Genomic DNA, 72,089 nt, shown 5'->3' with positions numbered 1-72,089 from the left:
CAAATGGCCATGGATAAAATGTTATTTTCTTGTTCGCAGCACAAGGTGCACCTGTGTAATGATCATGCTGTTTAATCAGCTTCTTGATATGCCACAACTGTCAGGTGGATAAATTATCTTGGCAAAGATTTAATAGAATTTGTGCGTGTGGAACATTTCTGGGATCTTTTATTTCAGCTAATGAAACATGGGACCAACACTTTACAATGTTGCGTTTTGTATTTTTGTTCAGTATATTTGTAATTTAAACCACAACCCACTTACTTCCCCTTGGAGATATTTAATAAGAGACACATTTACAGTAGTAATGTTTTGCAAGTAAACTGCAGTGCGCTAGAGCCATACAAGTGCGGGCAAGTCCATTAGAGAGGATAACATGTTTAGAATACATTTATTCAGAGTTTAACATTCTCCCGTATTAGTTGATTAAATCCCAGGATACAGTATTTCAATTGGCTGTGGAGCTTGTCTCAGGTCTCTTTTCACCACTCATGCCATATACATGTTACAGGGTAAACTGAACATGAAATATACAGTTGAAACACACTGTGTAAAGTATGACACTTTCTGTCATGTTCATTGGAAATTCAGTTGAAAATTCAGACTCTCTTCCCAACATCAGAAATTAAACAGTTTCCAGAGGAAACAGCCATGGCTAGGCTATAGGACTGTAATTGCACTAAAGCAACCAGTCATCCAAATCTTTATGGACCAGTGGGAAGACTGACCTTTGAATCCCCTGAGACTCTGGGCTTTTTCACCGTAATCTTGTAAAGTACAGCCAGCAAACCCTTGATGTAATTTGTTTATCATGTTCGTACAGAAATGCTATTAGATTTGGGGAACATCATTATAAAGCCCGTCATCGTCCTTAAGGTGTTTATGTTATGACCTTGGCCTGCATGTTTACTTAGATCTTGGTGAAGGGTCACTACAGGGAGATTACTTTCCATAATTTCTGTGACAGCTTAGCTTTTTAGCTTCTAGATCATTGTTCTGCAATACATAAAGTAGAGTGAAATACATATGAGAATTACCCTCTTTTCTCTATATTACATTTCCAGTACACAGCAAATTGCCCAGTGTTAAAACTTCTTATGGCTGCAATCCCGTTAACAGGATGATATGACAACAGCCAGTGAAAGTGCAGGGATCCAAATTCAAATTCAAAACAACAGAAATCTCATAATTCCTCAAACATACATGTTTTTTATACCGTTTTAAAGGTAATCTTGTTGTTAATCCCACCACAGTGTCTGATTTCAAATAGGCTTTACAGCGAAAGCACAACAAACAATTATGTTAGGTCACCACCAAGCCAAAGAAAAACTCTGCCATTTTTCCAGCCAAAGAGAGGAGTCACAAAAAGCACAAATAGAGATAAAATTAATCACTAACCTTTGATCTTCATCATATGACACTCATAGGACTTCATGTTACACAATACATGTATGTTTTGTTTGATAAACTTCATATTTATATAAAAAAAATCTGAGTTTACATTGGCGTGTTCCAAAAACATCCAGTGATTTTGCATGGCCACATCGATTCAACAGAAATACTCATCATAAATGTAGTTGATATAACAAGTTATACACATGGAATTATATATATATAGCTCTCCTTAATTTGTTATGGCTGCAATCCCGATATCGGGATAAATGTCATCAACAACCGCTGAATAGCATAGCACTACATACAATAAATATTAATATAAATATTTATATTCATGAAATCACAAGTGCAACATAGGAAATCACAGCTTAGCCGTTTGTTAATCCACCTGTCGTGTCAGATTTTGAAATGATGCTTTACAGCGAAAGCAATACAAGCGTTTGTGTAAGTTTATCGATCGCACGATAAAACATTAAGTACACTTAGCATCAGGTAGCTCGGTCACGAAAATCAGAAAAGCAATCAAATGAATCGTTTACATTTGATGATCTTCGGATGTTTTCACTCACGAGACTCCCAGTTAAACAACAAATGTTCCTTCTGTTCCATAAAGATTATTTTTAGATCCAAAATACCTCAGTTTGTTTGTCCGTTTGTTTGTCGCATTATGTTCAGAAATCCACAGGAAAGAGCGGTCACGACAACGCAGACAAAAATTCCAAATAGTTTCCAGGCTAGTAACTGCTGTTAGCTAGCTAGCTAGCCACGAATAATTGACATCTACCTTGTACATCTACCTTTTTATTTATTATTTCACCTTTATTTATCCAGGTAGGCTAGTTGAGAACAAGTTCTCATTTGCAACTGCGACCTGGCCAAGATAAAGCGTAGCAATTCGACACATACAACAACCCAGAGTTACACATGGAATAAACAAAACATACAGTCAATAATACAGTAGAACAAAATAAAACAAAAAGTCTATATACAGTGAGTGCAAATGAGGTAAGTTAAGGAAATAAATAGGCCATATAGCAATTAAACACTGGAATGGTAGATCGGCAGAAGATGAATGTGCAGGTAGAAATACTGGGGTGCAAAGGAGCAAAATAAAATGATGAGTCTACCATACGTAAAACACTAAAAAAGAATGGTGTTCATGGGAGGACACCATGGAAGAAGCCACTGCTGTCAAAAAAAACAATGCTGCACGTCTGAAGTTTGCAAAAGTGCACCTGGATGTTCCACAGCACTACTGGCAAAATATTATGTGGACAGATGAAACTAAAGTTGGGTTGTTTGAAAGCTCACAGATTACTGCACCTGTACATAGCCCACCTATAATTTAGCCCAAACAACTGTATTTATTTTATTTTATTTCTTTATTTTGCTCCTTTGCACCCCATTATTTTTATTCCTACTTTGCACATTCTTCCACTGCAAATCTACCATTCCAGTGTTTTACTTGCTATATTGGATTTACTTTGCCACCATGTCCTTTTTTTGCCTTTACCTCCCTTATCTCACCTCATTTGCTCACATCGTATGTAGACTTGTTTCTACTGTATTATTGACTGTATGTTTGTTTTACTCCATGTGTAACTCTGTGTCGTTGTATGTGTCGAACTGCTTTGCTTTATCTTGGCCAGTTCGCAATTGTAAATGAGAACTTGTTCTCAACTTGCCTACCTGGTTAAATAAAGGTGAAATAAATAAATAAATAAAAATAAAATCAGGGATGTTAGCATCTTCCAGAGATTTCTGTAAGTCTTTAGCTGACACTCTAGGATTCATCTTAACCTCATTGAGCATTCAGTCATCTTTGCAGGACGGCCACTCATAGGGAGAGTAGCAACAGTGCTGAAATTTCTCTATTTCTAGACAATTTGTCTTATCGTGGACTGACTTTTAGAGATACTTGTGTAACCCTTTCCAGCTTTATGCAAGGAAACAATTCTTCATCTTAGGTCTTCTGAGATCTCTTTTTTTCAAGAAATGGTTTACATGTAACCTTTATTTAACTAGTCAAGTCAGTTAAGAACAAATTCTTATTTACAATGACGGTCTACCGGGGAACAGTGGGTTAACTGCCTTGTTCATGGGCAGAATTACATATTTTTTCCTTGTCAGCTCAGGGATTCGATCCAGCAAACTTTCAGTTACTGGCTCAATACTAACCACTAGGCTACCTGCCGCCCCACATAAGGCAATGCATCTTGTGAATAGCAAACTCAAATTTTGTGAGTGTTTTTGAGGGGCAGGGCAGCTCTAACCAACATCTCCAATCTCGTCTTATTGATTCGACTCCAGGTTAATTGACTCCTGACTCCAATTAGCTTTTGGAAAAGTCATTAGCCTAGGGGTTCACATACTTTTTCCAAACTACACTGTACATTTTTAAATGATGTATTCAATATAGACAAGAAAAATTAAATAATTTGTGTATTATTAGTTTAAGCACACTGTGTTTGTCTATTGTTGTGACTTAGATGAAGATCAGATCAAATTTGATGTAAAATGTGTGAAGAAATCCAGGTAATTCCAAAGGGTTCACATACTTTTTCTTGCCACTGTATATTGTTTTATGTGATGTTTGCCTTTTCCTGCCCACAGACTGGGATAATGATATGTCATCCCTGCTGTTACTGCTTGCCCTCAGACTGGGACAATGATATGTCCTCCCTGCTGTTACTGCTTGCCCTCAGACTGGGACAATGATATGTCCTCCATGATGTTACTGCTTGCCCTCAGACTGGGACAATGATATGCCCTCCATGCTGTTACTGCTTGCCCTCAGACTGGGACAATGATATGTCCTCCATGCTGTTACTGCTTGCCCTCAGACTGGGACACTGATATGTCCTCCATGCTGTTACTGCTTATCCTCAGACTGGGACAATGATATGTCCTCCATGCTGTTACTGCTTGCCCTCAGACTGGGACAATGATATGTCCTCCATGCTGTTACTGTTTTCCCTCAGACTGGGACAATGATATGTCCTCCATGCTGTTACTGCTTGCCCTCAGACTGGGACAATGATATGTCCTCCATGCTGTTGCTTCATCCCCCACTACCAGCAGGAGGGAAGAGAACTGGCACACAAATAGTTTTGTACTTAATCATATAAGGTCCACAACATTTAGATCTAAATCTGATAACTGGGAAATATACACAGTTATGTTGTTCTACTGTCCTTAGTTACATCACAAATGAGTAACGAATTTAACATGATTGTTCTTTAAGTCCCTCCTACCATTTCCAACATTCTTTACAGTAGAAATCTTTTTTCATTCTCCACTTTTGGAACGTATTTTCATTCTGATATGCCTCTGATGCACTGATTTCCTTCTGAGGTGCCTGTGATATACTGATATACTTCCTGGTGTCAATTCACCTACAGGGTGCATTCTCTAGAGTTGATCCTCAATACTGAAAGGTGTCGCTGCTTAATACTGAGGGTGTTGAAAAAACAATCCCATGGGTCATTTGAACAACATCTGAAGTGTTATATCTCAACACACTATTATTAACACTACAAAAAGTGTTACATTAACACTGATGAGAGTGAACCTATATAAATACTGGATGAGTGTTAACATTAACACACCTGGTGTTAAATCATCACTTTCAAATTTGCTGTGTAGTCTTATCCTTTGGAGTCTCTCCTCTCATCCTTATTCAGGTCATTACCCACAACAGAGACATATTTCTGGCACAAAAACAGGCTTAACCCTCTTTTGTTTATCTGAACATAATTTTTTTTACATGTGAACTATAGATTAGCTGCATGGTTGTAAGTTGAAATGGCTATATAGCTAAATCAATGAGCCAAGAAATGAATGAAAGGCCAGTGGTGGTGGTGAGTGCGCCTCATTCACATCATAATCTGGTATCGTCCAGAGGCTGCATAGGAGAGCAGCAGGCATTGGCCACAGTTGGTTCTCCAGGGGGTCGTCAGGGACAAAGCGTGCTGGGTCGATTCCCCGCTCCCCTGGTGAAGAGAACACACTAACAACAGATTAGTCTTCACCATCCATCATGTGGATCAGCATGTGTTAATCTGAGGGAGACATGCAATGTGTTGTGTGTACATGTTTTGCAGTTGCCTGGGGACCACAGTTGTGCCAAGAACTGCCGGGCGCTGTTGCTGTGACAGGCTGGCCTACCGATCTCTCTCACCACTGCCTCTCTCTATGTCTCTCTCTCTCTCATCAGGTCAGGCACGAGCATCCAGGGAGGCAAGCTGCATCACAATTTGTAGATCAGTCAACTGTTAACCGAGTATAGCACTGTGTTAGACAAAGGGTGTGTGTTGGGGGTATGGAGGAGACAGTCCTCTGGGGCCTCATTTATTAACTTTGTGTATGCACTAAATAGACCCCAAAACATGCGCCATTTCACGCACATGTTGGCCTTTATAAAAACTGAACTTGACATGTGTCACGGCCGTCTTCATGGAAGGAATAAGTGGACCAAAGCACAGCGTGGTCAGCGTACATATTCCTTTTATTAGAATGACGCCAACGAAAACAATAAACAATACAAAACAACCGTGAAGCTTGATGCCTCTAACAAAGTCAACTTCCCACAAATACAACAGGGAAAAAAGGCTCCTCCAGTGGGGAGAACAAGTATTTGATACACTGCCGATTTTGCAGGTTTTCCCACTTACAAAGCATGTAGAGGTCTGTAATTTTTTTATCATAGGTACACTTCAACTGTGAGAGACGGAATCTAAAACAAAAATCCAGAAAATCACATTGTTTGATTTTTAAGTAATTAAAAGTATCCACTCTTTGCCGTGATGACAGCTTTGCACATGCTTGGCATTCTCTCAACCAGCTTCACCTGGAATGCTTTTCCAACAGTCTTGAAGTAGTTCCCACATATGCTGAGCACTTGTTGGTTGCTTTCCCTTCACTCTGTGGTCCAACTCATCCCAAACCATCTCAATTCGGTTGAGGTTTGGTGATTGTGGAAGCCAGGTCATCTGATGCAGCACTCCATCTCTCTCCTTCTTGGCCTGATAGCCCGTACACAGCCTGGAGGTGTGTTGGGTAATTGTCCTGTTGAAAAACAAATGATAGCCCCACCAAGCGCAAACCAGATGGGATGGCATATTGCTGCAGAATGCTGTGGTATCTATGCTGGTTAAGTGTGCCTTGAATTCTAAATAAATCACAGACAGTGTCACCAGCAAAGCACCCCCACACCATCACACATCCTCCTCCATGCTTCATGGTAGGAACCACACATGTGGATATCATCTGTTCACCTACTATGTCTCACAAAGACACAGCGGTTGGACTCAGCACCACTAGAGTGCTTCTTTAAAGAGTTACCATCACCCGAATTAAACTCTAAATGGTCTTTACCTATCACATCTATAAACAGTCAACTTATTAATCGTAACCTCATATCATATCATCATTCTGAACAGTTGTAACCTCCTTGCATCTGCAAAAACCGGAGCCTTATTTATGATTCAGTACTACACAAATTGTTTTAATAATTTATTTACCAATTAAATGGGAACACAGGTTAAACATACACACTCTGCACCGGTTATTGACTGGAGACGTGATATGCTGAAAACAGGTCCCTAGTGGAATGACAATGACATTGATGCTTGTTAAATAAGAGATGAAGAGGGAGAGGGACAGAGACAATTAACATTGGTACATTCAGAAACTGCTCTCACCTACAGTAACCATAATCTTTGCTCACGAACCGTCACCCGCTTTGAGTAAGAAATCATGAATGTATTCACGTGAAATGCCTGGGTTCGCTGGGGGTCTCTCGGTGAACAGGGCAGCCTTGGATAGGGGGCTGGGCCTTTTCACCGCACACTTGCAAGGCTCTGATTGTCTGAAATGATTCCAACAAGTCTTCTATTGTTGTCCTTCTTTGTAGTTGTCCGTTATCTGGTGACTTGTCATGTAGTCCTGAACAGAACTACAGAGTTGACTTTCCTTTCATTCCCTCTTAAAGATGCTTTTTTGAAGATAGGCTAGCCAGCCGTATCGATGGTTTAAGCAGAGTAACAGGATGGTTCTACTTAAAGTCACTTTCGAAGATACTTTACTTAGGTCAGCTAATCAGCGGTACCAGTGATTGTCCGGGAGGTGAGTTTATCGTCTCCACCTCGTGTTGAAATTCAAACCACTTTAAACGTGCAGCTTCACGTCTTTCTGGTCTAATGTGTTTTTTTCTTAACCCATAATTTATGCAGTTCGCTCGAAAGGGGCGGTTCTGGCAGGCTGGCACGTTCCCTGACCTCACTCCGGGCGGTAACAAAGTGTGCAAAGTTAGGTAAAACAATTATCTCGTATAGCTCCTCAAATCACATCACTCTCTTAATTAACAAAAACACTTTAATTATTTTTCATATTACATGCACAACAAAGAGTATGGAAACTTCATGCATGTATTGGGTAAACTTTCCAAGTTACAGTATTTCCTTTATAACATTTTTAATGACATCACAAAATAATATCAAAATTACATTAGTGTTCTATAGATCACCTCTGACCATTCCCCATGTTCAATGTTAGAAATATTGTTCCAGTATTTGCTTATGAATGTGTTAGAGTTTCAGCTGGAAAAAGTCTGTTGAAACAAAGACATTCCTTTGGTGAATCTTGAGAGCGCATGTTTTTTCCTTCCCCCTCTACAGTGAGAGGGGGTCTGATAGAATGTATTAATTGCAAACCTGATCTGACCTATTTGGATTCTGGTGGACAGTCATGACACTGGGGAATGTAACTTGGACCTTCGTATGCTTCTCATTTACATAATTTCCCCCAGAATTACTAACTGTTCAGCGTGAAAATGAGTTAGAACGCACAAGTGTTTTCTGGTGTACCTTGCCAAATGACTGAACAGTGAAGAGGTGATCAACATGATGAGTTCATATTCCTTTCAAATGAATGTGCAGTAATGGTCTAGTTAGACTAACTCCACAGTCATTTCCTGCGGTGACGGTAGTGTTACACATCTCTACTTGTCCCAGAGGATCATGAGCAGCAGAGCAGTCCTCTTGTTTTGGAATTCCTATCCTTTAACTCTCCAGCCTGCTCAGGCAGCTCAAAGAAAATCTCGCTTGCACAAAAACAGGCTTAATGAAATGTTACTTACCTGTACTTCATTTTTGTGTGTGAGAGCTATCGATTGGACACATTGTCGGAAGCTGAAATAGCTAAATCAATCAGCCCGAAAAATGATTGAAGGTCAGTGGTGGTGGGTGTGACCCTTTCATATTATAATCCGGTATCATCCTATTCAGAATGTAAAAACTGGTAGGCTGAAAGGACTGTATAGATTGGTTTGGTTTGCTGGTGTTGGTATGGGCTACCATGGTGGTGTGTTGGTAAGAACATGAAGAGAGATGGAGTAGGCTACAGTTCCATGGGCTATTGCAGATTGATTAGGCAGGTATGGTGACGGATGCTAATGGCAGATTGATCTACAAGAACAATCACTTTTTAAAATGTATTTTATTTAACCTTTATTTAACTAGGCAAGTCAGTTAAGAACTATTTCTTATTTAGAATGATGGCTGACTAAAAGGCAAAAGCCCTCCTGTGGGTACGGGGGCTAGTATTAAAAATAAAAATAAATTAAATAAAAATATAGAACAAAACACATATCACAAGAGAGACAACACACCACTACATAAAGAGAGACCTAAGACAACAACATAGCATGGCAGCAACACATGACAACACTGCATGGTAGCAACCCAACATTGTTGTGTTACAGCCTGAATTAAAAAATGAAATAAATTGAAATTATGTCACTGATCTACACACAATACCCCATAATGTCTCACTGGAATTTTGTTTTTAGAAATGTTTACAAATTAATTCAAATTGAAAAGTCACCGGCCAATGTTGATTTAAAACAGTTACATAGTTTTTGGCTGTGATAGGAGAAAACTGAGGATGGTAAAGGTGATGGACTGGCCAAATATGTCTCCAGACCTAAACCCTATTGAGCATCTGTGGGGCATCCTCAAACGGAAGGTGGAGGAGTGCAAGGTCTCTAACATCCACCAGCTCTGTGATGTCGTCATGGAGGAGTGGAAGAGGACTCCAGTGGCAACCTGTGAAGCTCTGGTAAACTCCATGCCCAAGAGGGTTAAGGCAGTGCTGGAAAATATGACAAAATATTGACACTTTGAGCTCAATTTGGACATTTACTCAATTTTGTTGCCAGCGGTTTAGACATTGATGGCTGTGTGTTGAGTTACTTTGAGGAGACAGCAAATGTACACTGTTTTACAAGCTCACTACTTTATATTGTAGCAAAGTGTCATTTCTTCAGTGTTGTCACATGAAAAGATTTACTCAAATATTTACAAAAATGTGAGGGGTGTACTCACTTTTGTGATATACTGTATATATATATATATATATATATATATATATATATATATATATATATATATATATATATATATATCAGGGTTGTGTCTGTAAACCCAGCTAGCACATTTGGTTCCTTGGAAATTATGGGATTGTATGTTTTTAGTTTCCCATTGGTTCTGGGAATGAAGCCATACGTTTTTAAATGTTCTGAGAATGGAAGTGAACATTTCACCTGTTCTGGGAATGTACATTTTTAGATTGTAGGGAGGTTCTGATAACGTTTTAATATGGTTCCCTGAAGGTTTTCCTGGGAGGTTTTATTAACATTCTTCTGAGGATGGAAAATATAGGTTATTTAAAGGTAATTAAATAACGTTCTGAAAACATGTTTCAATAAGAATTACACCTCTAGCTTAGTTTGGGTTAACTGGCTTGAAGTCCAAGCACAGATAGGACACATGGAAATTCATCTGATTAGTCATTAATCATGCAAACACATTTATTTTTTTATTGGTGCTCAGCATCAGTGAGATTCAAACCAATGATCTTCTGTTCTCTATCCATGGAATGAGTCCACTGCACCACCAGGATGGAGCTAGCATGCCATGTTTTTTTACTCATACAAAGCTTTTCATTTTAGTCTATTCAAATGGACCCCATTTCAAAGGAAAAAAGCACTCATAAAGATCAGGTGTGGCCAATTAGTGGGCACGGCCAACACACTTAAAAAGATAGAGGATAGAGAGAGTTTTGTTGACGCTCAGAACAGAATGTATATGTTTTTAAACAACATTCTTAGAATGTTACTAATATTTAATTATGTTTTTTTTATGGAAAGTGTTCTTAATGTTCTGAGGACTTTAAATGGAACCATGAGGAAACCTGTTGAAAACGTTAAACTGAAGTACTGAAACTCCTACCTAAGAAACATGGTTCTCAGAACGTTATGTGTTAGCTGGATATCCTGCACCATAACCATAGGACAAGCACGCTGTCACCAAGCACTAAGAATAGTATGGTTCTCAAAACGTCCAAGTGCTAGCTGGGTAGTTAGACTCTAACCCCATAGTAATTTCCTGTTGTGAAAGTAGTGTTAGACAACTCTTCCAGTCCCAGAGGATCTATACTGCAGCTACCTTTGGTGCCCTGATGAGCAGAGCAGTCCTCGTGTTTAGGCATTCCTCTCCATTGACTCTCATTCTCCAGCTCAAAGGTCAAATCATTAGCATTCATAAAACATGTTTCAAAGGTTATTTAACACAGAAATAAGATCCCCTTTTGCCAGGCAGGCGAGCCATGGCCATATGGTGTCCCTTGGATCTGACCCAGGGGGGGAAGGGAGTGTCTTGCCCAATCGCTCTCTAAATGTCTCACATTCACAATCCATGTCTCAAGGCTTCAAAATCATTCTTTAACTTGTATCCTCCCCTTCATCTACACTGATTGAAGTGAATTTAACAGGTGACATCAATAAGGGACCATAACTTTTATCTGGTTTCACCTTGTCAGTCTATGTCATGGAAAGAGCAGGTGTTCCTAATGTTTTGTACACTCTGTTTATATTCTTATAGCCAATGCTGTAGGTATGCTACTTATCTTTTAATGCAGTCATCTCAGTTTTGTGAAGCATCTTTTGTGATGCTTTACATTATATTTGTAGTCGGCAGTCACAGAGAGATGGATAAACATTGTGACTACATTTTTCCATATATTTCATCAAAAACTGCTTAATATAATTTCCCAACTGCCTACAAATGGAAAGATAAATTGTGCTTGCTCTTTTGCTTTCCTTTTGGCTAATGGTGAAGACTTTAGGGAGTGGGAGTAGTATACGCTGACCATAACTCCAGTGCCGTGTGTCTCTGCCTAATGGCTCTAATCATGAGAGGAATACCACTGGACACAGATGTCAGTTCAATCTCTTCACTATAAACCCCAAGGCAAGTTGTACTCAAAGTCTCAAAGTCATTATTACTTAAAATATTTGTGGTACTGACTCAGAACTAATGAGAAGTCACACCAACTAAATGTATTTTAAAATATGATACCAAAATTTACTTTTTTCCCCAGCATGCTCTACTGCAGTGATATTTTTTTTTAATATTTTTTTTTCATGTCTGTGTTTTTGAATGTATATTGAGTCATTGATTGATTAACTGTTATGGTACACAAAGATTAATGTTTTCTATACTCATCCAATCATTGTGTTTTTGCACCTGTTAGTGATTCTTTTTTTTCTTCATTTAACCTTTATTTAACCAGGCAAGTCAAATAAGAACAAATTATTATTTACAATGACAGCCTACCCCGGCCAAACCCAGATGACGCTGGGCCAATTGTGCGCCACCCTATGGGACTTCCAATCCCGGCCGGATGTGATAGAGCCTAGAAATGGTTGTTCCAGTTTAACTGGCTGAGGTAGTTACTTCTCACTGTTCTTAACCCTGGCAGTCATAATGAATGCAGGTTGTGGATGAATACAAATTTCAACAGTTGGATAGTCTAACGCTGGCTAGATTCCAATAGAAAATACACATCACTTTGCAAGCCAGCATAATGGGATTTACAGTTAGGGTTGCAAATTCTGGTAAATTTCCCTAATTTTTTAGAAAATCCTGGTAGGAAGATTACTGGAATTTTGGGGGGGAAAGTTTGTGGAATTTCACAACCCTACTTGTAGGCCTGATGTGGCCTGTAAACTAGGAGTTTCAGGTCCCTGATATTATGATATTATACATTATACACTTATACACTTGGTGAAGGCTACAGGATTGACAATGAATTAATTCAGCAAGCATGTCTCTGTCACTAACGAATACAGTCATGGGTGGTAACTCTACAATTCAATTGAAAAGGCAAGGCATACTGGGAAACTATTGGAGGAATGGCTTAGTTGGGGCGTTACATTTAAGTATACCTTACTTAATGAAAAAAAAATGAATATGTATTACTCATATGAAGGTACAGTAGTACTGCTCACTTCAGCTATTTACATTTCTTAACATACTATTTTTAAAGTAATCGTTTTCCTCAAAATGTTTGAGTAGCCAGAACTTCTCCGGTTTTACAGTGTAGTTTTGAGTTTCATTTGGTTGAGTTGTCAACTAACGTGAATTCAACGTGAAATCAACCAAAAATGTCTTCCCCGTCACTAGATTAAGTTTAAATGTTGGGTAACAAAAGAAGAAAGAAATTCCCTCACGATGATGACATTGTTTTTTATGTTGATTCAAATTTATCACATTGAAGTTTTTGGTTGAAATGACATGGAAACAATGTTGATTCAACCAGTTGTCCCAGTGGGATGTGACTGCACTACCAGTGGGATGTTTCTCTGAAACCCCCAGAGTCAACCAATAACTGGGGCTCAATGAGCCTCTACTGACTCATCCAGGCCTCTCTTCCTCTCCTCTTTTCTCTCCTCCTCCTTTCTCTTTTCCTCCTTGGTCTCATCCTCCTCCTCCTCTTTCCTCTCCTCTTCCTCCTTCCTCTCATCCTTTTGTCCTCCACCTTTCTCTCCTCCTCCTCCTCCAGAGGGAAGCGTAACATGCAGGTATGTTGACCACGCAGGAATGCCATTACATCACCCAGAAGATAATTGGTTAGAAAGAATGATGCAGAAGACTTTTCATTAAATAGATCTGACAGATTGTGACAGTTTCATCAAGTCTGGTCAACAATCACAATGTGGAAGTAATTGTTTCCTTCAATTATTAGTGTTCAATACTGTTACTGGCTCTTTGTTTAGCATTTTGAGGAGCAGCCGGTACCAAAAGTCTGCCAGTGTACGATATGCTATCATCAGTGCCTGGCAGAGAATGGCCTCTTAACGTCTCTATTTGGCCTTTCACTTGCTGTTGTTGTTTTTTTCCTGCGACAGATATTATGACAGATTGTTTTGTTAACAGCCTGCGATTTCAACTCTGAGCCAACTGCTAAAACAGAAGCAGAGCGAGAGTCTGCAGAGCCAGTTCACTATTTCATTTCCTACCTCCTCCTCCTCCTGTGTCTGGGGCTGTTGCGTCACAGGCCTCAGGCGGCTGTTTACACAGACACATTCTCCCTGATCATAAGAGTCCTTCCTCCTGTCAAGACCAAGGCTGGGATGTTTCAGAGGAGACGATGCATGTCCTTTTAATCTAGCCCACACGGAACACAGACAACCACCGACAATTAATCTCTCCATTAACATAAATAACTGTATGACCCGCCTCCCTGTTATCTTGTTCAGCTTTATTCTTAGAGTTCTGTTGATGTCTGTGTTTATTTCCAGTAACAAGAGGTGGTTTAGTTCTGTTGTTGTAGCAGCTACACAGTCTCAGTGTGTTGCCTAGTGACCTGGAGGTTGAGGTGGATGAAAGCATATATTGTTGAGTTGGCTATACATGAGGTGTTGGTGGAGAGGCAGAAATTCAATATCAAGAGCCTCTAGTCCACAAGTAGTCTAGCCCCAGAGCTGTTTGTGCTCTATAGTTAGCTATACATAGGAGTTTACAATACAGCTCAAACAGCTAACTGTGAGGTGACAGGAGGTGGACAACATATACCTGGGAAAGTCTGTGAAAGGTTCCAGCACCCTTGGGATCCAGAAGATCAAGTCAAGGAGAGGTGGTAATAGATTTCCTGTCCCAAGTCACCATGGGAACAGGGCTACAGGAACTAGAATCACACGGATGATTCCCCCTTTCTGTTTCAGAGAAAGTGATTCACTAACGTCAGGTTGGGTGAGCATCAAACTAATCTATCGTGGACAGATTCTTGTGGACAGATGAAACGGCAAAAATCTGTCAAGGCTCATGTACAATTACAGTATGTGATTGCGAGCAGCAGTAGTTCCTAGTTTTTCATCGCCGATTAATTGGACGAATCAGGATTGGGCGAAGGCGGTGCTTAAACTGTTGATTTTCAACCCCGTGTGCAGATGATGAATGTTTTCCACAGAATTGTCCATCTTGTAAAAATGTATGAAAACAACCATGTATTTTTTGGTCTCGATAAACAGGAGTGAAACTATCAGAAGTAAAGGGTTTGGCTGAGACTTTCCGTTTGAGAGGGAGGAGACTTCGCTTCCTTCATTTGCACAAAGGTAATCACAGTTGTTAACGCCATTTCCCCCAGAAGTCAAACAGGATATTACAAACTTTCGCAAGAGAATTTTACTTCTGCGTAATCGAGATTAGCATCAAACTGACAAGGCCTATGGTGACAAGTGCTTTAGAAGAGGATAAACACAGCAGCCTGGAGCCTGGAGCCTGGAGCAGTCAAGTGCTATGTTGTGTCACTTGGCTTGAAGTTTGCTAACAAAGCTGAAGATACAAGACACTTCATAAGCACTCAGAGGCATCATGTCCATATGGGGCACAGGGGTAGATTCCCCCTCAGATTTGTCATTTTTAAAATATATTTTCTAATACTACTAGTGTGATGACTTTCCAAATTCTTTCTCTTTGCACTTGTTTTTCTTATCAGGATGTTGTTAGGCAGAGCCAGAAGGGTTGTCAGTGAAATTGTTATTTTTTACTAGGCAAGTCAGTTAAGAACAAATTCTTATTTTCAATGAAGACTGAGGAACAGTGGAACAGTGGGTAACTGCCTTGTTCAGGGTAGAACAACAGATTTTTACCTTGTCAGCTCAGGGACTTGATCTTGCAACCTTTCGGTTACTAGTCCAACATTCTAACCACTAGGCCACCTGCCGCCCGAATTGAGACACACCTGGGCCCAGGTGTGTCCCAGGATAACTACACCTCTTCCCCATTCATTGAGGAGACTCTCTCCATGCAGACACACTGTTTGATTTTAGTTGTGGCATGTTTTGTGGCTGCTTTTGTTTGTTTGCTTGCTTTGGCATCTTTCAACACTCCTCGTTATCACATCTATACATGGAACCACTCACTTACACTACTGACTACACACACCACTGCTAACTGTATATAGGTTACCTTAGTTATTAAATATATTTTGTTATTCTTCATCTCCACGTTGTCCCCCTTTTTGGTTATGGGCTTCGATCCGGTTCGTGACACTAGCCACCTAGCAATTTTATGAAATTGGCTTTGGGTAGCCCAGATACTGTAGGTTCCCAATCTCCCAACCTCATGATTACAGTATGTACCAAAAAGCCATTTCAGGCTATCAATCAAGTTGTATTAGCTAGCTTGTCTAACTATTGTATCTTAGTTGGCATACCTGCTGGCAAGGTTGGTACACTTTTGAAAAGCAAGCAATAACTACATTTTTATTTGATTTATTTCACCTTTATTAAACCAGGCAGGGTAGTTGAGAACAAGTTCTCATTTACATCTGCGACCTGGCCAAGAAAAAGCTAAGCAGTTCGACACATACAAATGTACTGAATAAGACACACAAATTACTTTCAATCTTTTCCCAGATTTTAGCAGAGTTGTGGAAAAGCATATTAAGTTTCTTAAAAAAAATAACCACAAGTCAGGAGGATACAGACAGCTCAAGAGGTATGCTTAGATATCCGGGGGCAAACTACCTGCCCTCCAGGACACCAATAACATCTGAAGTCACAGGAAGGCCAAAATGATCATCAAGGACAACAACCACCCGAGCCACTGTCTGTTCACCCCGCTTACCACCCAGAAGGTGAGATCAGTACAGGTGCATCAAAGCAGGGACCGAGTGACTGAAAAACAGCTTCTATCTCAAGGCCATCAGACTGTTAAATAGCCATCACTAGGTGGCTTCCAACCAGTTACATAACCCTGCACCTTAGAGGCTGCTGGCCCAATATACATAGACTTGAAATCACTGGCCACTTGAATAATGGAACAGTAGTCACTCTAATAATGTTTACATATTTTTACTTTACTCATATGTACAGTTGAAATAAGAAGTTTACATACACCTTAGCCAAATACATTTAAACTACATTTAAAACTAGTAAAAGGTTCCTGTCTTAGGTCAGTTAGGATCACCACTTTATTTTAATAACGTAAAATGTAGAGAGAATTATTTATTTCACTATTTATTTCTTTCATCACATTCCCAGTGGGTCAGAAGTTTACATACACTCAATTAGTATTTGGTAGCATTGCCTTTAAAATTGTTGAACTTGGGTCAAACATTTTGGGTAGCCTTCCACAAGCTTCCCACAATAAGTTGGGTGAATTTTGACCCATTCCTCCTGACAGAGCTGGTGTAACTGAGTCAGGTTTGCAGGCCTCCTTGCTCGCACACACTTTTTCAGTTCTGCCCACAAATGTTCTCTCCAATACGTTGACTTTGTTGTCCTTAAGCCATTTTGCCACAACTTTGGAAGTATGCTTGGGGTCATTGTCCATTTGGAAGACCCCATTTGTGACCAAGCTTTAACTGATGTCTTGAGATGTTGCTTCAATATGTCCACATAATTATCCTCCTCATGATGCCATTTATTTTGTGAAGTGGACTAGTCTCTCCTGCAACAAAGCACCCCCACAACATGATGCTGCCACCCCCGTTCTTCACGGTTGGGATGGTGTTCTTCGGCTTGCAAGCCTCCCCCTTTTTCCTCCGAACACAACGATGGTCATTATGACCAAACAGTTCTATTTTTGTTTTATCAGATCCAACGGACATTTCTCCAAAAAGTAGAATCTTTGTCCCCATGTCCAGTTGCATACCGTAGTCTGTTTTTTATATGGCGGTTTTGTAGCAGTTCCTTGCTGAGCGGCCTTTCAGGTTATGTCGATATAGGACTCTTTTTACTGTGGATATAGATACTTGTGTACCTGTTTCCTTCAGCATCTTCACAAGGTCATTTGATGTTGTTCTGGGATTGATTTGCACTTTTCGTACCAAAGTACGTTCATCTCTAGGAGACAGAACAAGTCTACTTCTTGAGTGGTATGATGGCTGTGTGGTCCCATGGTGTTTATACTTGCATACTATTGTTTGTACAGATGAACGTGGTACCTTCAGGCGTTTGGAAATTGCTCCCAAGGATGAACTGGACTTGTGGAGGTCTACAATTATGTTTCTGAGGTCTTGGCTGATTTCTTTTGATTTTCCCATAATGTCAAGCAAAGAGGCACTGAGTTTGAAGGTAGGCATTGAAATACATCCACAGGTACACCTCCAATTGACTCAAATGATGTAAATTAGTCCATCAGAAGCTTCCAAAGCCATGACATCATTTTCTGGAATTTTCCAAACTGTTTAAAGGCACAGTCAACTTAATGTATGTAAACTTCTGGCCCACTGGAATTGTCATACAGTGAATTATAAGTGAAATAATCTGTCTGTTAACAATTGTTGGAAAAATTACTTGTGTCATGCACAAAGTAGATATCCTAACCGACTTGCCAAAACTATATTTTGTGGTCAAAAGTTTTAGAACACCTACTCATTCAAGGGTTCTTCTTTATTTTACTATTTTCTACATTGTAGAATACTAGACATCAAAACTATGAAATAACACATATGGACTCAAGTAGTAACCAAAAAAGTGTTAAACAAGTTACAATATATTTAAAATGTGAGATTCTTCAAATAGCCACCCTCTGCTTTGATGACAGCTTTGCACAGTCTTGGCATTCTCTCAATCAGCTTCATGAGGTAGTCACCTGGAATGCATTTCAATTAACAGGTGTGCCACCTTAAAAGTAAATTTGTGGAATTTCTTTCCTCTTTGGGCTAGAGGGCAGAATTTTGACGCCTGGATGAAAAGCGTTCCCAAAGTAAACTGCCTGTTAGTCAGGCCCAGAAGCTAGGATATGCATATAATTGGATTTGGATAGAAAACACTCTAAATTTTCATAACAGAACTGATATGGCAGGCGAAACCCGAGGACAACCATGTTTCCAATGGCTGTCATGTTTATTATGAGGCGAAAACCTCCCAGATTGCAAATCCTAGGGCTTCCACTAGATGCCAACAGTCTTCCACTAGATGCCAACAGTCAAGAGTTTCAGGCTTGTTTTTAGAAAAATGAGCTAGAATTTGTAGTTTTTCTACGTGGCTCCCATTTTGGCTGTAGTGTTTTCATGCGCGTGGATGAGAGCGCCTTCTTTGTTGTTTATCTATGGTAAAGACAATAATGTTTCTCCATCTTAAATTTGATTGTTTATTTATGTATTAGGGTACCTGCGATTTGATTATAAATATTGTTTGACTTGTTTGGAGAAGTTTATTGGTAATGTTTGGGATTAATTTTGTATGCGTTTTGAAGGAGGGAAACCGGTGGATTATTGAATGAAGCGTGCCAGCTAAACTGAGTTTTTGGGGATATAAAGAAGGACTTTATCGAACAAAATGACCATTTGTGATGTAGCTGGGACCTTTTGGAGTGCCAACAGAAGAAGATCTTCAGGTAAGGCATTTATTTTATCACTATTTCTGACTTTCGTGGCACACCTGCCTGGTTGAAAAATGTTTTTCATGCTTTTGTATGTGGGGCGCTGTCCTCTGCAATTTCACCGGATGTTGTCAAGGTGGGTTGCTAGCAGAACTCCTGCGCCAGAAAGGTTCATGTGTTTGAGCCAATCAGTTGTGTTGTGACAAGGTAGTGGGGTATACAGAAGATAGAATTATTTGGTAAAACTATTTGCCATATTATGGCAAGAACAGCTCAAATAAGCAAAGAGAAACGGCGGTCCATCATTACTTTAAGACATGAAGGTCAGTCAATACGGAACATTTCAAGAATTTTGAACGTTTCTTCAAATGCAGTCGCAAAAACAATGAAGTGCAATGATGAAACTGGCTCTAAATGAGGACCGCCACAGGAATGGAAGATACCTCTGCTGCAGAGGATATGTTCATTAGATTTACCAGCCTCAGAAATTGCAGCCCAAATAAATGCTTCACAGAGTTCAAGTAACAGACACATCTCAACATCAACTGTTCAGAGGAGACTGTGGTAATCAGGCCTTCATGGTCGAATTGCTGCAAAGAAATCACTTCTAAAGTACACCAATAATAAATAATAAGAGACTTGCTTGGGCCAAGAAACACGAGCAATGGACATTAGACTGGTGGAAATTTGTCCTTTGGTCTGGAGTCCAAAATTGAGATTTAGGTCCCTGCCGCCATATCTTTGTGAGATGTAGTGTGGGTGAACGGATTGATCTCTGCATGTGTATTTCCCACCGTAAAGCATGGAGGTGGAGGTGTGATGTGTGGGGGTTCTTTGCTGGTGACACTGTCTGAGATTAATGTAGAATTTAAGGAACGCTTAACCAGCATGGCAACCACAGCATTCTGCAGTGATACGCCATGCCATCTGGTTTGGGCTTAGTGGGACTACCATTTATTTTTCAACAGGACAATTACCCAAAACACCTCCAGGCTGAGTAAGGGCAATTTGACCAAGAAGGAGAGTGATGGAATGCTGCATCAGATGACCTGATCTCCACAATCCCACGAACTCAACCAAATTGAGATGGTTTGGGATGAGTCGGACCGCAGAGTGAAGGCAAAGCAGCCAACAAGTGCTCAGCATATGTGGGAACTCCTTCAAGACTTTTGGAGAAGCATTCCGGGTGAAGCTGGTTGAGGGAATGCCAAAAGTGTGCAGAGCTGTCTTCAAGGCAAAGGGTAGTTATTTGAAGAATCTCAAATATTAAAATATATTTTCATTTGTTTAACACTTTTTTGGTTAATACATGATTCCATTCAGTTTTGATGTCTTCACTATTGTTCTACAATGTAGACAATAGTAAAAATAAAGAATAATCCTTGAATGAGTAGGTGTTTTAAAACTTTTGACCTGTAGTGTATATTCCATAATTAAATTCTTCTAATTTGAGGTTGTTTGTATTGTGTGTGTTGTTGTGAATTGTTAGATATTGCTGCACTGTTGGAGCTAGAAACACAAGCATTTCATTACACCCACAATAACGTCTGCTAAACATTTGTATGTGACCAATACAATTTGATTTGATTTAGATATTCCGTTTTTTTGTTTTAACTGTTTTTTCTTACGTAGGTTTAAGCATAATGATTATGGCTCTAGGTTTCAAGAAACATCTGTTAGAGGTGTTTGAAAAATGCTAAATTCGCCAACTTATGTTGACGGGGCCTAGATCCCTTCTGGATCACCCCCCAGCCGTCCTCACATACTTTGTGCCCACTCAGATTTTGGGGGTGCATGATGCCAGACTACAGTATTTGGATGTGTTCAGCATATACAAGTTCCATTGATGTTATTGATGAATCCATTTTGATAAAAATGTGTAGGAGTATTCACATGAGACACTGCCTTACATGGAGTGAAGAAGAACATAACACATTAGGATAATTCACCAAAGCTGTCAGGTCTTTCTACAGCCTGCAGCTTGAGATAATCTTATAACATTTTTATTGCACAAAATGTGTACCATTTTCCCAATGAAGTATAGGAGGATAAAAACTGATATCCTCATGGCACAATTTATTTGTGGAATTAAATATTTTATTTGAAAATGAAATCATTACATTTTTTGTCTTATTCTGAATGACAAAGCACTGCCACCTTCTGGTGTGATAAGTAGCTACTGTAGCATATCCGAGAAACTGGACCAAAGACAGTAAAGTCCAGAAGTGATGAATAGTTTTGCTGGCATCCAATCCATATTAACTGATTTATCAGAGACAAACCTGTTCAAACCTGAAATTTTGAAACCATTCAGTTTGATGTTGTCTCTCATTCTCATCCACATCAGGCTCACAAGGGTGGAAAATGTGTTTACCCGACTCTGATGTCAAACAGGTTCCACTGGTCTCAATCAATCTGCCAAAGAGCCGTCATGGAGGACACAGCCAAGCCTCATCTACCGTGTCAAGAACAAATAATAAACAGAGAGATCTGGGCCATCAATCTCGTCAGTAGGTTTAACAGGGGATTGATAGGTTAATCAGAGGAAGAGCCAAAGCCAAGCAGCTGCTACAGGGAACCTCTCCTTCACCTGAATGATTATGTTCTGAATGAGAAGGCTTTGTTTATACATTTTTTTATACTATTGTCACAGTGATAGACAAGTGCTAATTTAGCTTCTATTGTCACAAGACAACAAACCCGTCCAATATAATTTTCACTCTTTTTCTTTATGGGGCTAATCGTTCCTCTTCTTTCTGAATTCATCATGGCACTTGAGCTGCTTCAAAGCATGCTGTATTTGTTGGAAACTGTAATATTATCTCTTGAACATTGTTTTGGAATCTATTTATTAAACATTTTAGGCTATGGAAAAATCCATCAAGGTGAATCGAATGATGTTATGTATGGATATGATATTGGTAACACTATGGAAACCATATGGCTCTATCAGATTCCTCTGAGAAAGCGTTGCTATTATGGAATAAACTTGAAATTTCATGAATGAGCAAAGGTGAAAATTCGGGCATGACACTCTCATGTAAATTATCAAAATGCAGTGCTTTGGTGTTGTGTTTCAATTGGTCAACCTTCTGTTGACTTCCAGTTCAATGGCCAATCTGCTTTAAGCCTCGTTTAATCTTAATTAGAAGGGGAAAACAGCATCTATCATGCTTATAAGGGGATCTTCCTGACATCCATCAAGCAGGTTTACCTCCAAGTCAAATTTGCGCTCTATGACAAAAAGGGCAGGGATTATTTGTTAAAAAACAGTCATTTGGGGTTTTACGTTTGGATTTGTTTTCCTTTGGCAGAATGCACGTTCAATATACAGTCATCATTTTATAGTCTAGGGGTGAGTTGAGTTACATGATTGGACATGGAATTTCTACCATAGTAAAGCAATGGCAAATCAAAAATCCCATCCAGTGTAACATTACTGACATAGGAAGTCTGGATTGCTTTCTGCTGTACATACAGGAATATGTATTTTTTGTAAGTGGAGGTGTTGCCCAATAAATGACTTAATGAAATGTGAATGCACTTTCATTGATCCAATAAAGACAGGAAAGCGACGTGTATCTAGTAATGGATTCTGGCATGTTGCGTTGAGTGTGAACATGACCACTGAGGTGTTTCAGAAATGTTATGACTAAGAGGACAATACAAAATAGTGGAAAAGCTCCGGGAAATGACTCACTGACTAAAGCCAGGCATGGATTTGTCGTTCACACAAACAGATAAATACAATCCATTTTAGCAAAACTTAAACATTCTAGCTACCTTGACACCTGCATGGCGGAAGAAATATAGTGTGTCACTATTGCAAGCATCAATGAAGACATTCAAATCGACACTCTGCTGTGCTTTTACTGACTGCCCTTTGTGCACCCTGTTTTCAGCACTGGGATCAGGAGAGGGTTGGCTGGTCACGGCTTGCTTTGCAGCCCCAGTGAAGAGTGGTGTGTGCAGTGGGTCGGTGTTGGACGTGAGGGCTGTGCTAAGTGCGGCACAGCAGGGCACTGTGTGATGTGAATTCTCAGGAGGCAGCAGCTGTCCCAGAGGAGTGGAGCGGAGCAGAGACGGCGTGTCAGCTCAAGCCTGCGGTCCGTATTGTTGAGACGTCCAGATTGACTGAGAGTGTATCTCAGCATAATGAGTGGTTACACACAGCGGCCCCTGTTTCTCCTGCTCTCAAAGACTGGGAAAAGAGCTGTACCTTATCCCACTGAAATGAAAAGTTACTAGGTAGTACTTTTTCATTCTGATCAAATTTTTTGTTTAGCAATGGATCGAACCTGGGCTCATTTAGAGATTTTGTGACATATTGGGTTTCTGGCTCTTTGTGTCATGATTGGCTAATAATGTGAAAGTGTAGTGAGGTGGCAAGTTGTCTGCATCATTATCACTATATGATTATCTGACTTCTTGGGTTGAATGCAGCGTTTTAAATCAATGTCACCATATTACTCTGAGCTTTTCTCCATAACTGAGGAGCAATTTCTGTAGGCCACCGGCATTCTGTAGGCAAACGGCGTTCTGTAGCCAACCGGCATTCTGTAGGCCACAGGCATTCTGTAGGTCACCGGCATTCTGTAGGCAACCGGCATTCTGTAGGCCACCGGCATTCTGTAGGTCACCGGCATTCTGTAGGCCACCGGCATTCTGTAGGCCACCGGAATTCTGTAGGTCACCGGCATTCTGTAGGCCACAGGCATTCTGTAGGTCACCGGCATTCTGTAGGCAACCGGCATTCTGTAGGTCACCGGCATTCTGTAGGCCACCGGCATTCTGTAGGCAACTGGCATTCTGTCGGCAACCGGCATAATGTAGGCCACCAGCAATCTGTAGGCCACTGGCATTCTGTCGGCAACCGGCATAATGTAGGCCACCGGCATTCTGTAGGTCACCGGCATTCTGTAGGCCACCGGCATTCTGTAGGCCACAGGCATTCTGTAGGTCACCGGCATTCTGTAGGCAACTGGCATTATGTAGGCCACCGGCATTCTGTAGGCCACCGGCATTCTGTAGGCAACTGGCATTCTGTAGGAAACCGGCATTCTGTATGCAACTGGCATTATGTAGGCCACCGGCATTCTGTAGGCAACCGGCATTCTGTAGGCAACCGGTATTCTGTAGGGAACCGGCATTCTGTAGGCCACCGGCATTCTGTAGGCCACCGGCATTCTGTAGGCCACCGGCATTCTGTAGGAAACCGGCATTCTGTAGGCAACCGGCATTCTGTAGGCAACTGGCATTCTGTAGGAAACCGGCATTCTGTATGCAACTGGCATTATGTAGGCCACCGGCATTCTGTAGGCAACTGGCATTATGTAGGCAACTGGCATTATGTAGGCCACCGGCATTCTGTAGGCAACTGGCATTATGTAGGCCACCGGCATTCTGTAGGAAACCGGCATTCTGTAGGCAACTGGCATTATGTAGGCCACCGGCATTATGTAGGCAACCGGCATTCTGTAGGCCACCGGCATTATGTAGGCAACCGGCATTCTGTAGGCAACTGGCATTATGTAGGCCACCGGCATTCTGTAGGCCACCGGCATTCTGTATGCAACTGGCATTCTGTAGGAAACCGGCATTCTGTAGGAAACCGGCATTCTGTATGCAACTGGCATTCTGTAGGCCACCGGCATTATGTAGGCAACCGGCATTCTGTAGGCAACTGGCATTATGTAGGCCACCGGCATTATGTAGGCCACCGGCATTCTGTAGGCCACCGGCATTCTGTAGGGAACCGGCATTCTGTAGGCAACTGGCATTCTGTAGGAAACCGGCATTCTGTAGGAAACCGGCATTCTGTATGCAACTGGCATTCTGTAGGCCACCGGCATTATGTAGGCAACCGGCATTCTGTAGGCAACTGGCATTATGTAGGCCACCGGCATTATGTAGGCCACCGGCATTCTGTAGGCCACCGGCATTCTGTAGGGAACCGGCATTCTGTAGGCAACCGGCATTCTGTAGGCCACCGGTATTCTGTAGGCCACCGGCATTCTGTAGGTCACCGGTATTCTGTAGGCCACCGGCATTCTGTAGGCCACGGGCATTCTGTAGGCCACCGGCATTCTGTAGGCCACGGGCATTCTGTAGGCCAATGGCATGATAAAAGTAACCAGTCTATAATCGAAAAGTAATCTGTAACATCAGAGTTTAAAATACTAACCAGTAGAGCTTCTTATGAAACATAATGCAGCATTTCTGTGATCGACTGAAGTTGGGAAACTGCTTGGATATTGAAACACTCATCAATCATCTCCATTGGTAAATGCCATTCAGATTATTATCTCTGAACATAATAATAATTGCATGAGGATAATATTGACAATGACAGAAGAACATGAGAACATGCTAAATTACTCCTGTAACATACAGTATACTTGACTTATTTTAAGACAACTTTAATAACAATAGATAAAATACCATTTTCCTCAAGTATGATTCTGTGTTTCTGTGAATGATCACACCCAGCCACATTACATTTATTGATGACATTTACCAAACTACATTTTAATAGTACATACTTAATAACTGATACAAAATACCATAGTTACAGTGCAAGTGAAGAACAATGTGGATTATCACACCATCTATCTTTACAAATGGTATTTTCAGTAAGACCTTGAATACTTAGTTAATGAATTGGAACAACGTCATAATCAACTGCTCAGAGTATGCAGAGCGTACTCAAACATCCATGTATGTCTTCTGAGTTATTGTCTTGAAATAGTTTGCTGTTTGGACGATTTTATATGGATAATCTAGAATGGGGTTAATATCTGATTTCAGATCAAATCCATTTATGCCCAAATTAAATATATATATATATTTTAATTGAGCTTAATCTCATAAAAAAAAATCGTACTTCTCCAGAAAAATAGAGATTTCTTAATCAGGATATCACTAAGACCGCTTCAACAAGTCATCCATCTCTCCGTTAATGATTGATTAATAATGGACCAACTTATCACACCAAACCATATGCATAGAAGGTCTCATCCATTATAATCAAAAGGACATTGTACCCCCTATCCCAGGACTACATCACGCGGTGACCGTCCCTGCCGTCACAGTCAAACCACTGTCAGCATCCTAAATGGCGCCCTATTCCCTACATAGTGCACTACTTTTGACCAGGGCCCACAGTGTGTTACTTGGGGAATATGGTGCCATTTGAAAAGCAGACATTGACTATTCACAAGCTGTGACTGCATTAATGTTGTTTGTTTGACCTGGGGTCTGCTCTACGGTGAGGCAGAGACACATCAGAGATTTAGCCTCCCAGTCTCAACGCTACACTTAAAGGGGAGCTTAGTTTCTGGCTGCTGCAATTTAGAGAGTGACCTTGGGGTTTGGAGGTGTGGATGCCCTCTGTCTCTGAATCCCACCGCTGACACCAGTGTGCACCAGGGGCGCACAGTAAAAGCAGTAGACAACTATTCTGGCTCTCCGGGGTAAACACAATATGTGCAGAGCAGAGCTCTCCAATCCTGTTCCTGGAGAGCTACCCTCCTGTAGGTGTTCTCTCCAATCCTGTTCCTGGAGAGCTACCCTCCTGTAGGTGTACAGGAGGGTGGCTCTCCAGGAACAGGGTTGGAGAGAACACCTAGATGAGGGTAGCTCTCCAGGAACAGGGTTGGAGAGAACACCTAGAGGAGGGTAGCTCTCCAGGAACAGGGTTGGAGAGAACACCTACAGAAGGGTAGCTCTCCAGGAACAGGGTTGGAGAGAACACCTACAGAAGGGTAGCTCTCACGGAGCAGGGTTGGAGAGAACACCTACAGGAGGGTAGCTCTCCAGTAACAGGGTTGGAGAGAACACCTAAAGGAGGGTAGCTCTCCAGGAACAGGATTGGAGAGAACACCTACAGGAGGGTAGCTCTCCTGGAACAGGGTTGGAGACAATATGAAATGCTTATGGTATCTAAGGGCAACCAGCAGTAGAATACATATATGAGCTTTAGAGCTCAAATAGTTGAGTATCATTCAACCTATGTTATCTAAGTTGACTCTTAGTCTATAACATTATCAGCTAATGTATGATGTGATCGATGTCCACATGTAAAGAGCCTGTGTGTGTGTGTGTGTGTGTGTGTGTGTGTGTGTGTGTGAGAGAGTCTGTTGGGTAGATGTGCTAGGGAGTTTAGAGAGAGATAAACAGGTGTGCTGCACTGGGATCGAGAGACATGGTATCCTTGAGGCACATAGCGACAGAGATGCATCGCTATGGCAACTGGCTATTGTCACATCCAGGGCTCATTAAAACTATTTGGCTTGGAAGGCAGTTTTGGTTACAATGTGTTTTGAGACTATAAAGAGGAAGAAAGATAATACTCGATCAAAATATACATCAAGACCGACATTGAAATGGTTACAGCAGTCACATCAAGATGTATGTACACTAGACTTGAATCCAAGTGACTTCTAAGTGTGAGAAATGTTGTTTCCACAAGTAAACATCTGTGAAAAGTGTTCAAGGTGAACATCCATTCCTATAAATTGTAGTTCCCGCTCATATGGGTTTGAGGTCTGATAGGGGTGTTTAAGAGAAATAGATTTAGGTTACCCATACCATCTTAGATATAAATATGCTGGGAAAAGATTGTCTATTCAGCACTCAAGGCTCACTGAGGCAAAAAATAAGAGAAAAGCGGAGAACTAGATTAACTTAATCCAAAACTGATACTGTCAGGTGAACTATATTGTCATGCAGACAGTAAAGATCCTTAGACATTCTGTGTCTAGTATGTTTGTCATAAACTTCATATTTCGGGCAGATAGATGTAGAATACAGTAACGACTGTGATGTTAAAGACATGCTGAAACTTACCAGTGTTACTTTCCATACAATGATCTCTAAACGCTCCAAACAGCACATTACTAAGGTTTTATTATCTGAATATTTTACGTCCAATGATTTCAGAATTGACCAATGACATCTGAGGGTATTCAGAGTACATCACTGTTCACTATAACAGCACTAATGTATACAATATTCCATATGTTGACCTTTGGCTGCAGTAACATGACCAACTTATTACACATATTAATTTCTGTAATTGTGAACAATGCCTTGTCTTTCAAATGCTTGGACAAGATGCCAATGCAAGAATCATTCACTGTTCTGTAACAGTGTAGCCTTGAGAGTGGCCGTTGGCTGCTGTGGTGTTCCTATCTCATGTCCAAATGTCTTGTCCAGAAGCTTCCTCCTGCTGGCATGTCTCCATCATGGCTTCCACCACTCAGAAAGTGAAAGCGTACACCACTCCCACGACCACAATGTTCCCTATGGTGGCGGTGATTGCAATCCAAAGCCAGATGGCGTCGCGGGACATGGGCTCCCGCTCCGGCTGGTCATGGGCCGCCATAGAGGCGGCGTGGACGCTGGCCGAGGAGTTGAAAAGTGAGTGGTCCGTGCTGTCGTCATCATTGGGTGAGTCCATGAAGGCCCCCGCCATGACCGACTGAAAGAGAAAACAAAGTGTATTCAACTCAGAGGGACAAATATCGGAGTTTTGCACAGTGCTTTAGACTTAGAATTACACTCATTTCATGTATAACTGGAAACACTGTTTCCCTATCAATATAATCCAGAGGCCTAATCTTCTTCTCCCTTTCGATATTCATTAGCTATTCAGTTCATTTGTCTCCTTTCCAACGTTATCTTGGACTTGAGAAAGTAAATAGTCTGAAAACCTTGATGCTATGGCTCTGATTCATTGCGAATTCAGAACCCTTATCTAGAAAGGTGAAGCTATTTCAAATAGGCCAATGGAGCATATACTGTATATTAAGATTATTTGTAATACATTAAAACCTTTTCATTGAAAGCTATCTACAATAAGCTACTGGAATGTCAATGTTATGCTTTCTCCAGTGATAGTATGGAACCTATAGATTCCTACACCTACACATTCAGAACATACTCACAGTATCAATACTATCGACAGTAGGGAGGGGATGGCATGACAGAATCTACTATTCTTAGAAAATAATACACAGCTATACTCAGGTAGCCAAACCACCAAAATACGATAGGGGGATAAGAAAAGTGTTCTCCTTCACACAGTGTGTAGCCTATACAACACCCATACCAGAAAATGACAAATCTGTCACTGAGGTCCCCTCTTATTAGAGGTTGATGGAGATAGATGCGGTCCCATGTGGCTCAGTTGGTAGAGCTTGGCACGTGCAACGCCAGGGCTGTGGGTTTGATTCCCACAGGGGAGACGATTGGAAATAGATGCTGTTTCTCTGGATAAGAGAGTCTGGTAAATAATGTGATTGACAAGGCCTGTTTCTGTGAACCTCTTCTGTGGTGATTAGTCTGTCACATGTTAAGGTAATTTTCAGTAGAGGAAAATATGTATTTTGTGAACATTGTCTGAAAGAAAATGCTAAATGAGAAAGAGGGCATGGAGTACCAGATCCTTCATGAGTGCCTTGTTTTCTGTGATTTCTTTAGGGATTGACTGTTTGCTCATTTATAGCAAATTCATAAGAAAGGGAGTTTGTGTATTGTACAGTAGGGGTACATTAATAGTACAGCCAGAGTGACAGATTGAAGTCCCTAGAGACCTGGGCCCGTTTCCACAAAGAGTTTCAGGGTAGCAGTGCTGATCAAGGATCAGGGTCCAGTTTCATAAAACATCTGAAGTACATTTTCCCCTTCTTTTCCCTTAAAGTTTCTTTACACAAACCACTTTTAAGGTGAATTTCCCCCTTAAATTAAGTTAACAAGTTAAGGGTGCCCATGAGGTTCTTTAAGTGCTTCATTCAGTATACTGTAAACAGAAATTATGGAGGTGAATGTTGCTTTCCTCTGTCCTGGTTTCAAAAGGAAAACATCCACCAGCTAGCTAGGTACTTGGTTAAACCATGGAATCTGTTCACTCATGACTGCATGGCCAAGGCACGACTCCAACACCATCACTAATTTAGCAGACGACACAACAGTGGATGGCCTGATCACGAACAACGATGAGACAGCCTATAGGGAGGACGTCAGAGATCTGGCCATGTGGTGGAAGAACAACAACCTCTCCTTCAACGTGATCAAGACAAAAGAGAAGATTGTGAACTACAGGAAAAGGAGGACCGAGCATGGCACCATTCTCATCGACGGGGCTGTAGTGGAGCAGGTTGAGAGCTTCAAGTTCCTTGGTGTCCACATCACCATCAAACTATCATGGTACAAACACACCAAGATAGTTGTGAAGAGGGCACAACAAAGCCTATTCCCCCTCAGGAGACTGTAAAAATTTGTCAAGGGTCCTCAGATCCTCATAAACGTTCTATAGCTGCACCATCGAGAGCACTGGTTGTTTTACTGCCTGGTACACCAGGCGGTGTCAGAGGAAGGACCTAAGAATTGTCAAAGACTCCAGCCACCCTAGTTCTCTTTGCTACCGCACGGCAAGCAGTACCGGAGTGCCAAATCTAGGTCAAAAAGGCTTCTTAAGGGCTTGTAAGTAAGCATTTCATCGTAAGGTCTACCTGTTGTTTTCGGCGAATGTGACAAGTAAAAATTGATTTGATTTGATTTATCCATGGCTACAAAGCTAGCTACCTAGTTAGCTTGACATGCTAGAAAGTAATAGAAACAAGATGAGTAACTAAAATTATCTTCTGAATCAATTTGTTTCTCCTGTCATGAATGTAAAAGTCATATTTTGCAATATCCCAAAAGAAATGTGATCTCTTTAAGAGGACATTCAGTGAATCAGGTCGTCTCCATGATAACCGGAGACTCCACCTGTTCAAATAATCGTATTAATTATAATCAGAAAGGCCAAACGTATCCTAGATCAGCCCTATTGTGAGTTGCTTTGTGGATAAGGGCCCTGATCAAAGAAAGGGCTGTAATGACTTTTCTGTAGATGTGTCTGTTTTTCATGTGTCTGTTTTCCACCTGACTGCTCCAGCTATTCACACCTCAATGAGAATCAATAGAGAGGAATTAAAGAGACAGCTCACCCACATGTCAAATGTATTTCATCTCATGCCCAGTGGGAAAGCTATGGAGTATTACATCTTAAGGATGTAATGTCATGGTTGAAAACTGGTTTTCTGGTTGAGAAGGTGTAAAATAATCAGGCTACCCGGAAAAAGGCAATGCGTTACCGATATGTTGGTTATTAGGCTTACCCATTCAATTCTACATCTGTGGTGAAAGGTGGCAGAGCTAGAGAGGTGTTTGTCAGACCATGAGACATCACGAAAATCGGTCTTGTCATTAAAACGGAAAGTGCCTTCGGAAAGTATTCAGACCCCTTGACTTTTCCACATTTTGTTCCGTTATAGCCTTATTCTAAAATGGATTAAATACAAAAAAGGTCCTCATCAATCTATACACAATTACCCATAATGATTTAGAAAAACAGGTTTCTAGACATTTTTGCTAATTTATAAAAAAAAATGTAATAACACATTTACATAAATATTCAGACCCTTTACTCAGTACTTTGTTGAAGCACCTTTGGTAGCGATTACAGCATTGAGTATTCTTGGGTATGACGCTACAAGCTTGGCACACCTGTATTTGGGGAATTTCTTCCATTCTTCTCTGCAGATCCTGTCAAGCTCTGTCATGTTGAAAGGGGAGCATTGCTGCACAGCTATTTTCAGGTATCTCCAGAGATGTTAGATTGGGTTCAAGTCCGGGTCTGGCTGGGCCCCTCAAGGACATTCAGAGACTTGTCCCGAAGCCACTATTGCATTGTCTTTGCTGTGTGCTTAGGCTCGTTGTCCTGTTGGAAGGTGAACCTTCACCCCAGTCTGAAGTCACTGAGTGCTCTGGAGCAGAGTTTTCATCAAGGATTTCTCTGTACTTTTCTTCGTTCATCTTTCCCTTAATCCTGACTAGTTTCCCAGTCCCTGCTGCTGAAAAACATCCCCACAGGATGATGCTACCACCACCTTGCTTCACCGTAGGCATGGTGCCAGGTTTCCTCCAGACGTGAAGCTTGGCATTCAGGCCAAAGAGTTCCATCTTGGTTTCATCAGACCAGAGAATCTTGTTTCTCATGGTCTGAGTGTCCTTTAGGTGCTTTTTGGCAAACTCCAAGCGGGCTATCATGTGCCTTTTACTGAGGAGTGGCCATCTGGCCACTCTACCGTAAAGGCCTGATTGGTGGAGTGCTGCAGAGAGGGTTGTCCTTCTGGAAGGTTCTGCTATCTCCACAGAGGAACTCTAGAGAAGTGTCAGTGACCATCAGATTCTTGGTCACCTCCCTGACAATAGCCCTTCTCACCTGATTGGTCAGTTTGGCCGAGTGGCCAGCTCTAGGAAGAGTCTTGGTGGTTCCAAACTTCTTCCATTTTAGAATGATGGAGCCCACTGTGTTCTTGGGGACCTGCAATGCTGTAGAAATGTTTTGGTACCGTTCCCCAGATCTGTGCTTCAATACAATCCTGTCTCGGCGCTCTACGGACAATTCCTTCAACCTCATGGCTTGGTTTTTGTCTGACATGCACTGTCAACTGTGGGACCTTATATAGCCAGGTTTGTGCCTTTCCAAATCATGTCCAATCAATTTAATATAACACAGGTGGACTCCAATCAAGTTGTAGAAACATCTCAAGGATGATCAATTGAAACTGGATGCACCTGAGCTCAATTTCTTGTCTCAAAACAAAAATACATTTTTGAAAAATTCTAAAAATATTTTTTTCAATTTGTCATAATAGGGTGTTGTGTGTAGATTGCTGAGGAAAATGTTTTATTTAATACATTGTAACGTAAAAAAAATATAGAAAAAGTAAATGGGTCTGAATACTTTCCGAAGGCACTGTATTAGCATCCAAACAGTTCGACCTACAAATCATGAAAGGGGAGACTCATGAACCCGATGGTGTTCTCCCTTTCATTATACGACCCCCACAAGTGTCACGGGACTCCTCTATATGTAACCGGTACTAGTAAAAAATTATAATGGTGTCTAATGGTTTTGTGCCTACCCAAAATGTTTTTTAAATATGTGTAAAAAAATATATGTGTAAAAAACAAATGTTCTTGTATCTCGTAGAAAAAGGACAAACACTTAAAATCTTGTTTCTTAATATTTTGTTTTTGACTGTCTTTTTTGCCATTCATGAATGAGTCATTTAACACGTTTCTCTGGGCTATAGCAGTAAAGGGCAGATTCAAACCATTCAATTGAAGAGAAGATTCAAACCACTTGAAACAGAATTGGGGAATGTGAACAAAGGATCAAAGTAAATGGTTTTGAAACATTATTTTTTTTAAAAGCTAAGTACCCTGTTAACTAACGACTGCTTGATTGCTATTTAATGCTGTCAATAATTTAAATTCAATAAATTCCTTACAAGGTTAACTAAGAAAAACTGCAATGGCATAAAAGTGTTGTTTCCATCACTGTTCCTTATTTCATCTTCTTAACATCACTGTCATACACACACACACACACACACACACACACACACACCCACACACACAGACACACACACACACACACACACACACACACACACACACACACACACACACACACACACACACACAGACACGTAGGCACACAACAACCCGACTGCCCCAGAGACCTACCCTCAAAGCCTGTGTGCCTTTGAAGACAAACCATTCTGTCCGAATGAGAGATGGAGCCAACACTTGCTTATTCGTTAACATTGGATTACGCAAGTTCAGCTCCAACTAACCATTAAAGTGCTACGTTCAGGGTAATAGAGGTGTCTGTCACAGCCATAACGCCTTTTTGAAATGGCTTTCTGGCATATATATTGGCTTCCCAGTGTAGACAGTGCTAACTCACAACTGAGACAATAATTAAGAGACATCGACAAGATGCTAGGTCTGGAGCCTTGGTACTCCCCTGGCTAGGCGACCTAGATTTATGAACTCAATTCAGTTGATTTTCGACGCTCGCTCTTCATCACTGTCACAATCACATTCTACGTAAATCTCTAAGTGTACAGTTGGTCTTTTTATTCATTGTGCTTTCTCCGCCTCACAATTTATTGTCTTGCTCTGGTGCTCGTATTTATTTTGTTAGGATACCCGCTGATCCTTTACATAATAAATGTGAAAAGAAGTGTAAGATGCATCATTCACAATATCGCTTGTGTTAAATATGACCACTTACTGTAGTATACAGTAAATTACGCTAGCACATCCATAGAACACCATACTTCTGTCCATTTTTTAACAGGAGAGAAAACAATGCATTTCAACAGAGCTCCCATAGGAGTGAACATCCACCTCTGGTCTCTTGGCCCTCCCACCCTTATGGGAGGTCAGCTCCTGCTCAGCGCAGTCAAAGCTCTTCTCTGTTCTTATACCCGAATGGTGGAAACAGCTTCCCCCTGATGCTAGGACAGCGGAGTCCCTGTCCATCTTCCGAAAACGTCTGAAATCTTACCTCTTCAGTCTTGTTCCCCCTTGCACTTGTCTTTTCCTACTAACACTGACTTTTCTGATGACTTCTGTATTCAGGAAAAAATTACTTGCTACAACTGTGATATGTGGCTGTCTCACCTAACTATCTGAAGATGACTGTAAGTCAACTGTACGTCGCTCTGGATAAGAGCGTCTGCTAAATGACTAAAATGTAAATGTAACATCAACAGAAAACCAACCACATCCTGGTATGAGTGTCAGGATAGTTCCTGTATGTCAGTGGCTGTCAACCCTACAGCCTGGACTGGAGCATATTTGTTAGAGAGCACTTTAGGATTCTTCTTTACAATGCATCTGTCAGAAGCAGTCACTGTTTCTTTACGTTTCTGCGGGCAGTTCCTCAAATAAGCCTTCAGCCTGTTGTTAGTCATGGCACTTTGCTCTCAGTTCACTGGGGCTTCTTTACAATACACTACTCTGATGATACAAACTAGGTCCAAGAGAGATACTTGTGTAAAGAGACGGATCTAGATTCAAATCTCTCTTTAAGAGATGTCTCCCACACTACCTCCAGAGGTAGACATCTACACCGTCTGAGTGGTACAGTGCACAAGGGCTCTTCCACATCACATGCCCTTTCAATAATGACCTTATTTACATTAATACCAAAAAACAACATTTTTGCTCTGTTAACCAAATTGAAAATGGAAGGCTTTTAAAATATCCACACATTTGTGAATCATTGCATTAATCAAGTGTGCAACATTGTGTGCAATATAATATGTCTTAGCTGAGAAGCATCTGCATAGTTTGAATTGCTATCCCTATTTTGTTTGTCTATATACTATGGTATTTACGGTATGCTAATAGCTACACTCACACATGAAGCAGGCCACACCACAGCCAAGGTTATTGTAAAGAGAAAATGAGCAAATCTGATGTTGAAGAGTGATAGATCTCACTAGACTTATGTTAGTAATGTAAATTGCCCTCAAATGATCTTCTGTCCTATTCACCGGTTGCACCTCCATTACTCGGTGCCCAAAAATTGTGATAAATCCAGTCAATCTGGAAGGAGGCTAGCAACTTTTTGTCTCATTTACACTATAGTGTCCTGGAAAGAGGATGACATTTCTAAAGTAGACAAATATTTAGTAGAAAACAACTTTGCCATCATCATCTTGTCAAATTTTCTTTAGACAGATGACAATGTTGTCATTAGCTATCAAAGATTGTAAAAAATGTAAAACAATGCTAAAGTTAGCTAGCTAAAATCCAGTGATCTCCCCTCAATCTTAGATAGCTAGCTAAAGTTATACTGCATATGAAGTCAGCATGGTGACATTAAAACGATGACAAAAGTTTTTCCTACTAATTATTTACCTCCCTTTGAAATATCATTGTATTTCCAAGCCACTGTAATGTACTTCTGATTAAATCTTCATCAGCGCTCATTAACAATGCATTGAGTAGAATTCGGGTATCAGTCCAAAATGAATGTTCAAAACAATATTGTGACGAAATGTGCAACCCATGAATAGCCAGAGGATTCAGCAGGAAGAAAAAGGATGTAACGTGTTCAATCGCAAGTGCAGAATCAATAGCCCAAAGCTCCTGTTTGCTCAGCGGAAACATAGAATGAGCGCTCACATGTCCACTTTGAACTGAAAACATAGTAATGACACTGAGCACTTCCATCAGCTGTACATTACTCACCTGTGAACAGCACTCACTCTTATTAAAAAATCAGTCTCTTGTACAAATGGATTATTGAGACAATGGGTTTCAACTCTGACAATCTCCTCTCTTCTCCTAAACACACTGAAAATATCATCCATTAACTACAGGCTACTGTGTACACTCATTCAAATGTTTGGTATTTGGTATGGTATTAGGATCCCCATTAGCTGTTGCAAAAGCAGCAGCTACTTTTCCACACAATGCATGAAACATAAAACATGACATAATACAGAACATTAATAGACAAGAACAACCCAAAGACAAAACTACATATATATTTTTTTCAAGGCACACTTAGCTTTCATATCAATACATACACACAAACTATCTAGGTCAAATAGGGTAGAGGCGCTGTGCCGTGAGGAGTTGCATTATCTGTATTTTGAAACCTGGTTTGCTGTTTATTTGAGCAATATGAGATGGAACGGAATTCCATGCAATAATGGCTCTATATAATACTGTACGCTTTCTTGAATTTGTTCAGAATTTGGCGACTGTGAAAAGACCCCTGGTGGCATATCTGGTGGGGTGTGTGTGTGTCAGAGCTGTGTGTATCAGAGCTGTGTGTAAGTTGACTATGCGAACAATTTAGGATTTTCAACACATTGTTTCTCTCTTCAACTCTTTGCCAAGAAAGACTGGCATGCATAGCATTTATATCAGCCCTCTGATTACAATGAAGAGCAAGACGTGCCGCTCTGTTCTGGGCCAGCTGCAGCTTAACTAGTTATTTCCTTGCAGCACTGGACCACATGACTGGACAATAATCAAGATAAGACAAAACTATAGCCTGAAGAACTTGCTTGTTGGAGTGTGGTGTCAAAAAAGCAGAGCATCTCTTTATTACGGACAGACCTCTCCTCATCTTTACAACCATTAATTCTATATGTCTTGACCATTACAGTTTACAATCAGAGGTAACGCAAAGTAATTTAGTCTCCTCAACTTGTTCAACAGGCACACAATTCATTACCAGATTCAGCTGAGGTCTAGAACTTAGGGATTGATTTGTACCAAAAACAATGTTCTTAGTTTTAGAGATGATCAGGACCAGTGTATTTCTGTTCACCCTTTCCAAAACAGACTCCAACTCTTTGTTAAGGGTTTCAGTGACTTAATTAGCTGTGGTTGCTGATGAGTATATGGTTGAATCATCAGCATACATGGACACACACACTTTGTTTAAAAGTCATTGGTAAAAATAAATAAATCTTCTTATTATCAATTTATTTCAACCAATCATCAGTCATTTGTGTCAGTTCAGTACATGTTGAGTGCCCTTCTCTATAAGCATGCTGAAAGGAAATAGCATTGTATTTTGTCAAACACCATTTTTCCCAAACGTTTACTAAGAACTTACAGCTTGTTCCAAGCCATTATCATGCTTTCATTCATACAAACCAAGCAGGGAAAGCACACACGTCTACAGAAAATGCCCCAAAGCATGTGTCACCCATTTAACAAGGCTGTAACTGTATAATTATTGAGGGCACTACATGCCTTTGAAACGTCCACATACTGTAGGGCTGGAACAATTACTGTATAGTTGTGTGACCGATGATTATGGATCAAGACCGCCATGAAGATAAAATCACTGTCATAAAAATACACAGTACCAGTCAAAAGTTTGGACACACCTACTCAATGGTTTATCTTTATTTGTACTATTTTCTACATTGTAGAATAATGGTGAAGACATCAAAACAATGAAATAACACATATGGAATCATGTTGTAACCAAAAATAGTTAAACACATTCAAAAATATTCTATATTTGAGATTCTTCAAAGTAGCCACCCTTTCTTTGCCTTTTTATTTTACCTTTATTTAACTAGGCAAGTCAGTTAAGAACAAATTATTATTTTCAATGACGGCCTAGGAACAGTGGGTTAACTGCCTGTTCAGGGGCAGAACAACAGATTTGTACCTTGTCAGCTCGGGGATATGACCTTGTGTCAGGCATATGTGTATAGGTGGCAGGGAAGTCAGGCGCAGGAGAGTCAAACAGAGTGTAAAATGGAGTATTTTAATAATGTCATAAAAACATGCTCCATAACACTAAACAGGAAAAGAACATAAACAAATATGGGTACGAAGACCCGTCGCGCAACAACAAAAACAACAAAAACACTACACTGACAATAAACAATCTCTGACAAAGACATGAGGGGAAACAGAGGGTTAAATACACAACAGGTAATTAATGGGATTGAAAACAGGTGTGTGGGAAGACAAGACAAAACCAATGGAAAATGAAAAATGTATCGATGATGGCTAGAAGACCGGTGACGTCGAACGCCGAGCACCGCCCGAACAAGGAGAGGCAACAACTTCGGCAGAAGTCGTGACAACTTGCAACGTTTCGGTTACTAGTCCAACGCTTTAACCACTTGGCTACCCTGCCGCCCCATGCCTTGATGACAGCTTTGCACACTATTGGCGTTCTCTCAACCAGCTTCATGAGGTAGTACCCTGGAATGCATTTCAATTAACATGTGTGCCTTGTTAAAAGTTATTTTGTGGAATTTCTTTCCTTAATGCGTTTGAACAAATCAGTTGTGTTGTGACAAGGTAGGGTTGGTATACAAAAGATGGTCTTTACCAAATAGAGCTAATTTATAACAACAAAAAATAACGTTTTCGTCTTTTGAGCTTCTAGTCATGAAATCTATGCAGCCTACTCAATCACTTTTTATAGGAACTGTTTACAGGCCTCCTGGGCCATGTACAGCGTTCCTCACTGAGTTCCCTGAATTCCTATCGGACCTTGTAGTCATAGCAAATAATATTCACATTTTTGGTGATTTCAATATTCACATGGAAAAGTCCACAGACCCACTCCAAAAGGCTTTCGGAGCCATCATCGACTCAATGGGTTTTGTCCAACATGTCTCTGGACCTACTCACTGTCACAGTCATACTCTGGACCTAGTTTTGTCAAATGGAATAAATGTTGTGGATCTTAATGTTTTCCCTCATAATCCTAGACCATCGGACCACCATTTTATTACGTTTGCAATCGCAACAAATAATCTGCTCAGACACCAACCAAGGAGCATAAAAAGTTGTGCAATAAATTCTCAGACAACCCAAAGATTCATTGATGCCCTTCCAGACTACCTCTGCCTACCCAAGGACGTCAGAGGACAAAAATCAGTTAACCACCTAACTGAGGAACTCAATTTAACCTTGTGCAATACCCTAGATGCAGTTGCACCCTTAAAAACTAAAAACATTTGCCATAAGAAACTAGCTCCCTGGTATACAGAAAATACCTGAGCTCTGAAGCAAGCTTCCAGAAAATTGGAACGGAAATGGCGCCACACCAAACTGGAAGTCTTCCGACTAGCTTGGAAAGACCGTACCGTGCAGTATCGAAGAGCCCTCACTGCTGCTCGATCATCCTATTTTTCCAACTTAATTGAGGAAAATAAGAACAATCCGAAATGTATTTTTGATACTGTCGCTAGCTAACTAAAAAGCAGCATTCCCCAAGAGATGATGGCTTTCACTTCAGCAGTGATAAATTCATGAACTTCTTTGAGGAAAAGATCATGATCATTAGAAAACAAATTACGGACTCCTATTTAAATCTGCGTATTCCTCCAAAGCTCAGTTGTCCTGAATCTGCACAACTCTGCCAAGACCTAGGATCAAGAGAGACACTCAAGTGTTTTAGTACTATATCTCTTGACACAATGATGAAAATAATCATGGCCTCTAAACCTTCAAGCTGCATACTGGACCCAATTCCAACTAAACTACTGAAAGAGCTGCTTGCTGTGCTTGGCCCTCCTATGTTGAACATAATAAACAGCTCTCTATCCACCGGATATGTACCAAACTCACTATAAGTGGCGGTAATAAAGCCTCTCTTGAAAAAGCCAAACCTTGACCTAGAAAATATAAAAACTATCGGCCTATATCGAATCTTCCATTCCTCTCAAAAAAATGTAGAAAAAGCTGTTGCACAGAAACTCACTCCCTTCCTGAAGACAAAAAATGTATACGAAATGCTTCAGTCTGGTTTTAGACCCCATCATAGCACTGAGACTGCACTTGTGAAGGTGGTAAATTACCTTTTAATGGCGTCAGACCGAGGCTCTGCATCTGTCCTCGTGCTCCTAGACCTTAGTGCTGCTTTTGATACCATCGATCACCACATTCTTTTGGAAAGATTGGATACCCAAATTGGTCTACATGGACAAGTTCTGGCCTGGTTTAGATCTTATCTGTCGGAAAGATAGCAGTTTTTCTCTGTGAATGGTTTGTCCTCTGACAAATCAACTGTAAATTTCGGTGTTCCTCAAGGTTCCGTTTTAGGACCACTATTGTTTTCACTATATATTTTACCTCTTGGGGATGTCATTCGAAAACATAATGTTAACTTTCACTGCTATGCGGATGACACACAGTTGTACATTTCAAAGAAACATGGTGAAGCCCCAAAATTGCCCTCGCTAGAAGCCTGTGTTTCAGACATAAGGAAGTGGATGGCTGCAAACTTTCTACTTTTAAACTCGGACAAAACAGAGATGCTTGTTCTTGGTCCCAAGAAACAAAGAGATATTTTGTTGAATCTGACAATTAATCTTGATGGTTGTACAGTCGTCTCAAATAAAACTGTGAAGGACCTCGGCGTTACTCTGGACCCTGATCTCTCTTTTGACGAAAATATCAAGACTGTTTCAAGGACAGCTTTTTTCCATCTACGTTACATTGCATAAATCTGAAACTTTCAGTCCATAAATGATGCAGAAAAATGTATCCATGCTTTTGTTACTTCTAGGTTAGACTACTGCAATACTCTACTTTCCGGCTACCCGGATAAAGCACTAAATATACTTCAGTTAGTGCTAAATAAGGCTGCTAGAATCCTGACTAGAACCAAAGAAATTGATCATATTAATCCAGTGCTAGCCTCCCTACACTGGCTTCCTGTTAAGGCAAGGGCTGATTTCAAGGTTTTACTGCTAACCTCCAAAGCATTACATGGACTTGCTCCTACCTATCTTTCCAATTTGGTCCTGCCGTACATACCTACACATACGCTACGGTCACAAGACGCAGGCCTCCTAATTGTCCCTAGAATTTCTAAGCAAACAGCTGGAGGCAGGGCTTTCTCCTATAGAGCTCCATTTTTATGGAATGGTCTGCCTACCCATGTGAGAGACACAGACTCGGTCTCAACCTTTAAGTCTTTACTGAAGACTCATCTCTTCAGTGGGTCATATGATTGAGTGTAGTCTGGCCCAGGAGTGTGAAGGTGAACGCAAAGGTTCTAGAGCAACGAACCGCCCTTGCTGTCTCTGCCTGGCCGGTTCCCCTCTCTCCACCGGAATTCTCTGCCTCTAACCCTATTACAGGGGCTGAGTCACTGGCTTACTGGTGCTCTTCCATGCCGTCCCTAGGAGGGGTGCGCCACTTGAGTGGGTTGAGTCACTGACGTGATCTTCCTGTCTGGGTTGGCACCCCCCCTTAGGTTGTGCCGTGGTGGAGATCTTTGTGGGCTATACTCGGCCTTGTCTCAGGATGGTAAGTTGGTGGTTGAAGATATCCCTATAGTGGTGTGGGGGCTGTGCTTTGGCAAAGTGGGTGGGGTTATATCCTGCCTGTTTGGCCCTGTCCGGGGGTATCTTCGGATGGGCCACAGTGTCTCCTGACCCCTCCTGTCTCAGCCTCCAGTATTTATGTTGCAGTAGTTTATGTGTCGGGGGGCTAGGGTCAGTCTGTTATATCTGGAGTACTTCTCCTGTCTTATCCGGCGTCCTGTGTGAATTTAAGTATGCTCTCTCTAATTCTCTCTTTCTTTCTCTCTCTCGGAGGACCTGAGCCCTAGGACCATGCCTCAGGACTACCTGGCATGATGACTCCTTGCTGTCCCCAGTCCACCTGGCTGTGCTGCTGCTCCAGTTTCAACTGTTCTGCCTGCGGCTATGGAACCCTGACCTGTTAACCGGACATGCTACCTGTCCCAGACCTGCTGTTTTAAACTCTCTAGAGATAGCAGGAGCGGTAGAGAAGCGGTAGAGAGATACTCTTAAGGATCGGCTATGAAAAGCCAACTGACATTTACTCCTGAGGTGCTGACTTGCTGCACCCTCGACAACTACTGTGATTATTATTATTTGACCATGCTGGTCATTTATGAACATTTGAACGTCTTGGCCATGTTCTGTTATAATCTCCACCCGGCACAGCCAGAAGAGGACTGGCCACCCCTCATAGCCTGGTTCCTCTCTAGGTTTTTTCCTAGGTTTTGGCCTTTCTATGGAGTTTTTCCTAGCCACCGTGCTTCTACACTTGAATTGCTTGCTGTTTTTTTTTTGTTGTTGCTGGGTTTCTATACAGCACTTTGAAATATCAGCTGATGTAAGAAGGGCTATATAAATACATTTGATTTGATTTAAGTCCAAATTATGGCAAGAACAGCTCAAGTACGCAAAGAGAAACTAGAGTCCATCATTACTTTAAGACATGATGGTCAGTCAATTCGGAAAATTTCAAGAACTTTGAAAGTTTCTTCAAGTTCAGTCCAACCATCAAGCGCTATGATGAAACTGGCTCTCATGAGGAGCTCCACAGGAAAGGAAACCCCAGAGTTACCTCTGCTGCAGAGGATAAGTTCATCCTCAGACATTGCAGCCCAAATAAGTTATCCACAGAGTTCAAGTAACAGATACATCTCAACATCAACTGTACAGAGGAGACTGCATGAATCGGACCATCATGGTCGAATTGCTTTAAGGAAACCACCACTAAAGGACACCAATAATTCTTGGCTTGGGCCAAGAAACATGAGCAATGGACATTAGACTGGTGGAAATCTGTCCTTTGGTCCGGTGAGTCCAAACTTGAGACACAGAGTAGGTGAATGGTGAAGTCAAGGCACACTTAACCAGCATGGCTACCACAGCATTCTGCAGCGAGACTTCATCTCATCTGATTTGCGTTTAGTGGGACGATCATTAGTGGGACAACCAATGACCCAACACACCTCTAGGCTGTGTAAGGGTTATTTGACCAAGAAGGAGAGTTATAGAGTGCAGCATCAGATGACCTGGCCTCCACAATCACCAAACCTCAAACCAATTGAGATGGTTTGGGATGAGTTGGCCCGCAGACTAAAGGAAAAGCAGACAATAAGTGCTCAGCATATGTGGTAACTCTTCAAGACTGTTGGAAAAGTATTCCAGGTGAAGCTGGTTGAGAGAATGCCAAGAGTGTGCAAAGCTGTCATCAAGGCAAAGGGTGGTTACTTTGAGAAATGTATTTTTAATACTTTTTTGGTTACTATGTGATTCCATGTGTTATTTCATAGTTTTGATGTCTTCACTAGTATTCTCTAATGTAGAAAATAAGTAAAATAAAGAGAAACCCTTGAATGAGGAGGTACGTTCCAACTTTTGACCTGTACTGTATATATACAGTGCCTTCGGAAGGTATTCAGACCCCTTAACTTTCTCCACATTTTGTCACGACTTCTTCTGAAGTCGTTGCCTCTCCTTGTTCGGGCGGTGCTCGGCGGTCGACGTCACCGGTCTTCTAGCCATCATTGATCCATTTTTCATTTCCATTGGTTTTGTCTTGTCTTCCCACACACCTATTTTCAATCCCATTCATTACCTGTTGTGTATTTAACCCTCTGTTTCCCCTCATGTCTTTGTCAGAGATTGTTATTTGTCAGTGTTGTGTTTATTGTATAGGTGCGCGACGGGTCCTCGTACCCATGTATGTTTATATTCTATTCTTATTAGTGTTATGGAGCATGTTACGTGGACATTCATTAAAAGACTCCATTTTACACTCCGTTTGATTCTCCTGCGCCTGACTTCCCTGCCACCTATACACACGGCTCTAACACATTTTGATACGTTACAGCCTTATTCTAAAATTGATTAAATAAATTAAAAATCCTCAGCAATCTACACACAATACCCCATGACAAAGCAAAAACAAGTTTTTAGACATTTTTGCAACTTTGTTTAACATAAAAAAACTGAAATACCTTATTTACATAAGTGTTCAGACCCTTTGCTATGAGACTAGAAATTGAGCTCATGTGCATCTTGTTTCCAATTTTCATTCTTGAGATGTTTCTACAACTAGACTGGAGTCCACCTGTGGTAAATTCAATTGATTGGACATGATTTGGAAAGGCACATACCTGGCTATGTAAGGTCCCACAGTTGACAGTGCGTGTCAGAGCAAAAACCAAGCCATGAGGTCGAAGAAATTGTCCGTAGAGATCCGAGACACGATTGTGACGAGGCACAGATCTGGGGAAGGGTACCAAAACATTTCTGCAGCATTGAAGGTCCCCAAGAACACAGTGGGCTCCATCATTCTAAAATGGAAGAAGTTTGGAAACACCAAGACTCTTCCTAGAGCTGGCCGCCCGGCCAAACTGAGCAATCGGGGGAGACTTTGGTCTAATGAGTCCTTGGGCAGGGAGTTGACCAATAACCCATTGGCCACTCTGAGAGAGCTCTAGAGTTTGTCTGTGGAGATGAGAGAAGCTTCCAGAATGACAACAATCCCTGCAGCACTACACAAATCAGGCCTTTTAAGTAGAGTGGCCAGACGGAAACCACTTCTCAGTAAAAGGCAAATGACATCCTGCTTGGCATTTGCCAAGTTGCGCCTAAAGGACTATCAGACCATGAGAAACAAGATTCTCTGATATGAATAAACCAAGATGGAACTCTTTAGCCTGATGCCAAACGTCACGTCTGGAGGAAACCTTATACCATCCCTACGGTGAAGCAAGGTGGTGATGGCAGCATCATGCTGTGGGGATGTTTTTCAGTGGCAGGGGCTGGGAGACTAGTCAGAATCGAGGGAAAGATGAACGAAGCAAAGTGCAGAGAGATCCTTGATGAAAACCTGCTCCAGAGCGCTCAGGACCTCAGACTGGGGCAAAAGTTCACCTTCCAACAGGACAACACCCCTAAGCACACAGCCAAGACAATACTGGAGTGGCTTCTGGACAATTCTCTGAATGTCCTTGAGTGGTCCAGCCAGAGCCCGGACTTGAAACCAAACAAACATCTCTGGAGAGACCTGAAAACAGCTGTGCAGCGACACATTTTGCTATTCAAACAATTATAATGGTGACCGTGGTCATTTGGCTGACTAATACCGTCATTCAAAATGTCATGACCATCCCAGCTCTACTCCACACAGCATCAGCCACGTCTACGTCTCTCATAGCTACTATTTTCTCCCTCACCAAACAGAAAAGGACCCAACAATCAAAAGGTACAAAACTTGAGAAACCGATATGACATCTAACAAAACATAAAGTGAAACACTTTCATGGATGCACACGTATAGCAAGTTTGGCCCACATACTCATTGGCTTTGTTTACGAACTTGAATATGGAGTCCAATACCTATAAACCCCTGGTTCACATCACAATAAAACTCTGAGCTGTACTACCATTTTTCAATATAGACATTGTTATTCTATGTGCTATTACGGACCAGACATTTAAACCTGTTATATATCCTGATCTATGTAGATTGGTGGAATGTCCCTCAGTGATGCCTCCATCCTTCCATCGCTATGGTAATATATTCTATTCAAATCAAGCATTTTTCGTCATCTTAAAGGATATCACTATTTCACATAGTTCATAACCAACCAATTGATTAGGAAAATGTGTCACAATTATTGGATGTCTGCCTCCACAATCCATTGTCATGGAATTTTCATGGCAAGGCACCATTTCCCAAGTCTGATTGAGCCCAGTCATACTACTGAAGATGGAGCATCCTTGACCCAGCACAGTCATCCAGCTATTTTCTATCTGCCCAGCGAGTGTTTTATGGGGATAAAGGAACATTATAAGGGCACAAGGGGAGACCCAGATGCAGACACAGGAGGCAAATGGTTAGAGTCTTTGTTGTTTATTTAATCCAAAAGGAGTTGGCAAGAGAATGGTCATGGACAGGCAAAAGGTCAAAACCAGGTTCTGAGTCCAAGAGGTAAAGCGTGGCAGACAGAAGGGTCAGGCAGACGGGTACGGAGTCCAGAAAAAACAGGCAAGGGTCAAAACCGGGAAGACTAGAGAAAGAGAATAGAGAACAGGAGCACGGGAAAAACACACTGGTTGACTTGAACAAACAAGATGAACTGGCACAGAGAGACAGGAAACACAGGGATAAAAAGACCAGGGAAAATAAGCGACACCTGGAGGGTGTGGAGACAATCACAAAAACAGGTGAAACAGATCAGGGCGTGACAAACAGAACATGTGCACTGCTATTTTAAGTGTCGATAAATGAAGAAGAATGATTTGCCACAATATTATTGCGATATGGCATACTACAGTGATATACCACAATATATCGGCCAGTAACAAAATATATTGAATTATCCATTTTATATCAGTGCCCACCACTACTAATTTCCCCTAAAAGCTTGTGTCTGGGCTCAGAGTGGGGCTAACCACATCTCTATAACATTGGCAGCCATCCAGCGAATTGAGCAAGACGTCCATCACCCAACCTCGACAATAAGGACACGGGATATTCCCCACGCTGTGATCATTCCCCTCCTGCTGGCTCACCGCCTGGGTGAGTCTTTACTGTGGTAGTATGCAGCCGGGTGATGCCCACCTAGCAGACCGTAAAGCACATAGAGGTGCTGTGGTAGAATGCAGCCGGCCAACTAGCAGACCGTAAAGCACACAGAGGTGCAGTGGTAGTATGCAGGTGGGCGTTGCTAACCTAGTAGACCGTAAAGCACACAGAGGTGCTGTGGTAGTATGCAGCTGGGTGTTGCTAACGTAGCAGACCGTAAAGCACACAGAGGTGCTGTGGTAGTATGCAGCTGGGCGTTGCTAACCTAGCAGACCGTAAAGCACACAGAGGTGAATGGGATCCCGGAGTGTTAGCGCTGCTCTGGGGCTGGGCTCCATGTGATGTAACGTTATCCACTGGGCTGCATCACAGGGATGAGGCTGCTTAGTGTGAGGACACTCATCTGTTCCTTCTCAGGCTAACAATGTCAGGAGGGAACAACAAAATGCTCTTATGCACGCACACACATGCACAGACACACACACACACAAACCCACACTCACACACACAATGAAAGGAGGGAGCAACAAACACCCACACAGAAAGGCATGTTTCCTCTGAAAAATAATCACATAAAGAGTGTATATCAACAGCCTTGCCAAGCTAATGAAGAATAGTAGGTTTCATTATGTACCTTACTGAGCAAATGTCTCCCAAGGAGTCTGGTATGATACTACAACTTATGGATTGTACAATGCTTGTGCTTGGGAAGAAATAAACAATCTCATACTGAGTTTTCCTGTATGCACCGTAGACAGCCTGTAGGCCAGATAAAAGCCACAGAGGCGACCTATTTGCTTGGTTGTAATAAAGATATTTCACACGTTTTACACCACAGCCCCCAAGTTCAATTACAGCTACCACAGTCAAGAAATGTCCATAGAGAATACATACAGGAGTGAACTTGGCCACCGCGATAAGGAACCGGGCCTCTGGGTTGAATGGCGCAGGAGAGGATGGCTGCTGTTTTATTGGCTCTTAACCAACCGTGCTATTTTGTTTGTTTTTCACATTGTTTGTAACTTATTTTCTACATAATGTTGCTGCTACCGTCTCTTACGACCAAAAATAGCTTTTGGACATCAGAACAGCAATTACTCACCTCGAATTCAACAAATATTTTTTCTTTAATGAGACGGACTAAAAGGATATACAACAAACACCTGAGCAGGCCTTCATCCCCGTCATTCGCAAGAGAAAGAAACTGAGAATTCACACAAGGAGATCGGGGTGCCTTGTGAGGATCAGGCAACGAGGGGCTAATCTTCCTTTGCCATCCGTACTGTTAGCCAATGTTCAATTGCTGAAAAATAAATGGGACAAACTAAAAGCACGTATATCCTACCAACGGGACATTAAAAACTGTAATATCTCATGGGTCATCGAGATAAAGCCGGAAGCACCAGTGACTCGGTCTATGAAAAAGTGGTCAGATGAAGCAGATGCTAAACTACAGGACTGTTTCGCTATCACAGACTGGAATATGTTCTGGGATTCTTCAGATGGCATTGAGGAGTACACCGCATCAGTCACTGGCTTCATCAATAAGTGTATCGATGACATCGTCCCCACAGTGACTGTACGTACATACCCCAACCAAAAACCATGGAGTACAGGCAACATTTGCACTGAGATAAATGGTAGAGCTGCCGCTTTCAAGGAGTGGGACACTAACCCAGAAGCTTATAAAAAATCCCGCTATGCCCTCCAATGAACCATCAAACAGGCAAAGCATCAATACAGGACTAAGTTCGAATTGTACTACACCGGCTCCAACGCTCGTCGGATGTGGCAGGGCTTGCAAACTATTACAGACTACAAAGGGAAGCACAGCTGAGAGCTGCCCAGTGACACGAGCCTACTGGACGAGCTAAATAACTTCTATGCTCGCTTTGAGACAAGTAACACTGAAACACGCATTAGAACATCAGCTGTTCCGGACGACTGTGTGATCACGCTCTCCGCAGCCGATGTGAGTAAGACCTTTAAACAGGTCAACATTCACAAGGCTGCAGGGCCAGACGGATTACCAGGATGTGTACTGTGAGCATGCGCTGACCAACTGGCAAGTGTCTTCACTGACATTTTAAACTTCTACCTGTCTGAGTCTGTAATACTAACATGTTTCAAGCAGACCACCATAGTCCCTGTGCCCCAAAACACTAAGGTAACCTGCCTAAATGACTACCAGGACCTCTATACCAGGCGGTGTTAGAGGAAGGCCATAAAGATTGTCAAAGACTCAAAGACTAGTCATAGACTGTTCTCTCTGCTACCGCACAACAAGCGGTACTGGAGCACCAAGTCTAGGTCCAAGAGGCTTCTAAAGAGCTTCTACCCCAAAGCCATAAGACTCCTGAACATTTAATCAAATGGCTACCCAGACTATTTGCATTGCCCCCAACTTACCAGGTAAGTTGACTGAGAACACGTTCTCATTTGCAGCAACGACCTGGGGAATAGTTACAGGGGAGAGGAGGGGGATGAATGAGCAAATTGTAAACTGGGGATTATTAGGTGACCATGATGGTTTGAGGGCCAGATTGGGTATTTAGCCAGGACACCAGGGTTAACACCCCTACTCTTACGATAAGTGCCATGGGATCTTTAATGATCCATACAAGCATTATACTCTGATTTTTACCTCAACATAGTGTGAAATACACATGTAAATAATAAACTAAATGTAGATCAATTTTGCTGTCCATTGGCTTTATAAACATTCTCATCTTGTGTATGTCTATAGTGAATTATCTTAACTATGATGAGATAATGTTGTACATTAAACTCTACAATATTCTTCTGGTCCTCGTTGGGTGTACTAAATGTCAATTATTAATGATACTAAACAAACAATGATAATGCCTTGGAAACATTTGCAAATGGAGATCTGAGCAAAGGAAAATATCCCCTGTCTGAAATATCAACCGAAAAACGATTTATCTATCTAAACATAGCCTAATTGCTCATTATGAAAGTTGTAACTTTAGGTCTATTGGATAGGCTACAGTTGACAAGCCACATTGATTAGCCCATGTAAGATAAAACAATGTTTTTCTCCTAAAGCGATAACCTGTTTTGTATTTGTAAAGTAGGCTAGCTTCCCCCACAGCCCTTTGCTCCACCCGTTTCCCTGGCAATGCCATTGTTTTGGTGGAGTTCTGTTGACCTCTAATTACTGCATCTATGGGGAATATAATGTCTAGAATGAGAATTATGATGCGTTTACATGACACTTCCAAATCCTATGGCAGCCATGTTAGCACCCCATTAACATTACATGGGGAATATTTGAATAATGCTACACTCCGAGTCGATATTCACGTAATAATAAGGAATTCCCCTTGAACATGCCCACAAATTGGGGAAAACAAACATTCTTTCCCATAGACCCCAAGCGTAAAAGAGCCAACTTTGTGGTTGATGTTTAGGTGCTGTGTAGCGCAATGTAAATGTAACCAGGTCAAAAAGTCCAACCTACAGTTCACAATGCTCCCACATAGGGAATAGAGCCTGCTAGAAGAGCCCTGTGGCTTCAGGCTATTCAGAATGGGAGAGTGGGAAATGTAGGCAACACGTAGCTATAGGTCTATAAGGGGAAACACTTCATCTAGGTAAGACATTTAACTTGTTTAGTATAGTCCATGTGTAACTCCACTCACTACTTGTATCTGTATAGTCAATGTGTTTGTGTTGTTGGTCTTGTCGGTCAGTAGCTAGCTCACTCACTCACGTGGTTGTTAGCACCGTCATGAAAAGGGGCAATACAATACAAATCTACCTGTGCTCCACAGTGCAGAGGGCCACAGATGTAGGATCTTAATTTGCTCTCTCTTTTGTTGCTGAGAATTTTCCTACACTACAGGAGATGCAAATGTGTAGTGTATTTGAGTATTGAAAAGGTTGTTAATGTTTGTAATTTCCACTTTGAAATTTCAGACTTGATTTGCCCTAACGAAAAATGTATCAACCCCAACAACAATGTCTATTAATTATAATCCACATAATAATTCACATTTCCTTTTGCTGTAGGATTATTTTCCTGCTGTAGCAAACTGGCTCAAATGAAGATCCTACATCTGTATAGGGGTGATCCTTATTGTACACTCCTACCGTTGGCCCCATTTTATTATAATGTTCAGGATGACTCACTGGGCTGATAGATGCCCTCCAGTAAGTCTGACTTGAAATCCATGACCAGTTTACAGGCCAGGAGCAGGACTACTGTATGGGTTTGTCCCTCCCCCACCCTTTACTGGTGATGAGTTACACAGGATGTGGAAGCACTGACCCCAGGTCAGTTGCGTCAAAGCGTGGAGTCTACTGTAATGTGACATAACCAGGGTAGAAAGGGGACCTCGGGCTCCTGCAAGACACCAGCTCAGATATAGCCTTCAACATGCCAAATCTTTGTAGGGGCAGTGAGTAGCTATGGCACTGTACAGTTGTTTGTATGAGATTGTGTATTCAGTCAACTATTTGAGAACATAGACCATATCATTATCATGGAGAGTAAGATCTACGGTAACCTAGGGAGAACACAATATAATGGTTCAGTACTTACAAAAACTGAAGAATATCAGTTGTCTTTAAACAAAGATTAATTTCTCTTCTACTCCATTAGGCTTGCCTGAATGTAAATAACACATTCAAATGTCTCTGTCTCTAAATACAGAATCATGATTTTTCCCATTCAATAAAAACATCAGACATGAACATAATGAAAAATAAAATTCACTTAGAAAAATTGTCTGATAACAGAACTATTGCCTGATGCTCTGCTATGCAAGTCAGGTATAGGTATGGGAGGCAGGTAGCCTAGTGGTTAAGAATGTTGGGCTAGTCACCGAAAGCTTGCTGGTTTGAATCCCCAAGTCAGCAAGGTGAATAAATCTGCCATTCTACCTTTGAGGCAGTTAACCCCCAACAACATCTGCTCCCCTGATGTTGATTAAGGCAGCCCCACACACAATCCATTATATTCAGAAGAAATAATTAAGTTGAATGCATTCAGTTGTGCAAATGACTAGGTTTTCCCCTTTTGTCTGTAAGGTTAAATATTGTAACTCATAGACAAGCTTGTTTGTTCACAACGTATCTCTGTTAATAGAGAGGAGAAGAAAACTCTGGAGCAGGGATGAGTAAACAAGACGATGTCATTTATGACCACAATCTCATTTGTTCACTTGACAATGGCTGGACTAGGGGTCAAAACATCTTTAAAGACATTTGAAATCCATTAAGTTTGGAAACAGGGTGCTCTGCTTAGGCTGCTTCCTTGTGCAGGCAGCTCAGAGAGAAAGGCACCCTCTGGCTACAGTTATTGACTCACTACCTCTGTGGCCTCCCCCTCAATGCCCTGCCATTTTCATTTGCACTCCAATTTCCTTTGTCTACAGGGTAAACAACCTATGAGTATCATGGGTGTACATCATCATTTATTCTCACACATCGTGAGACATAATCACCCTCTCCACAGAATGTGCTTATCTCTTTTTTTTGCCACAGCTCTAGTCACCCTGATTCAGATATTTACTGCTTGATCCGATTTCATGCACTGTGTCAGAGGACTCCTGAGAAGTGGTAATCCAAGAAACATCTCACAACTGCTTAATCTTCTCTGTGTTTCTGTTCCACACACACAAACACACACACTGTTGCCAGCCCACAATGTTTCAACCCTTGTCTGAAAGTTCCTTCATTCAGAGAAGGCCAGCTAGCTCAAGCATAACAAATTACTACGGGAGAGCTGGTAGCCAGAAGCCATCGTTATCTCTCTGCTAATTACAGTACATGCACTCTGACACACCCTGGGCTAAGCCGAGGAAAATCAGCTCTCGTGAAATAATTAAGCCTATTTGCCGCCTGTTGGTAAGTCCCGAAAACAAGACCTTGGTTGGGGAGATGATCAGAAGGATGGTGTCAAGGTCTTAGAGCACTTCGATCTGGTGGCAGTCGAGCGAGTCAAGAAGTGACAGCGCACTTCCTGATCCTACTGAACCCACATCCATATAGCGTGTATAGCTACAGCAGATCCAGCACTTACAGTACATCTATGACCATCAATGACTGGCTTTGTTGAGCTGGCTGACTGGCTTTGTTGAGCTTGTTGACTGGCTTTGTTGAGCTTGCTGACTGGCTATGTTGAGATGACTGACTGGCTGACTGAATATGTTGGGCTGGCTGACTGTGTGACTGGCTATGTTGGGCTGGCTGACTGGCAATGTTGGACTGGCTGACTGACTGGCTGACTGGCTATGTTGGGTGGGCTGGCTGACTGACTGGCTGGCTGACTGACTATGTTTCGCTGGCTGACTGATTGGTCAGCTACATACCTACAGCCATCTTAACTATCAGTTCCATTCAGACAGAGGGTTTAGGTTCAGGACCAGTTGTAGCCTACCCACCCTCTACAAACCTATGGAAGACACTCACAAGCATCTCACTTACTGACAGTTGACATGCGCTGTTTGTTAATGTAGCAACAAACATCATGAATTAAACCAAGCATGTATAGAATAGCATGAGAGCATGAATTAGAAAATACTAACGTGGTGGATTGATGCCGAGATCAGTATATGTGACAAATTACATACACAGCATGAGTCTTGTAGAAGCAGCAGAAATGTTACTTTTTAGTTTAGGGTAGAAACATGACATTGTCAAAAGCAGTGGCCGAGTAGAAAGGAGAAATTCAATTAAAGTTGGAAAAGGTGTCAGTATCACTGGCAAGAGATAAACGGAAAAGCCTAGGGAGCAATAAGGGGAAATCTTGATTGCAATCATGGTCATTATGAGAAAAAAAACTTGCAAACTTCAAGCATCCTTCATCATCTGTCAAAAGGAATATAGCCCACGATAAATTTGCATCAAGGGCACAAGATGACGGGTACGGATAAAGGGAAAGTTATTTGGCTCATTACAAGTTGGCTCCTCTTTCAGATCAAAGCTAGCAGAGCAAGAGAAATGTGTCATCAGAACATCTTATCCAATTCAGCCTCTAGGGCCTGTCTAAATTGTGTTTTTTGAGCAAAAAATGATCATTATCTAACTCAAGGAAAGAAATGGGCCGGTGTGTTTGAAATGCCAGCGCCGATTTCTGGTCCCAGTCCACCCCTGACCAACAGTGTAATACAGTTAGATGCAAAACAGATGATTGTTCTCTCTCGCTCTCTAGTTTTTCCGATGAACATATATGTCATAAGGAGATGGAAGAAAGAAATTGAATAAGAACAATGGAATAATAACAATGAAATAATAACAATGGAATAATAGCAATGGAATAATAGCAATGGAATAATAGCAATGGAATAATAACAATGGAATGAGAATGGAAGTCATGAAACAAGAGTGAGTGGGAAGTTAGAAACTGAGGCTCTGAGTGCCTAATCGCAAGCTCTTGGAAAACCTCTTCTGACACATTGCTCCAACACAGGCCTGCTATGATAGAACTTGGTAACTAGGCAGGCTCTCCAGCATCTCCAGCATGAATATTAAAGTGACTACCTCCTGCCTGTCAGCTAGGGCATCGAGGGCGAGATGACACTGGGCAGAGCAGGGAGCATGGTAGAGAGGCCAGGTAGAGAGACATGGCGCCTCTGACAGAGACTAATGGAGTGCTCGCTCAAGGTGGCAGGCAGAGCTGTGTCAACCCCTCTGTCTGACCGATGGCGTCCTCCCATCGGCCATCACTTCACAGCTTTGAAAACTTTTATCTCTATATCAGAAAGCCTGTAAATACAACTTCAGCTGATACCGCTCTACATGGCTCAGTTGGTAGAGCATGGCGCTTGCAAATGCCAGGATTATGGGTTTGATTCCCGCTCGAGCCACCCATATGGAAATGTGTAGACGTTTGACTGGAAATTACTTGAGATAAAAGCCTCTGCTAATTGACATATTTATATTATTATTATATTAGTCACACACCCATGGCTAACACCCAAGCAACAGTCAAAGATATTGGATAGGACTAGCAAGTGGCAAAGGAATTACAATGAGGATGTGGTTTTGTGTCAAACACTAAGACTGAGGTCATCTCTCTCTAAGACCAGCTCAGAGGCTACACCAAACGGATGTACCTCACAAGCTGAAGGCTGAGGTCATCTCTCTCTAAGACCAGCTCAGAGGCTACACCAAACTGATGTACCTCACAAGCTGAAGGCTGAGGTAATCTCTCTCTAAGACCAGCTCAGAGGCTACACCAAACTGACAAGCTGAAGGCACATCCTGATCTTATAGACCATAACTGGGTGATAAAGCATCATGTGGTCTATACACACCATCATGTGGTCTGAACACTATCCTACCTCTGCTCTTGACAAGAGCAGAGGTAGGATACAGGTAAGTAGGATGAAGATAAGTAGGATCCAGGTAAGTAGGATATGGTAAGTAGAATACATGTATGTAGGATGGGGGCTAAGTAGAATTTAGGTAAGTAGAAAACAGGTAAAATTGTCTTCTCTCCCCTTGCCCACCCTAATGACAGCCATGTTTTCTAAAAGACATAGCTTGCCACCTTCATTGATATGCATGACCAGCCCTGAGGGCATCACACTCATAATCAGATAAATTAAAGTGGGCTAGCAATAAAAATCAAGGTGAGTCATAAACATTTGTCCAACATTTGTCCATGGACAAGTTTAATTTATTAGAGTCTTTATGTGGAGTTACATGTTCAAGGTAGTGGTGGTCCCGTATGGCTCAGTTGGTAAAGCATGGTGCTTGCAACACAAGTGTTGTGGGTTTGATTCCCACAGAGGACCAGCACAAAAATATGTGCACTCACTACTGTAAGTTTCTCTGGATGAGTATCTGCTAAATTACTAAAATGTAATATTGCATTGTGACTCACATATTGGTTCTATGACACGGTAGTCTGCCATTATGCTATCTTAATGGATATTGATCAACTCCAAGTCTTTTGTAATTGCATAATATAGATCTCATCTGGGCTGATTTCAATTTGATTACTTTAATTATCCTGTTGATTACAAAGTTGTCTGGTAACATTTCAGTCAGATATAACAACTGCATTGAAAATCAGGATGAGTAAAATAATGGGACATGGTTGAAAACATCCATGCATAGATTTTTGTATATTCTATTATTAGCCTACATATTTCATCACATTACATTTCATTAATTAAAATTATCTTTGGCCTTATCTAAACTGAACAAAAATATAAATGCAACATGTAAAGTCTTGGTCTCATGTTTCATGAGTTCAAAAAAAAAATCAAAGACATTTTCCATAAGAACAAAAAGCTTATTTCTCTCAAATTTTGTGCACAATTTTTTTCTTCTACCCATGTTAGTGAGCATTTCTCCTTTGCCAAAATAATCCATCTACCTGACAGGAGTGGCATACCAAGAAGCTGATTAAGCAGCATGATCATTACACCGGTGCACCTTGTGCTACAGTAGGGATGTAAAAGTACACTTTAAAATGTGCCGTTGTGTCACAGAACACAATGCAACAGATTTCTCAAGATTTGCGATTGGCATGCTGACTGCAGGATTGTCCACCAGAGCTGATGCCAGAGAACTGAATGTTCATTTCTCTACCATATGCTGCCTCCAACATCGTTTTAGAGAATTTGGCAGTACTTCCAACCGTCCTCACAGCCACAGACCTCGCCACCCCATGACCTCAACATCTGTATTTTTCACCTGTGGGATCGTCTGACAGGGTGCTGGGGAGTATTTCTGTCTATATTAAAGCCCATTTGTGGGGAAAAACGAATTCTGATTGGCTGGGCCTGGCTTCCCAGTGGGTGCAACCCTGCCTAGTCATGTGAAATTCATAGGTCAGGGCCTAACTTATTGCTTTTAAATGACTGATTTCATGATATGATCTGTAACTCGGTAAAATCATTGAAATTGGTGCATGTTGCGTCCATATCTTTGTTCACTATAATATTTAAGATTGTGACATTTCCTATCGGCTACTGACCAAACATACCGTTTTGAATAAATCAACAAGTTGGTTAAGCTAATAAAATATGATATTGATCTCAAGGTTTAGGGTGGGAACCGCGAACATTTATTTCAGCTTGTTGATTACAAAATCAAGTTCACCGAGAGAGAAACTTCGTGCGTATCCCTACTCCTTGTTGGCAGGCTCTAATTGACTACATAAACAGACAGACGCCATACAGAATACATGTTTTTTTCTCCTTACTACCTTATGCACATTAGTAGGCTTTTCAAAATATTCATTCAAATAATTATTCTCCGACAATTGCATGGAAACCCCACATAACTTCTATTGATTAATAATAACAAACATGTATCTAGGACTTACCTGCGCAGCCATAAATGAGAGATCCATTGTAATACGCGTGTGAGGACACCTCTGTCTATCTTGAAACAGTGTCGTGTCGCCCTTGTATTCCCCAGAAGGACATTAGAACGTTCTTCCCATCAAAATTTCATTTTCAGACCCAGCCAACGTTTATAGCGTATGAAAGTAAGTGCAGCCGGCTGGGCGACTATGGAATTTGAACAGACGATAGCATTTACAGAGAGAGGGAAAGAGCGCAACAGCCGAGAGAGAAAGAGAGAGAGAGAGAACCTTTATTATCAAGAGAACCACAAGATCCTGATGTCGCACCTTTCGCCCTCTTTTTGAATAGCTTACAGTGAGTGACATGAACCCTAACTGCTATTCACGCCGTGTTTTCCTAGTGATGACGGAGTCTAACTGGTTTGTTTCCGCTACTCGTCGCACATTCATCAGTTAATTTTGAGATACAACAAAATACAACACTATTTAACTCAAAGCTCATTGGGAGTTTGGAAGAAGGAAATGCAATGTCTAAAAGTGATTACATAGTCAATTCAAAGTTTACGATAGCTTTGAGAGCGAAGATCATAAAATGTTTTGCCTAAACACAGGTAATGAACTGTCTAGTGTAGTGTAGTAGCCAAGATTTTATGTGTATGCAAATGACATTCAGTCAGGGTAACCACCTACATCAGAGCTATAACTGCTACTCCAATGGTTTACTTCTAGCCATTTAAACAAAGTATCCTAGCTTCCATCTTGGCCATTACCCTATTAATGTCCACTCGACTATTCCACCACTTCTTAATATGATATGGAATACAAATTACAGTACATCATTCTGGTCTTCCAGCTGATATCCTTTCCCAATGCATACTATATTGCGTAATGATATTCTATTTATACATTTTAACCAGGTAAATTATAAACAGATCAATTATGACCCTAGCCTCTTGGGGGCCCTAAACAAGCAATTTTCTAACACATTTCCTGCAATTCTACACATTTTGCCATGGGTGCATTGAGAATTTTGAGCTGTTTTATAAAACATTTAATGCAATTCTACTCATTTCGCCATGGGGCAGAGATAATTATTTTGCGGTTTTACAGTTCATTTCCTGCAATTCTACCCATTTTGCCATGGGGTGGAGAGAATTCTTTGCATTTTCAAGCTAATCTCTTGCAATTCTACACATTTTGTCATGACTAATGCTATCGAAGTGAGAATGACCATTAAAATCAATTGTGGTCCCCTGGAGGTCAGGGCCCCTGGGCACGTGCCCTGCGTGCCCGGTCGGTATACGGTGATGATTACTACAAGTTTAGATAAGAGGCTAGACTAGCTACCAATCAGGAAATTGTTAGCTGACAAGGCTAATTGAGTGACTGTCAGGGACATTGCAAGCAAAAACTGCTGATGCCCAACCAAATGTAGAAATTGCACCTGGTTTATTCTAATATTCTTACTCTCAATAGGAAGTTGAGTCCCCGACTGTTTAAAAAAATATATATATTTAATTGGTCAGGGGCCCCCCAGCCTTGTGTCGCTTATGCCTGGGGCATACATCCCTGATTGATGTATCATCTCCGGGACCCAGACAGAAATTCTTCATGTGATCTCTTAAACGCATCAATATTTCATCCACAGCTTTTTTCCCAGCCTCTCAGGAATAATTTGGGTTGGGGAGAGACTAACCTGCTGAGCCACCAACTACCTTCCAAACAAACTGCCAAAAGGGAGCGCACCTTGAAAGAAAGTTAGCTGAAGGAAATGACAATGAATGCTCCCAACAGGTCAGCTTGTTACCAGGAGGCCTACATTGTTTATTCCAAAGCATCTGCCACACCTAAGGTCAGAGCGAGTTAATCTTGAGGATAAAAACTTTTTGGAGGTCATTAGACTTTGGCAGCTGTGTGTGAGGGAGCCTATGAATACCATCATCAGCCAATAGTAGGAAACGGGGCACAACAGATTAGCATATATTAGACTTTGCATGTAGAATCCTCCTTGTCCTGGGGTACTGATACACAACAGAGAAATAAAACATCTGATCGGGGGAAATGTAAAGTGTTGCAATGTTGTTAATAAATACTATGCTGGCAGTACTAAAGTTTTCTGTGGGAATTGGTACTTGTTTGGGTAGATAGATTATAAAAGTCTACCAGAAAGAGAGAAAAGGATGGCAATGCCCAAGAATGGACTGCAACTTTGATTGTTTTTCATGTTACTCTTTTTTTTAAAGCAGACTCAACTTGACTGTAGTCTTTCTGTTTGTTTTTATACGTCCATTTCATGACCCCTTCCACCTTCTTACAAGTAACAACCTTGAGCCCGGTCAAAGGTCATGTCCAACAGTACTTTCCTCAAAAACACTGAAATGGCACTGTACAGTATAGAATATTGACTGTACAGTACAATACAGAAAAGCTGCATTCTGTGTTCTATGACGACAGTTATTACAATATTATTACTTCTCCCATGGTCACATATGGTTATTTAATTACTCTGCTACTTTACAAGTCATTATGTCCATGGTTCTGGGGGAAACAATACAGCCATATCGACATGCTTCATACCAGCTCTAATTTTGGACATAAACCCGATAAGACATACAGTGGCTTGCGAAAGTATTCACCCCCCTTGGCATTTTTCCTATTTTGTTGCCTTACAACCTGGATTTAAAATAGATTTTGGGGGAGGTTGTGTCATTTGATTTACACAACATACTGTGAAGATGCTAAATATTTTTTATGGTGAAACATTCAAGAAATAAGACAAAAAAAAACGGAAAACTTGAGTGTGCATAACTATTCACCCCCCTAAAGTCAATACTTTGTAGAGCCACCAAGTCTCTTGGGGTACGTCTCTCTAAGCTTGGCACATCTAGCCACTGGTGTTTTTGCCTATTCTTCAAGGCAAAACTGCTCCAGCTCCTTCAACTTGGATGGGTTCCGCTGGTGTACAGCAACATTTAAGTCATACCACAGATTCTCAATTGGATTGAGTTCTGGGCTTTGACTAGACCATTCAAAGACATTTAAATGTTTCCCCTTAAAGTGTTGCTTTAGCGGTATGCTTAGGGTCATTGTCCTGCTGGAAGGTGAACCTCCGTCCCAGTCTCAAATCTCCGGAAGACTGGAACAGGTTTCCCTCAAGAATTTGCCTGTATTTAGCGCCATCCATTATTCCTTCAATTCTGACCAGCTTCCCAGTCCCTGCCGATGAAAAACATCCCCACAGTATGATGCTGCCACCACCATGTTTCATGGATGGTATTCTCAGGGTGATGAGAGGTGTTGGGTTTGCGCCAGACATAGCATTTTCCTTGATGTCCAAAAAGCTACATTTTAGTCTCATCTGACCAGAGTACCTGCTTCCATATGTTTGGGGAGTCTCCCACATGCCTTTTGGCGAACACCAAACGTATTTGCTTATTTTTATCTTTAACAATGGCTTTTTTCTTGCCACTCTTCCGTAAAGCCCAGCTCTGTGGAGTGTACGGCTTAAAGTGGTCCTATGGACAGATACTCCAATCTCCGCTGTGGAGCTTTGCAGCTCCTTCAGGGTTATCTTTGGTCTCTTTTGTTGCCTCTCTGATTAATGCCCTCCTTGCCTGGTCCGTAAGTTTTGGTGGGCGGTCCGCTCTTGGTAGGTTTGTTGTGGTGCCATATTCTTTCCATTTTTTAATAATGGATTTAATTGTGCTCCGTGGGATGTTCAAAGTTTCAGATATTTTTTTATAACCCAACCCTGATCTGCACTTCTCCACAATTTTGTTTCTGACCTGTTTGGAGAGCTCCTTGGTCTTCATGGCGCCGCTTGCTTGTTGGTGCCCCTTGCTTAGTAGTTTTGCAGACTCTGGGGCCTTTCAGAACAGGTGTACATACAGTATGTGTAGAAACTTAGATTGCACACAGGTGGACTTTATTTAACTAATTATGTGACTTCTGAAGGTAATTGGTTGCACCAGATCGTATTTAGGGGATCATAGCAAACGGAGTGAATACATATGCACGCACAGCATTTTTTTCATTTCACTTCACCAATTTGGGCTATTTTGTTTATGTCCATTACATGTAATCCAAATAAAAACGTATTTAAATTACAGGTTGTAATGCAACAAAATAGGAAAAACGCCAAGGGCGGATGAATACTTTTGCAAGCCACTGTACCTAGTGCATTACACTGCCTATAAGCTCTCAGCAACAAGATACTGCCTCAGAGCATCCAAAGCGGGCAATCACTTATAATTAAGATGCTGAAGATAAGAGCAATGGTCCCTAGCGACTTACCACTATCGTTGTTTGGTATAAATGACATCCCAGGTGTCTATTTAAATCTCGGGATCACTGTGGTGTAGATGGTGTAATTGTTTTAGTGTCATGGTGTTTTAGCAGTAAAATGTTGTTCTGCTGCACAGAATGCATCAGATCGGTCGGCCTCACACAGATCGGTCGGCCTCACACAGATCGGTCGGCCTCACACAGATCGGTCGGCCTCACACAGATCGGTCGGCCTCACACAGATCGGTCTGACTCATGGGCCAGTGGAGCTTTTTGCTGAGTCTTGCTTGATGGTTGAAGTTGGGATGAGGAGGCATTGCCATTTCACGTTCCCATATATCCACTTTCACGCTTGTGGCTTTATTTGTGCTGAAACATGATTTTCTTTCAGCTTTTCCTGTTTTTATTGGACTCGAGCCTTTCAGGCCTCTTGTTTGAATATTATAAGGCTATGTTATGGGGGCCTAAGCTGTCAAATAAGGGTTCATGGAATGACTCGCCCTCTTTTGAGACACATAGAAAGAGAGAATGTGTTTGGAAGCTTGCCAGGTTTATATAACGCCACTCTAGTTCTTTCTTTGGGAATGAGATTACCATAGAATGGCGTTTGATTTACAGCTTGGGTTGTGAGTCGTTGGTTTGTTCCATCCAGATAAAATTGGAATCCCTTGGTAACCCTACAGTATATCATTTTGAAAGCCGCTGTCTCAAGCCTTGAGACTATAGTCGGATTCAAGTGGGCCCTCCTTTATGTGCAGCTATACATGGTAGGTCTTATACCTGTGGACGTGGTCTCCAAGGACATGGCGATCTCCTGTGACAGACACCATAACTCGTGGCGAGGTATGAGATCAGAGCTCCTCATGGTACATGTAAATTAGAGGTGTCCTGATGTCTTGTCCACCTGTTTGTTCCAGACAGTCTCAGACAGCCCTGGCAGCTCCCCCTGAACCCATTTGCCGAGTGAGACCCATTTCTGTGGTCGTCTCAGGGAGGTGACTGGCACTCTAAGTAAGAATGTGTTTCTTTTTCGGTGACCGCTCAGACGTGCGAGTGTGGGGGAATACGTGGTTTTGTGTGTATGTGTGTGTTTTGAGGGACTCCACGGGTTCAGATTTTCTGCTCCGGTTGGTCCACTGTCATGTGTGTGGCTGACCTATACTTTGTGAACTCAGCTGCTGGCCCAGAACCCCCCTCCCACACACACACACATAAATAAATACCCACACCTTTTGGATGTGTGGAGTCTGCCTCTAGCAATACAGACCCAACACCATGATGGTATGTTAGACACAGCAGAGGTTCCCACAACAGAAAGCCTTATTCATAGCAGAGACCAGGATCATGTGTGTGATGTCAACTTTGTCCTCAGAGGAAAGAAGTCACGGTTGGATTTCTGTGGCACAGTATCTTCCTTTCCATTAAGATAGATATGACAACAGTTGAGGGTTGCACGCTTAAACAAACTGAATTGATGGTCCCTGTACTACAACATTATTTTAAAAGTCAATCTCCATAGAGGTCAAAATACTTTTCTTACAGGTGGAACAGAGCAGCGACTCCAATGTCTGCACCTTCAGTCAGCTGGAGATCGAGACAGGCCAGAGTAACCTCCAGCATTTCCACAAGAGTTATTTCTGCATGATGGGTCTAGTTTCCTGACCGTCAGGAACAGACTCATTGGATAGCTTCATAGACGTGACCTTTAGTTGAAGGGAGAAGAAAGCTTTTTGTACAACGCCACAATCAATAACTCCAGCAAGTTCCTTGTGCAACGCCACAGTCAACAACTCCAGAAACCTTTTTTTTACGCTTTATTTGTGTGTTTACACATTCCATGCTATAAATAGAGGAGACAGGGTGTCATAGATTTATTGTAGTTAGTATGATGAAGCTAAACAAAATGGCGTAGATTTATTGTAGTTATTATGATGAAGCTAAATAAAATGGCATAGATTTATTGTAGTTAGTATGATGAAGCTAAACAAAATGGAGATGTGAAAAAGGAAACCCAGAATAATAAATCAAATCAAATTGTATTGTATTGGTCACACACACATGGTTAGGGGATGTTAATGTGAGTGCTTCTAGTTCTGACAGTGCAGTAATATCTAACAAGTAATCTAAAAATTACCCAACAACTACCTAATACACATATCTAAAGGGGTGAATGAGAATATGTACATATAAGTATATGGATGAGCGATGGCCGAGCGCTATAGGCAAGGTGCAGTTGATGGTATAAAATACACTATATACATGTGATATGAGTAATGTAAGATATGTAAACATTTTAAAGTGGCATTATTTAAAGTGTAATTGTTTAAAGTGACTAGTGATCCATTTATTAGTGTCCAGTGATTGGTCTAAATGGTGGCAGCATCCTCTCTGAGTTAGTGATGGCTGTTTAGCAGTCTGTTGGCCTTGAGATAGAAGCTGTTTTTCAATCTCTCGGTCCCAGCTTTGATGCACCTGTACTGACCCCACCTTCTGGATGATAGCGGTGTGAACAGGCAGTGGCTCGGGTGGTTATTGCCCTTGATGATCTTTTTGGCCTTCCTGTGACATCGGGTATTGTAGGTGTCATGGATGGCAGGTAGTTTGCCTCCGGGGATGTGATGTGCAGACCACACTACCCTCTGGAGAGCCGTGCTGTTGAGGGCAGTGCAGTTGCCGTACCAGGCTGTGATACAGTCCGATAGGATGCGCTCGATTGTGCATCTGTAAAAGTTTGTCAGGGTTTTGGGTGACAAGACAAATTTCTTCATCCTCCAGAGGTTGAAGAGGTGCTGTTGCGCCTTCTTTACCACACTGTCTGTGTGGGTGGATCATTTCAGTTTGTCTGTGATGTGTACGCCGAGGAACTTAAAATTTCCACCTTCTCCACTGATGTATCTTTGATGTGGTTAGGGGGTGCTCCCTCTGATGTTTTCTGAAGTCCACTATCATCTCCTTTGTTTTGTTGACGTTGAGTGAGCGGTTGATTTCCTGTCACCACACTCCGAGTTTCCTCCCCTCCTCCTGGTAGGCTGTATCATTGTTGTTTGTGATCAAGCCCACTACTGTTGTGTCGTCTGCAAACTTGATGATTGAATCGGAGGAGTGCATGGCTATGCAGTCGTGGGTGAACAGGGAGTACAGGAGAGGGCTGAGCACACACCCTTGTGGGGCGCGAAGTGGAGATGTTGTTTCCTACCTTCACCACCTTGAGGCGGCCCGTCAGATAGTCCAGGACCCAGTTGCACAGGGTGGGGTTGAGACCCAGGGCCTCCAGCTTGATGATGAGCTTGGAGGGTACTATCGTGTTGAATGCTGAGCTGTAGTCAATGAACAGCATTCTGACATAGGTATTATTTTTGTCCAGATGGGATGGTGCAGTGTGCATTGTGATGGTGATTGCATCATCTGTGGACCTGTTGGGGTGGTGTGCAAACTTAATTGGGTCTAGGGTGGCCGTTAAGGTGGCAGTGATATGATCATTGACTAGCCTCTCAAAGCACTTCGTGATGACAGAAGTAAGTGCTACGGGGCGGTAGTCATTTAGTTCAGTTGTTTTTGCCTTCTTGGGTACAGGAACAATGGTATCCATCTTGAAACATGTGGGGACAACAGACTGGGATAGGGAGCGATTGAATATGTCCGTAAACACACCAGCCAGCTGGTCTGCGCATGCTTTGAGGGTGTGGCTAGGGATGCCGTCTGGGCCAGCAGCCTTGCAAGGGTTAACAAGTTTAAATGATTTACTAACGTCAGCCACGAAGAAGGAGAGGGGGGGATGCAGTCTTTGTTTACTGAGCCGCGACTGTGGCACAGTAATATCCTCAAAGCGGGCAAAGAAGGTGTTTAGTTTGTCTGAAGGCGTGATGTCGTTGTCCGTGACATGGCTGTTTTTGGTTTTGTAGTCTGTGATTTCCTGTAGACGCTGCCACATACGTCTCGTGTCTGAGCCGTTGAATTGCGACTCTACCTTGTCCTTGTACCAGCATTTCGCTTGTTTGATTGCCTTGCGTACGGATTAACTAAACTGTTTAAATTCAGCCATATTTCCAGACCTCTTTCCATGGTTAAATGCGGGGGATCTCCCTTTCAGTTTGGCGTGAATGCCGCCATCTATCCACGGTTCCTGGTTGGGTAGGTTTCAATAGTCACAGTGGGTACAACATCTCAAATGCACTTCTTAATATACGCACTCACCGAGTCAGCGTATAGGTCAATGTTGATCTCTGAGGCTGAACGGAACATATTCCAGTCCGTGTGATCAAAACAAACTTGAAGCGTGGCCTCCGATTGGTCAGACCAGCATTGAATGGTTCTCGTCACTGGTTTATCCTGTTTAAGTTTCTGCCTGTAAGACGGAACGAGCAAGATGGCATCGTGGTCGGATTTGCCGAAGGGAGGGAGGGAGAGGGCTTTGTATGCATCGCGGAAGTTAGAGTAGCAGTGATCGAGACTATTAGCCCTGCGAGTTGTGTAATCAATTTGCTGATATAATTTAGGTAGCCTTGTTCTCTTATTTGCTTTGTTAAAATCCCCAGCTACAATAAATGCAGCCTATGTGGTTTCCAGTTTACATAGAGTCCAGTGAAGTTCCTTGAGGGCGGTCTTGGTGTTCCCTTGAGGGGGAATGTACACAGCTGTGACTATAACTGACGAGAATTCTCTTGGTAGGTAAAATGGTTGTAAGGAATTGTAAGGACTTCTAGGTCAGGTGAGCAGAAGGACTTGAGTTCCTGTGTGTTGTTATGATTACAACATGAGTCGTTAATCATAAAACATAAACCCCTGCCCTTCCTCTTCCCAGAGAGGTGTTTATCTCTGTCGGCGCGATGCATGGAGAAGCCCGATGGCTGAACCGATTCCGACAAAATATCCGAGAGAGCCATGTTTCCGTGAAACAGAGAATGTTACAATCTCTGATGTCTTTCTGGAAGACAACCCTTGCTCTAATTTTGTCTACCTTGTCAGGAGACTTGACATTGGCGAGTAGTATACTCGGGAGCGGTAAGCAATGTGCACGTCTACGGCGCCTGACCAGAATACCGCTCCTTCTGCCCCTTATGCGGCATCATTGTTTTGGGTCGGCTACTGGGATCAGATCCATTGTCCTGGGTGGTGGTCCAAACAGAGGATCTTCTTCGGGAAAGTCATATTCCTGGTCGTAATGTTGGTAAGTTGACGTTGCTCTTACATCCAATAGTTCTTCCCATCTTTATGTAATAAGACTTAAGATTTGCTGAGGTAACAATGTAAATATGAATACATTAAAAAACTAAATACTGCATAGTTTCCCAAGAATGCGAAGCAAGGCAACCATCTCTGTGTAACGTCTGCTTCAAACTCACAACCTCAAACATCCCTTGAACGCAGTTCACTTTCCAGCCCACACTCTCAAACACATAGCCCACACTCTCAAACACATAGATCCCCTGAACGCAGCTCACTCTCCAGATCCCAATCACCTTAATTCTAATTACCTGTTCACACACTTGTATGTCTTTATCACACACTATTTAGTTCAGTTCTTTGCACCCCATCACTGTGTGGTATTGTTTGTTTTGTGACACACATCTTTCAGAGGGCTGTTTCTTCCCGTGATTTACTCTTCCCTTGTATTATAGTTTTTGCCTTCCTCACTAATGATGCCTTTTGCCTATTCCCTGCCTGCACTTTAGCGGATTTCCTGTTATCTACCTATTGCCTGATCTTCCGGACTACGTTTCTAGCCTTTTCCCTGCCTGTACTGTTGCCCTTTTGGACCCCCTGTGTATGACCTTCTGCCTGCCCCTGGACCCAGCTACCTACCTCCTCCTGTGGTCCTTTGTAATAAACACCTGCTGCGCCGTGTGCTTGAAACCAGCTCGCTGTCTCCCCTCTTTATTACACTCTGCCGGCGCCATGGTTGATATTCAGTGCATTGTTATGGATTACTCTTTGGAGAGGACACCCTTCAATGCACAATAAATACTGACTCCAAAGACGAACCCTCCTCCCAACCTAAAGACCAATACAGTATCACCCCATGTTTCCCCATTCACCTTGATGAAGGACAACCTCTCCCTCTATGTACAGTAGATGAAGCTAACCATTGATAATGCATGTCGAGGTGTTATATCTTATTGCACAAGAGACACACATGAATACCATGATTGGACCAGCGCAGAGAGAGAGAGCAATGATGTGTGTAACCGAGAGGAAATTAATTTATGCCAAGTCCTCCAGACATTCAATAGAATCGCTGATGGAGCCTCATGTATTCAGAGTAAATCAATTAGTCTGATACTTTCTTTGTCTTCACTTTCTCATTTTGATGCAGCAAGTAAAATATATCAGAACATCTCTAGAAATAGATTGTTTTTTGGCCGTTTGATATTTAGTGTGGTCACTTGTTCTTTTGGCATGGCAACTGAAATACAATACACATTTAGTTTTCAGATGCTTTCTACTGTTTACTGAGGCTATGTACTTTTAAAAGTAAGTTCTAAATAATCTCACACCTTTGATTTCTCAGTCAAGCTTGTACTGAGTATAAAAGTTGGCTTGAGAAATCCCTTTGCTATTGTGCAATTTCATACTTATCTTTTATTTAGGGTAAAAAAAACAACGGGCTTTGGCGTACCAAATGACTCCAACTAAACAGCCTGGACAGGGGATGCCTCTCGTAATATGTGTGTGTGTGTGCACATGTGTGCTGATCAGACTTAGGCAACGGGGAGTGCTGGGCATAGAAAGCTTAGAAGAGGAACACAGAGTCCTTCTGGGTATCTGGTCACCTTAAAGTGGAACTGACAGCATTTTAATGACTTTGCAGATATGAAACAAACAGACAATCATAATATCAGCAAAAAATATAAAATTCCCAGTTTATGCAACAAAAACAACTTTATAAGAGGTTCTATGACAAAACATTCCGTGACGTATAGTAAGGCAGAATAGATGGATTCAGTTAAATTCATGATTAATATATAATGAAAAAATATATAAACACAAAATGTAAGTTGTTGTTCCCATGTTTCATGAGCTGAAATAAAACATCCCAGAAATGTTCCATACACACAAAAAACATTATTTCTCTCAAATGTTGTCCCCAAATTTGGATACATCCCAGCATTTCTAATTTTCCAAGATAATCCATCCACCTGACAGGTGTGTCATATCAAGAAGCTGATTAAACAGCATGATCATTACACATGTGCACCTTGTGCTGGGGAGAATAAAAGACCACTCTAAAATGTGCAGTTTTGACACACCACACAAAGCCACAGATGTCTCAAGTTTTGAGGGAGCTGGCAATTGGAATGCTAACTGCAGGAATGTTCACCAGAGCTATTGCCAGAGAATTTTATGTTAATTTCTCTACCATAATTCTCCTCCAATGTTGTTTTAGAGAATTTGACAGTACGTCCAACCGGCCTCACAACTGCAGACAACGTGTAACCACGCCAGCCCAGGACCTCCGCATCCGGCTTCTTCACCTGCGGAATCGTCTGAGACCAGCCACTCAGACAGCTGATGAAACTGTGGGTTATCACAACTAAAGAATGTCTGCGCAAACTGTCAGAAACCGTCTCAGGAAGCTCATCTGCGTGCTTCTGATCCTTACCAGGCTATTGACCTGACTGCAGTTCAGTCGGGTAACAGGCACACTAGAGAAGTGTGCTCTTCACGGATTGATCCCAGTATCAACTGTGCCGGGCAGATGGCAGACAGCATGTGATAGCGTTGTGTGGGCGAGTGGTTTGCTGATGTCAACGTTGTGAACAGAATGCTCCATGGTGGCGGTGGGGTTATGGTATGGACAAGCATAAGCTATGGATGACAAACACATTTGCATTTAATTGATGGCAATTTGAATGCACGGTGATGCTGTGACGAGATCCTGAGGCCCATTGTCGTGACATACATTTCCATGTCGCAAGGATCCGTACACAATTCTGGGAAGCTGAAAATGTTCCAATTCTTCCATTATCTGCATACTCACCAGACATATCACCCATTGAGCATCAGGGCTTAATTCATGTATTTCTATTGACTGATTTCCTTATGAACTGTAACTAACTACATTTTTTAAAAATTGTTTCATGTCGCGTTTATATTTTTGCTCAGTTTAATTTCTTGGTAGTGGAACCAATATTGCTATTAGGTTGTAAATCACAGCTGGCCTGCTACGTTGTTTGCTTCCTCCAGCCATTTGGGATACAATATTTCAGTTTCAATGACTCAATATTTTGGACAATAATGGACAAATGTAACTACGGAAGAAGAGAAAATAGCTTACAATTGTGAGTGTGACTAAATAGGCCATTCTACCAAAGAATTGTAGAGCTTGGATACTGTCTTGTTGGCCTAATGTTATATCCCAATTTGATTTTGGAGCAGGTCTTGCAAAAATCGTTGAAATTGGAGACTTTTTTTCTCCCTATCTGAGCAGCTAACCGATCGCTGCAGCTGTACATAGTCCATAGGTAAATAGCCCACCCAATTTACCTACCTCATCCCCATACTGTTTTTATTTATTTACTTTTCTGCTCTTTTGCACACCAGTATCTCTACCTGCACATGACCATCTGATAATTTATCACGCCAGTGTTAATCTGCTAAATTGTAATTATTTGCCCTACCTCCTCATGTCTTTTGCACACAATGTATAAGACTATTTTTTTTCTTTTCTTTTTTTTCTACTGTGTTATTGACTTGTTTATTGTTTACTCCATGTGTAACTCTGTGTTGTTGTCTGTTCACACTGCTATGCTTTATCTTGGCCAGGTCGCAGTTGTAAATGAGAACTTGTTCTCAACTAGCCTACCTGATTAAATAAAGGTGAAATAAATGTAAAAAATATATATTACTACACAGATCATACATGTAACGTTAGCTAGTGAGCCAGCCAGCTAACGTTAGCTAGCTAGCTAACAGTATGCTTTAACTTGCAATGAAATGACTTTTACAACATTAGAAAAGTATATGAAAATGTAGCAAGCTAGACTCTCTTGAATGCTTTATAATGATCTAAAGTAACACTGTTGCTACTGCCTGTTAACACACAGTCCAGTTCAAAGTGAATGATGTCAGGCCCGTATGGCAAATTACTTATTTGCATATAGGCCCACTGTAGCTCTGATTGGCTATGGCATACCGGTCTGTAGACTATGGTCCTGGACTATACAGATGTTTTTTGGGTGGGGGGGGGGGGTTATTTACTGCATTGTCTATTGATTGTCTAAATGCATGTCTGCTTTCCCTCTATTGTTATAGAATTTTCACAAATGCCTTACCCTACGTTATACCCAAACATTCTATGCATGTATGAAAACGTGAAAATGACCATATCTAAGTGCTCGCTTGTCAGAAAATGTTTTTAAAAAATCTCCAGTTTCTTCCTGGAGGTGTATATGAACAGATTTGAGTAATATTGCATGTTGCTATGTGCTGTCAGTTCCAGCTTAAGTATTAGAGCCCTTATTACCTGATTGACATTCTTTAGGAAATTACCTTAAAATAGCATCTCAGGCTCCCCAAAGATGGAAGCCACTCAACTAAAGCCAGTTGGGACCCTAGAGACAACCCATCCATTGATTCTGTACATTTCTAGAACAAGTACCAATCAAAATCAAATCAAAGTTTATTTGTCACAGGATATGTCACACCCTGACCATAGTTTGCTTTGTATGTTTCTATGTTTTGGTTGGTCAGGGTGTGATCTGAGTGGGCATTCTATGTTGGATGTCTTGTTTGTCTATTTCTATGTCTGGCCTGATATGGTTCTCAATCAGAGGCAGGTGTTAGTCATTGTCTCTGATTGGGAACCATATTTAGGTAGCCTGGGTTTCACTATGTGTTTGTGGGTGATTGTTCCTGTCTCTGTGTTTTGCACCAGATAGGGCTGTTTTTGGGAGTGTTCGTGTTGATCTTTTTTGTTATTAAACATGAATCAAAGAAACCACGCTGCATTTTGGTCCGCCTCTACTTCACCACAGGAGAACCGTTACAGGATACAGCAGGTGTAAACGGTACAGTGAAATGTCTACTTGCAAGCTTTTCCTCAACAGTGCAGTATTCTATATATATATATATATATATATATATATATATTATATATATATATATATATATATATATATATACAGTGCCTTGCGAAAGTATTCGGCCCCCTTGAACTTTGTGACCTTTTGCCACATTTCAGGCTTCAAACATAAAGATATAAAACTGTATTTTTTGTGTGAAGAATCAACAACAGGTGGGACACAATCATGAAGTGGAACATTTATTGGATATTTCAAACTTTTTTAACAAATCAAAAACGGAAAAATTGGGCTTGCAAAAATATTCAGCCCCTTTACTTTCAGTGCAGCAAACTCTCTCCAGAAGTTCAGTGAGGATCTCTGAATGATCCAATGTTGACCTAAATGACTAATGATGATAAATACAATCCACCTGTGTGTAATCAAGTCTCTGTATAAATGCACCTGCACTGTGATAGTCTCAGAGGTCCGTTAAAAGCGCAGAGAGCATGAAGAACAAGGAACACACCAGGCAGGTCCGAGATACTGTTGTGAAGAAGTTTAAAGCCGGATTTGGATACAAAAAGATTTCCCAAGCTTTAAACATCCCAAGGAGCACTGTGCAAGTGATAATATTGAAATGGAAGGAGTATCAGACCACTGCAAATCTACCAAGACCTGGCCGTCCCTCTAAACTTTCAGCTCATACAAGGAGAAGACTGATCAGAGATG

General features: G+C 41.5%; 1 protein-coding gene across 1 annotated transcript; it reads right to left on the bottom strand.

Moving 5' to 3' along the window:
• Positions 1-26,712: 26,712 nt before the first annotated feature.
• On the bottom strand, positions 26,713-57,515 carry LOC110522532 (uncharacterized protein C14orf132). Its single transcript, XM_021600979.2, has 2 exons — positions 57,094-57,515; positions 26,713-28,551 (listed from the first exon to the last, which is right to left on the bottom strand). Exons 1-2 carry the CDS (start codon positions 57,118-57,120, stop codon positions 28,330-28,332), a joined length of 249 nt encoding a protein of 82 aa, XP_021456654.1. The 5' UTR covers positions 57,121-57,515; the 3' UTR covers positions 26,713-28,329.
• Positions 57,516-72,089: the final 14,574 nt, after the last annotated feature.

This window comes from Oncorhynchus mykiss, chromosome 4, assembly GCF_013265735.2.
Source record: "Oncorhynchus mykiss isolate Arlee chromosome 4, USDA_OmykA_1.1, whole genome shotgun sequence".
Lineage (NCBI taxonomy): Eukaryota > Metazoa > Chordata > Actinopteri > Salmoniformes > Salmonidae > Oncorhynchus > Oncorhynchus mykiss.
This window is presented reverse-complemented; position numbering and strand designations above follow the sequence as displayed.

What these genes read in the sequence shown, in the direction of transcription:
- LOC110522532 (XM_021600979.2), bottom strand. Translation starts at nt 57,120, where the DNA reads ATGGATCTCTCATTTATGGCTGCGCAG. An exon ending in TCTCATTTATGGCTGCGCAG is followed by an intron (nt 28,552 to 57,093) that starts GTAAGTCCTAGA and finishes TTTCTCTTTCAG; the next exon opens with TCGGTCATGGCGGGGGCCTT.